This window comes from Physeter macrocephalus, chromosome 7 (genome assembly GCF_002837175.3).
Source record: "Physeter macrocephalus isolate SW-GA chromosome 7, ASM283717v5, whole genome shotgun sequence".
NCBI classification, from domain to species: Eukaryota; Metazoa; Chordata; class Mammalia; order Artiodactyla; family Physeteridae; genus Physeter; species Physeter macrocephalus.
Genome location: NC_041220.1, coordinates 17,138,557 through 17,196,041, shown reverse-complemented (window position 1 = coordinate 17,196,041; position 57,485 = coordinate 17,138,557). Strand labels below are relative to the sequence as shown.

Below are 57,485 nucleotides of genomic sequence, written 5' to 3'. Positions count from 1 at the left end.
AACCATAATTCAAAAAGACACATGCACCCCAATGTTCATTGCAGCTCTATTTACAATAGCCAGGACATGGAAGCAACCTAACTGTCCATCAACAGATGAATGGATAAAGAAGATGTGGCACATATATACAATGGAATATTACTCAGCCATAAAAAGAAATGAAACTGAGTTATTTGTAATGAGGTGGATAGATCTGGAGTCTGTCATACACAGTGAAGTAAGTCAGAAGGAGGAAAACAAATACCGTATGCTAACACATATATATGTAATCTAAGAAAAAAAATGTCATGAAGAGATTAGTGGTAGGATGGGAATAAAACACAGACCTACTAGAGCATGGACTTGAGGACGTGGGGAGGGGGAAGGGTAAGCTGTGACGAAGTGAGAGAGTGGCAGGGACATATATGCACTACCAAATGTAAATTAGATAGCTAGTGGGAAGCTGCCGCATAGCACAGGGAGATCACCTCTGTGCTTTGTGACCATGAGAGGGGTGGGATAGGGAGGGTGGGAGGGAGGGAGACGCAAGAGGGAAGAGATATGGGAACATATGTATATGTATAACTGATTCACTTTGTTGTAAAGGAGAAACTAACGCACTATTGTAAAACAGTTATACTCCAATAAAAGATGTTAAAAAAAAAATGGGTGGTAATACCTGAGTAGAACTGTAATTAAGATAATAAAAACTAAGAGTACAAGTTCTAAAAATTCTTAAACAGATCATCAAATATTCTTAGCAAAACATCTTTAAAAAATATATTTTACATAAGGAATTAAAATTAGAATGAAAATCCCTTCATATATGAACATTGAGCAATGGCATTGTTTGATACTTTGTGTGTGTGTCCCTAAACCACACTTCTCACAATGACAGGCAAATAATTGAAAACGTACAATTACCCACTTTATCTTCATTTTAGCATTAAATCCAGTCTTGGCTCTAAGAAATATTTTAGGCAAATGGTTTGGTATTCTATTCTTTGCCTCTCTCAGAGCTTTTCCCTTCATTTCATTAATGTCCCTCCAATAGCTTCCTAGATCTCTTTTGCTATCTTATTTTCTGTGGCACAGATATTTAATTGGTTACTTCTGCACCAGTCTTGACCCTAAGTCTAAAGCCGCCTTTCTGCATTATCACTCACAATAGTCAGAACATCATGACATAATCAGGTGTGAATCAAGTAAATCACCTTTACAGACATTCAACTACAGCGTCTTCTTTTGCAGGCAACACACTGATGATATAAAATTTTGCCTATTTTACAATTTTTATTTCCATTTTTATATTATTTTGTTCATATTTTCTAAACAGAGGAAAAATTGTTTCCTCTTTCAGGTCTACCATTTTGCAATAAAGTTCACATAATTTTATGAAAGGACCTTAATGTATATAATTAATATATAATTATACTTTATTTAATATTCAAGTTTGTTATGTATCTTCCTTCATTTCGGAGGTCACATAATCATAAAAGAAATAGAAAATAGGATGTGAGATGGTATTAAAACATATATACTGTAAACATGGTAGAAAGCTGCAAATATTCCAATTGAAAAAAGAAGTGTAAAATACCTGTATTCTGAAGAAACCAACATGCAGCTGTATTAGAAGGATATTTTTCTGTGGTGTTCATACTCATATTAAAAGTCAAGAAAAATGTAATGGTAAAGATATGGAGCCCTCTGAGAAGAATTTTGCCTCTGAAAGAACAATAGAGGGGAAGGAGGTGATGGGTAATGACATATTCAAAAGAAAAGAAGGAATACAAAGCAAAATAGCTAGTGAAACACAAAGAGGGAATCAGATTCTCCAGTGGGGGTAAGCTTAACGTCAATCTGCTTGACATATGAAAGTCACACAATTGGGGATGGGAGATATTACAGTTAACAAAGTACTTTTTATTATTATTGCAGTATGGATATAGAAAATAATAGCTGTCACACAAAGGGACTTTGAAAGGGCCCGACTTTAACATAAATGAACTAAGGTGAGGGGAGGAGGTCTCCTTGAGAGAGCAAGCATTAGGAACTCATGCTTTAGTTAAGTAATTAACGTAGCAGCGGGCTTCACACTATTTCAAAGCAAAAAATGAAGCAGGTAGCAGGGGTGGGCGGTTATGGTACACGGCATTTAATTTTTCACACTATACTTGAAAAGAGAAGAATTCAGGATTATTTGTAAATTAAGCTAATTAATTTTACTTAAGGGAAAAAAGAAAAAAATGAAAAAGAAAAAAGTTGCCTATCTGCGTAGTCTATATTTTGAAAAACAATTTCCAATTTTGTTTCTCTTATTTATTTAGCTATTAGATACATAGTGTTCTAATTTCTACTTTTAGTTTAAAAATTATTACAGAATTGATATATTATATATCAGTGGTATGGTGAACTGAGTACATGTTTACCTTTCTAATATTTTGCCTTTGAGGAGCCACTTCTTCTGGATCTATGTTTGGACCTGTGTCCTGTAGTCATAGTGACTTTCCCTGAATTTACCTCACCCCCACCTCATTACCTGGCTCCAGCAAGTGGAGATCCTCTGATCCACAATGACCAGTGCGTGGGACCACCTTATACAGTTTGTTGCACCTGAGAATGTCTGGCCAGGGCAATGAGTGGGGCCTGAAATCTAGCCATGCTTCTCTCCCCAAGCTGTGTACCTTGGCATGGGGTGTATATGTCTGAAGAAAGGTCACCTTTCTCTCATCCTCATAAAGGCTCCATCTGCTTGCCAAGCTGTTCACCTGCAGGGCTGCCTCTACCTAGTAGGGAAATCATTTGCTCATTTGTACAAAGGCTATGGAGCCATATGGGCTAGCAGAGACCCTGCCAGTGAGAGAAATTCCATACTCTTTGCCTCAGTGACTGTTTTGTGGATGGACCCAAGCTCAAATCTGGTGAATCAGAATTCTCCCCTGAACTTTTATTTTACTATTAGCTTGAAATATTGCATTTAATGGCTTGGGTTGCTAAACTGAAAGGATGGTTGCAGCCATATTCTTTACTATTTGCAGAGTCTGTTTGCAGCATTAAGCAAACACAAGGAAGAAAAGAGCACTAAGAGAAGGAAAAAAAGAGAACAAGCTCTGGTTTGAACCCCTGGTTCCAGCCCTCACAGAAATCTCTACCAGCATTTCCCAGCTACAGGAGCCAATGGATTCTTCCTTAATTTAACTTGGTGCACGTTGAGTTTCTGTCATGTTCAAATGAAAGAATTCTTATATACACTGATGGTATACTGATTAGTTCCGTTGTTGCAATTCACTAGAAAGGATATTGTGCATAAGGAACGCTACTAATCTCCCCCTAAGAGCAGTACTCCAGTTACTATGCAAAAACAAGCATCTGTTGCCTTTCACCTTGAACCTGTATGTAAATGTTGATGTTTTCAGAGTAAGTGACTAATTACAGTGGGATGAAGTTAGGAAAGGATCTCTGAAGACAGATGAGTGCTTTTGCCTAATCCCAAAGCAATGAAGCTGGATTGGCAAAAGAATGCAATGGAACATTCCCCCATTTGAGGACATAGCATGAGCAAAGGCACAAAGAAGCAAGTTAGAGACATACGTTATGACTCTTCTAAGTTTCAAATGAATGAATTTATTAGCTCACTACTGAAAGTCATCATGGATAGGCCGGAAGCAGGATTGTTTTGATTCCTATTTAGATATGATTGTCAGGAATCTCTTTATCTCTCTCCTCTTGGAGAGGGAACAGCTCCTCCTCTGTTATTCTAGCACAAATCTTAGGAGTAATTATGACTGAGCAGTTACGCTGCTTAGGTCATAGGTCCAACCTTCACTGGATCTGATTGGCCAAGGTAATATGAGGCTCTGGTCAGTACTGCCTGTAGCTGAGGGTAGAGGCAGCACCATCTGACCAAACTCATTGATAAATGTTTGCCCAAGGTAGGATTCGGAGCCATTACTAGAAAAAGGAAAATAGATGCTGGATAGGTAAACATCCAAGGTCCAAAGAAGAGAATAAGCTGGCTGGCGAGGTGATAAGGAACGAATTTATTATCCAGCATGAAAAATGAGATTGGATAAATGAGGGGACCAAGTTCAAGAAATATTGGAGTGTTTTAAATTTGAGGTATTTGAATATCAGCATTGCACATAAAAATGGAGTTTACACACAGTAATCTGTTTAGCACTAGAGCAATAGCGGGAAAAGGGGCGCCTCTTTTGAATAGGGAGCTCATGTAATTTATATTCCAAGCTGTGACACTTTCAAGAGTAAACGGGGGGTAGTCTTAATGATAATACTGGAATAAGAGGCATAAATTGGGACTTTACCCCAGAAAACTAGGGCAAATGGCTGCTCTTTTCCTCAGCAAAGTGGTCAGAAAGAGTAGCTTATACACACATTTCATGTGTAGTTCCTTTTGACGCTGTAATCATAGCCAGAATCAATTCCAAGCATCTGTGACTAACCTTTAGGCAGTCACCTATAGCTAAACATAAGAGGAGCCAGGTGATTGACAGGAAAATCTGTGGCAGAATGGATACTTGATCAGATGGTAATCTACAAAGCCAGTTGGATCCTCTCCCTTGAGAAACGTTAGATGCAAGATACACAGAGCAAGACTATTTGGAATGAAAGAGAATTTAAAAGAAACTCACAGATAATGTAATATATTAGCTGGTGTGGGCTAAAGTTCTACAAAAGATAGAACCAAATATTCGTGTCTCAACCAAGAGAAGTTATATCTTACTCCCATGACAGTCCAAAGTGAGCGTTCCTAGTCAGCGGGAAACTCTCTTCACACAGGGATCCTAAGAGTAGGACTTTTTCCACTTTGTGGCTTTGTTGTCCCCAAATCACTTAGGATTAACATTTGTACCATCAGGAGGGATAGATAAGACATTGGAGGAACCAAAAAGTTTTTCTTAAAAGTCTTGGCCAGGAATAGTTCACACATTTCTACTCACCTTCCATTGATGAGAAGTAGTCACAGGAGACAGCTACAACTAGAAGCAAGGAAAGGAATAGGGTCCTTTCCTGGAGAAAGGTAGTATGGCTGGGACACCTGTATACCAAGTAAGGGACTTTAGAAGACTACCAGTGGTCTTGTCCCAGGCTGTAAGCAAAACTCTCCGCAAAAACCCGAGAGATAGAGAGATGGATAGTTGTGAGTGGGTTAGAAATGGACATTTGCATAAGAAGCAGAGACAGAGAGATGTTGACTGAGCCTTCTCAGACCAGCCTCCATAAATTGGTGTTAAAGGATTTTTTCCTGACTTGCTCTTTTTGTTTACAACAGTCACTGTGTGCTTACATGCGTTAATCTGGGGAAAATGATCTAAGAAGTCTGTGACCTGATCAAGCTTAAGACCCACCTCTCTTAACTCCCCAAGCAACACTGTCCACTTTTATGGCTTCAATAACACTTTACATGGTGATGATTCCCTCGTTTATTTCTCCAGGACAGACTTCTCTCGTGAGCTCCAGCGTGGCATACCTAGTAGTACTGCACAGCTCCACTGTATCTCATAAACAAATAACGGCATTCTGGCACTGAATTCATCACTCACCCTCCTCCATCCTGCACCTCTTGTACTTTGCATCGCAGTGAATAGCACTACCATTCATCTGGATGTTCAGATGGGAAAATTGGGAATCACTCTTGGATCCTCTTTCTTTCTCACAGCTCACAGAATTGATCAGGACAGGTCATCTCTTCTTGCCCAGATTTTCACAGGAGCCTTCTAACTATTCCTCCTGCCACCAGTTTTGCCCTTCTATTTATACTTTACACGTCAGCCAGAGTGATCACTTTGTTGTAGATATACAACTAAGTCACAAGTCTTGCTTAAAATATTTTTTTGCCATCACTTCTAGAATAACTCTTATTTACCATACATGGCCTGTAAGGCCCTTTTATTAGTCAGGCTCTAATCAGGAAAACAGAATCGACATAAGTTAATTCAAAAAAGGATAGTGCATACAATAAACAATTACAAAGGAGTTGAGAGAAACAAGAAACACAGGTGATACTGAGACAAGCAGAAATTGGCAACAGCAGGAAGCCACTACCACTCTAGGGTGGCATGAACACAAAGAATAAGTAATGTTATTAGAGTACAGAGTGAAGAATTCCTAAAAGGAGATGGAACTTCTGCAGGAACTTGTCTGACAGGAGCTGGGAGCACGGATGAGGAGGGTCTGGTGAAAGCTAGAATCATGAAGAAGATGCACTCTCTTTAGAGAAAGAGAGGGAAAACCATCCCGGCTTCCCTTCTGCTCTGTACTCTTGTGCCCTCAATCACTGAATTCACCTGGAATCCAACTGGCAAGGGAGCCTGCGTGATGTACTTTTCAAAACACAAGAAGGTTAGGAAATGAATGTGCACAACTCCATATTCTGGCCCTGCTTATCTTTCTAGCTCAGCCGCCACTGCTCCCTCCCCTGCATACTCTGCCCTTCATCTCAGGAAACTCATTTCAGTTCCCTGCCTTACTCTGTTCTCTCTGTGTTTGTACATCCTATCACCCCAATTCAGAAAGGCCAGAAAAGAGGTCACCCTTTTGCCTTCTCCCAATTGCCTGAATATCCCCAGCAATGCTTTGGGTCTCAGCTTAAGTATCACTCTTCTGGAAAGTTTATTTTGGTCCCCAAAACTGAACTAAATACCCTTAACATATGAGCTCTTAATAGCCTATAAATTCCCATTACAGCATTTATTTAAAAAAATTAAAACATGATATAAAAATCGATTATGGTTTACAATTTACCTGTCTATATCTTGAGTCAGCCTACAAATTCTGTGAGAGTAGGGGCCCCATATCTGCTAGTCACCACAGCACACAGAAGGTGCTCAGTAAGTATCCATTAACTGAGTGTGTGGATCAACAGATGAAGGTGGTGAGTCAAAAAGCAGTGGTTGACAGGGAGTGGTGCCAGTCCCTGATCTGGAATTGCAGTGAGGACCACACTGCTTTGAAAGACAAAGGACATTGTTCAAAATTTCCGTGATTTCTGAATGTGTGATTGCTACTTGGGCTTTAGGCTACCTTATTTCACTTCTACCCTTACAATTACTTCCTCACTCCTTGACTCAGGTTAACACACATCTTACTGTATTAAACAGCTGAAGGAGAAAGACACAAGAAACCAGAAGCCCAGCTAAAGGGCTATTGTGGAAATTTATGTATGAGTTTATAGGAGAAATAAATTAAATATGAGGCAAGAAAATAATGAGGATATTATTTAAACATGAAAATAGTTTAATTTGGAAATAATTCTGTAAGGACTAATCATAGAAGGCCATGCTTACCTGAGGAAATACTAGGAAAATTTATTCCAATCTAGTTTAGATGCCTCCCTTTTAACTCATTTGTGAAAAAACAAAAAAAAGATTAGCTAAAGAAAAGCTAATACTACCACATTCTGGAAAAAAAGTACATAGTTAACTAATAGTTATTTTAAATACAACACATACACCAAATTACAAACAAGAAACAGTATGGTTCTGGCTTTAGTCATTATTTCCTCAGCCACAAGTAAGTCAGGTGGTGTTTCTGTCCTCATCTCTATCCCTCCTATTCCCACACACCGATTCTGCTGCTGGAAGCTGAGACAACACTCTTAGGAAGTGCTATTATCACTCTCTGTTGGAATGATCACCTTTTATTATGATAGTCCATTTGTTTGCAGTTTTTTTTCCATTTTAGTTCATAGATAATTTCTTCCTTAGCCAGGTAGGTTTGTTCTTACCTGCTCTATTTCTATACCTAATTTCTGTTACACAAATGTATGATGATGAAATTCTTCAGGGTTTCTAGTGTGACTGACTTAATATGTGAATGTGCTATGCTTGTAATCTTCTCTTCTGTGTTGGAGGAGATTTCAATTACTCCTATCTGTGAGCAGAACATCTTCTAGAGTAGTTCATGATATACAATGCCCTTTTCCAATGGCTTCTTGTCTCTATACTATAGTTATTAACCTGAGCAGCTAGAGATAAAATCTCTTGCTCTGTAATAAAACTCTGCCTCACTAGGTCTTTGCTTACTGTATATTGGTTCCATATATTCTCAATATTAAATAAAGAAGCAAAGGAAGATTGAAGTAGGATATGTTTATAAAAGATTACAGAGTTCAGTCATAGGTATGATATAGGGTTTTCTATGTTCTCGAACAAACACTACTTGAACAAGTTTGTCATTAAATCTGACCTTGTGAAAAGAGATATTCAAAATCAATAACATATATGCCTTAAAATATAAACTTAATGATTTTTTAAATTCAAATATAAGATCAGTAATTATATCACTTGTAAAATACCTCAATAGTTTGAAACTGGCTTTATGAAAAATAAAAAAGGTCTTCAAACAAGAGAAAGTAACCTAGAATTAAAGGTAGAAGTCAGATTGCATGATTTCCCAGGAAAAATTCTTATATCTCAGATATCTTGTCACCCAATTGTCCACAAAGCAATTGTGTAGCCAAGAAAACAAATAACAAATAAAAACATAACCACAAGAGTTCACAGCTGGAGTTCACAGTCAGCCAGGAGTTCTACTGAGGAAGCTGATTTTATGATGCTCTCTGAATGATATAAAATACATTTTCCAAACACAGGCATAGCAAAGTCACCTGAAAATTCTAGCTAGATAGAACCCACAGGGAATTTTTATCTAATGGCGATAAATATACTTACCTCATAGGGTTGTTGTGAAGATTAAATAAGATAAAGTACATTCAATACCTGTTATGGGTTGAATTGTGTTCCCCCCTAATTCATGTTGGAGTCCTAACCTCCAGTACCTCAGAATGTGATCTTATTTGGTACTAGGGTTGTTGCAGATGTAATTAAGATGAGGTCACACTGGAGCAGGGTGGACCACTACTCCAGTATGACTGATGTCCTTATAGAAAGGCAGATGAAGGCAAAAAGTGCCTTCAGTCTTCTACAAGCCAAGGAAGACCAAAGATTGACAGCTAATTATCAGAGGTAGGCAATAAGCATGGAACAGATTCTCCATCACCGTTCTCAGAAGGAACCAACACAGCAATATCTTGATGGTGGACTTCTAGCCTCCAGAAATGTGAGACAATGTATTACTGTTGTTTAGGCCTCGCACTCTGTGGTATTTTGTTATGGTAGCCCTAATAAGCTAATACGGTACCTAAGAATGACTGGCACATAGTGGAGGTTCAGCTGATGCCAGTGCATCAGTGACAGACTCGTGTGAAAACATTCATGTAAGTAAAGGGATGTAGTAGTATATATTCTTGTGTAAAGGAATGTAGTAGTATATTAAGTGTTGCATCAAAAGTTTCATAGCAATTTTGAGGGCTAGGATTCAAAATCTCTAATTTCCTGGAGGAGAAAGGAGAGCTAGACAGGAATCTGAGACCAAGGGAACTGAGATATTTGAGAAGACTGTAGCAAAGCACTCATAATATAGGAATTCAGCTGTTCATTCAATTGACAGAATGAGCTTTGGACACAAGGAAGAATGAAAAATTTGTGTACTGGAATTAGGGTCACATTAGTCATTCATCATTTCTAGAGTATCTGTCACATGTTCAAGCATTTTGCTAGATACAGAGGGCACAAGAATAAACGACTCCTGGCTTTCATGTTCAAGAGCTAACAGCCTACTTGGGAGGAAGTCATAAAAATGTCATAAAAAATACCACTGGGATATAAAGTAGAAATGATTGGTAATAAGTAAAATAATTCTAGATACAATGAGGATTCAGATGTGGCAGGAAACCGTATGTGTCTAATGTTACCAACTGTCAATATGAAGTTGTGCTGAGCCATTAGAACACTTTACGGAGCTCCTTGCATCTTTTTTAGATAGAGCAACTTTGTTGTTTGGGACAAACTGTCATCATTGGAATTGAATGAAGTCTGAGTGAGTAATTCATTACAATATCCATTCTCCAGAGTTTGCTATGTACCTGACACCTAAGGCACAAGTGCTTTTGGTGGATGATTTATTTGTTTCTGCTGTCCAGCAGCATCTTTATTGTAAGTGCAGGTGTAGTTAGAATATTTTCAATGACCTATCTTAAATATTCTACAAAGGTAGACACTACAAAAAACTTCTCTCCGTGGCACCCACCACAAAGATTAGTTGCATTTAATTCATAGCTATATAACAGAATTTGTCATAATATATTATGGTCAGTCATTTCTAGTTCTTTGTTTTTAAACACTGTGTACAATGAGGGGAAACAATTTACTTTTGGACTTCTAAATGTGTTATTTCTTTAACAGCCCAATGTATTGCTTTGTGTGCAGGACCCACACCACGAAGTGCATCCTCCTGTTGTTGGGGAATAATACAAGAATAGGACAAAATCAAGGCAACAGAGGGTAGTATCAGGAACATACACTGTGTTTCTTGTTGCACAGGGCCTGCCCTTGGTAGGAGGTGGGCATGCATGTTGACATAGCATAAAGGAGCAGTCTAGCAGCCTACACAGTTCAGAGGTTCTACATACAGGTGGAGGTGGGGTGATGGGCTTGGCAACAGGTCTTGAGGCTGGAGGCTCTGGAGGCTCAGGGACAGTACTTGGTTCGGGCCATGTGATGAAAGTCTGAGATATGCTGCAGGTGGTGACAAAATGACTCCAGCTCTTGGGATTGGCAGAGGTGAAAAGACATGCAGAATTACACAGACCAAGAAACAGGAGCAAAGAGTCATACCCCACAGGATCAGGACAAAAAAAGAACAGAATACAGTTCAGATCCTCCCTAAAAGAAAATGATCTAGATGAGAGGGGTCGCAACAAGCTGGGGACAATAAGCAACAAAGCAACATGACTGCAATGGTGACGATAATATACAGACTTCCTGAGCCAAAAGAGTCTAATATTCCTCCTTCCCTCCTTCCAGGGACTAAAAATGGCCTCAGCCAAATGGATGCCAGCAAAAACATCTGGCGAAAAGAGGTGTGAGGTTGCCAAAATCAAGGCAGTTTATGAAAAAAAATGTACATATTTAGAAAGATAAGAGTAACATATAGTTTGCAAACTGAGTTTTAATGATGGAATTTTGAAAAGCTTCTGAAAAGTTTTTGATTCATGTTTAGCCAAATTAATATAATCATGATTCATGTATGTAAGGGTATTACCACCCCCTTTAAATATAGCTAACATATCTCATTTACATTTTATAGGGAAAAAAAGATAATGGTGCAGGGTAGCAGATGTCATGCTACTGTCTCAAGAAACTCATTTTCTTTTCAGGCTAAATTCAGCTACAAAAACTTTATAGTCAAGCATTAAAATGCCTGGGGAAACAAAGGTACTGGGCAAAGATCCTAGCAGATACTTCTGGAAGCATGAGAGGGCAGGTGATCTTGAGTCTAGAGTAAAATGAAATCATGAGTATAGATTTAGAACTAACTTTGAGTCATTAGGAAAACCAAAGAATCTCTATGTATTCGAAATAATAAGCAAACGTTTGATTAAAAGAGAAGATGTGAATACTTTTAAGTTGATTTTTAAAAACTGACTCAACGTTAGTTTATTTTAGGGCAGTGTTTCTCAAAGTGTGTTTATGGAACCAACGGCACCAATATCTCCTAAGAAATCTGTTAGAAATGCAAACACTCAGGGCCTACTTCATATCTGCTGGATGAGAAACTCTTAGAGTGGGGCTAGCCATCTGTGTTTTAACAAGCCCTACAGGTATAAAATTGCCACATTTAGCAAATAAATGTACAGTATACACAGTTGAATGGAATTTCAGATTAAAAAATGAATAATTTTTACTATACCCCATGCGATATTTAGGACATATTTATACTAAAAAAAATACGCTGTTTATCTGAAATTCAAATTTAACTGGGCATCTTTCATTTTATTTTACAACCTTATCCAGGTGACTCTGATACAAGTTAAACAATGAGAATTTTAGGGTAAAAATAACAGCAATGTTAAAAAAAATAGTATTTCCTATGCCTATAGAGCAGATAATGCTGAAAGCATTAATGTCTGGTGCAGGCATATGTCTGCATCTGTCTGATAGAATGCTGAAATCGGTTTTAAAATATTTTTGTTTGGCCAAATGTATTTGTTTTTATTTGTTCTTTGTGTTTGGATGTTTGGATTAACTGCAATATTTAAAATGTTGTGAAATTTCACATAAAATCATGATCTGGATCACATACCAGTATGGCAACAACTGAGACTTTTAACAAGTGGGTCCAGTGTTCCACAGTCCACACCACTCCCAACTGTGTCTCTACCATAAATCTAGACATTGCCTGTAATTTATATCTGCTATTGCACAGTTTTAATTATCCCAGGTTGGGAATGTATTACTTGCCTCTGTCCTCATAGTCGTGTAAGTTTGCATCCTCTTTTTATTAAAGGTTTCCCCTTACATGTGGACTTTTTGGAATATGAAACATCTCAAAAGGAAGGTCTCACATGGGAAATGGGTATCATGTCGTTGGCTACATCTTCCAGAAAACAAGTTAGTAGAATTAGAAATCAGGGTTGTAATAGAGTTTAGCCTAAAACAACCAAGCTTGACTTACACAAGGACCGATTTAGAGGAAAAAAATATTGGGTTGCTTTTGTTTGTTTCATTTAAATTAAAAATATTGTTATTGATTTTCCAGGTAAAAATGCATATTCTAAATTTGATGATATGTTTTAGTAGTGAAAAGAATATCAATATAAAAATTAACAGTGATTTCTAAGGACTAAAACGTTAACACTGCAGAGTATTTAAGAAGCAAAACACAAAGGGTGATTTTCAATCTTTCACACTAAACTTTGGGTGATATCTTGCATCTAGGGCATGTACATGCACCCAAAAGATTGTGACTTACTAATCATTTCTCTATACCAGCTTGAACTAACATGTGGGCATGTGGGCATGTAGAATCAGTAGCTCACGCCTTGTTGAAATTTGGTTCCTAGCGCACTCCAAGAACTGCAGTAGACACACTGTTTAGGCACTTCTCCATGTATTTTAAGTAACTGGATAAGTATTGAAGAAAATTCACCTAGTTTGTACTTAATCCAACTTTGTGCCTTGAAGATCTGAATTCCGCAAAGTTGATTTTGATTCAAACTTTTGCAGCAATGTCCCTTTTACTATCTCAACAGCTTTCCCATAATAAATCTTTCCCCTTACAAGCTAGGCTTGGAGAACATGTGCCAGGCTTTTATGACATATGGGCCTGTCTACAGTAATTAATTCCTAGTTTGTCTGACCTAATTGCTCCATGTTGGCAACTCTTGTTATCTTATTAAAGGCAACATTGTTGAATATAAAAAGAATATTGCCAAAATAATGATTATTTTTTCAAAGTTGCACAAGTTTCATAATTCCTCTATTGTATCAATTATTAAATTCTCTTTGTTCACTAAATATTTCCTAGTCTCTGATCTCAAATGCACTGCATGTTCCAATTTAATTTATCTTTTTAATTATATTGATGATTAGTTGTGTTCTAAATCTACTGTGGAGCCAGAAATTAGATTCAATTTTCTTTTCCCACGCTTCTATATATCTATATATTTATTTATATCTACTTATATATTTATATATCTATATCTATGTATCTATGTATCTATGTATCTATCTATATCTCCTATTTTATTCTCACCTTTCAGGAAAGTAGAAAACCCGAGTGTTTTCTATTTTTATGTAAAGTAGATTAGTGTTCCTCTCTGTTTGGTTGATGAGGAAGGGCATTTTGTCCACCTTGAACTCCCTCATTTCAAGTTGGTATATGCATCTCAGACCCATCTGGACTTTTTTCTCTATTCACTTGTATCTCCATTTAATCCAAACTCCAGAGCAGTGGCTTATAGTAAAATTTGGTTTGAGGCAGAGTAAACAATTCAGGCATTTACAAAGCTTGATAGTTGTTGCTTTGTCACAATTTACAACAGAGAAAAATCCCTGAGGGAATTACTTTTATCTATCACTCCCTAGATTTGTGACACATTTTTACAGCAATTCCCTAGGTTTCATGTAGTATGTTACAGGCTGCCCTTATTCTACATGTGTAATTCTAATGCTGTCCCTGATACATCAAAATATACTTTATATATAAACAGTAAAATAGTTATAAAGTCACACTGTTCTCACTTCTGAATTCTAACATATTACGCTTTTGGAAAATCATATGGAATTTGTATAGCCTTCACAAAAATTTTCATCTAAATCAATCAGTTACACTAGACAGGACCTCTCAATTTATGAAAAAAATTAGGGTATACAAAGGTATAGGTGCAGCAGTGGGAAGATAAAATAGAGCAGTATCTCCTTCTCTCTATCTCCCCCCTCCCCAGCATCATAAGACTGGAAGAGAAAAACATTTTTGAAACATTTTCACTTGAATTTGAATATTCTATAAATCTTGATGTCATGTGAACTTCTCACCCATTAAAAGCAATGGGTTCTGATTCTTCAGAGAAGAGACAGATACGTGCTAGAACAAGGAGTTATATCTCAGCTTTCGCTGTCAGATTTGATTTTGTAGCAAGACAGCAGGCTTGAAAAACAGGCCTTGTTAAGGGATGGAGGATGGAGATTCTAAATTCCTTTAGCCTGGACGATTTAGATCATATCAATAATTTTGTTTTCTTAAGTATAGGAAAATGGAAATAAAAACAAAAATAAACAAATGGGACCTACCTTACCCTGTCATCCCAAACCTGTGGAGACAGTAGAGGGGCCTTTAGAAATGTCCAGTGAGCTCTTTCAGGCCTACATCTCTGGGTGTGTGTGTTCGGGACGGGGAGGGAAATGGACGGTGTGCTCCTAGTAGAAACCTTGCAATAAGGCCACCGGGTGACTGTGCACAATGGGGGTTGAGAGAAGCGATGCAAGCAGTGAGACAGTTACTGGGAGAGGAGGTATTTTTTTTTTTTTTTTTTTTTTCCAGTGGTATGCGGGCCTCCCTCTGCTGCGGCCTCTCCCGTTGCGGAGCACAGGCTCCGGACGCGCAGGCTCAGCGGCCATGGCTCACGGGCCCAGCCGCTCCGCGGCATGTGGGATCTTCCCGGACCGGGGCGCGAACCCGGTTCCCCTGCATCGGCAGGCGGACGCGCAACCACTGCGCCACCAGGGAAGCCCGAGGTATTTTTTAAAAGCTAAATGTCAAGGTTATGAGGCTCACCTTAAAGTCTAGGACTTCAGAAGATCATCTCAAAGGCCGCCCGACACGAGCTTCAGAGGACCATGCACAGTGAACTAAGTGCAGCTCAAATTAAGAAGAAGAAAGGCCAAGATTCAACTCTTCTGTCCATTCACTCCCCTTGTGATGAGGATAGGTTTCAAAACATCCCACCTGGCCTTTGGGCACACCAGAAGCCAGTTGAACCTGCTAAGCTAAATTGGATACACTTGATGGTGAAGGGCACGGTGGGCCTGAGTCGTGGCTGGTGGCTGCGTGGAGCGGGGTGAAGGAAGTGGCGTCACCAAACGTTGGCTGCCCTTGCTCTGGCCGCCGTCACTGCCCCAGAGTCGGAGCTCTACAGTGACCGTGGGAGAGAGCTCTCACTTGGAACGGGAGTCCAGGGGGCACTGGCCTCGCTGGGCTCGGGCTGAGCGATCCCACCATCCCCCGCGGGATGGCAGCTGACAAGGGCGACAGAGCTGGGGCTGAGGTGTCCCCAGAGAACTCGGATACTCGAGTGACAGGCATGACTGACTGGTGACGTTCACCAGGCGAGGTTTGGGGGGCGTACGGTGGCTGGAAGCTTTGGGCGGCCTCAGGGGAGCTGTCGCCAGGCCCTGCCTTTGGCTGGTGCCCATTCTTGAGGATGCACGAGTCTGAGGAGTCTGAGGTCCTTCTTATCGCCTCACTGTCTTCTGCCATGACCGCACTCAGGCCGCAGCCCATGAGCAAGAAGATGGTGTGGCTGGCGAAGTATGCAACGCCCAAGCAGGGCGCCCGGTCCCGGACCCCAGGGCCCGGGCGTTTGCCTGGCTGTGGTGGGCGTGCCTGCCGCGGGGTCAGACAGGCCACCAAGCTCAGCGCCTCCACACTGTGCGTCAAGCGCCGGAGCTGCTCCCGCAGCCTCTAGCTGTCACGCAGCAGCTCGGCCACTGCGCTTGCGCGTTGACTTCTGACCCTGCACAGCGCGGCCGCACGGGCACGTCCTCGTGCTGCGCGCGCCCGGCGTGCCGAGCCTGCCTCCTCGGCTTCTGGACGTTCCATGACCAGCAGGGAACGCTGGTGGGAGAGCGGTCTACCACGGAGAGAATCCGCAGAGACCTATGTATGTAAGTATATTTATATGTTTCTATATTTACATTTATTATAGATGTTATATATAACATTTTATATATATTATATATATAGCCCTTTGTTGGGCCGCGGCGGGAGTGTGGCTCAACAAAGGGCCATATATATTATATATATATTTATATATATATATTTATATTATATATTAATATAATATGTTTTATATCATATGAAATATTATGTATAATATAAATCTATATATAAATATATTTTTTGATAAAATCTAGCGTCATCTCATGCTCCCTCATGCCCCTGTGGAACTTTCTGAAGCATTGATAGCCTGCTGGTAGGGCTACAACCTGGTACAACCACTTTTCAAAACAGTTTGTAGTAGTTACTGAAGTTGACGATTTGTGTGTCCGTGTCCCAGTAATTTAATATCTGGTGATTTAGCCTACAGACCCGTGTGCATGGGTGTACCAAATTATAATTCAAAGAGTTTCTAGCAGTGACGTTTATAATAGCACAAAATTGGAAAAGACATTGCCCACCCAACGTTAAAATTAAGTTTGATATGTTCAAACAGTGGAAAATACTACAATTTACTTAAAAATTATATTTGATATGTTCACACAGTGGGATACAATCCAATAAAAAGAAAAGAAAAAAAATAGAGGAATGTGTGACAACGGGGATGGATTTTGCAATAGTATTATAGGCAAGAAGCAAAACCCAAGTGTTTACTTATGATTTGTGTAAATTTTAAAGACAGGAAAAGCTAAACTATAAATTATATTGTTTAGGAGCATATATTTTGGTGTTATATCTGTATGGGACAACAATAAATGAACTGCCACAATGGTCCTGATAGTGGTCCCCTCTGGGAGTTGGAGGAGGAGGACGTTTGTAGGGGTTCATAGAGGCTTCCAGGATGTTAGAAATGTTCAAATTTTGACCTGGGTGGTGGTTACGTTGCTGTTTGCTTTATAATCATTCTTCACACAATTTGTTTATGTTTTATGCATGTTTCTATAAATTCTTACTGTTTAAAATTAAAACAAAACAATTTTAAAGCTGGGGAGTTTTTCAGATACCACATAATTATCAAAGTCTTCTTGTAGCAGAGGACTCACAGTGGGCTGACTGCTGGGGCTGGCACCCATGGTCCTCACAGCCTGACCTCAGGACATTTCCCTGGACCAGGGAGGACTAAATGAGGCCAGATCAGCCAGGAAGGACTGTTAGGCCCCATCGAGACCAGGGAAAGAAAGACCATGAGTTCTACCAGCCACAGTCCTCCAGATGCCAGCCAAATCTACCCTTGACAGGAGTTCAGCGAGGAGCCCATACCAGCCACCCCTTGGCAAAATGCAAAGATTATTTACAGGACAGCATATTTATGCATGGGTACCAGCTCCCTTCATTACCATATTACCCTGCAAAACACTTGGACACTACCTTGGGGAGGAGCAGGGTAGAGCTCTGAGCATTTTTATCTAAAGAGGCTAAGGATTTACCTAAAAGGACTGTTTAAATGATTACAGCCACAGTGCTTACCCAGCTAGACTAAAATTTATGTGGTTTTTTTTTTTTTTCACTGAAAAGTGTGAACTGTAAAGAAATTCTTATCAGTAACACACAAAATAAACTGCATTTTCTTTGGACATCTAAATGTAGTAAATCTTTGAGTAAATCTTTGACCTAGCAATAAATATATGTGCATTTCTAAAGGAGAGTGGGGAGGAAAGAGACAGTCTGCATTGTTGGTAAGTATTTCATTGGAACAACATTGGGATCCAATTTACTCAATAATTAATTGCTGTTGCAGATGATTCTCTCACCCACTTTGATTATCAAGGTTGTACAGCTCTTAAATTTGGTGTGGCAAAGTTTCCTACGTGTGCTTTGTTTCTTGAGCTATGGCCTCCATGTAGAACTATACTTGATTATAGTTAAACCTTGTATAAAGAACATCAAAATATGAATATGGAAATTAACAGTTAACTGAAGTATTGATATTCCTTAATAACATTGTTAAAATTGTGAAATTAAATAATGAAGCAACTAAAGATACTTATGAGTTTTTGAGAAAAAATAAAAGACTGCTTTAATGATTTTGAAATCCCTTATATGACATTCTTTTTGTTATTCTGTTTGACTCAAATAATAATATCCTAATATAAAAAATTATAAATAAAATTATGAATTAGAATAGAAGCTTTCTATAACACATGCTGATATACAGTGTAGCTGTAACACAATGAGATTAGCTGTGTGCATGGCACATTCCAGAACTCCTCTGAAACAAGAATCCCTTTTAATACAGTTTTTTTTAACATTTTTATTGGAGTATAATTTCTTTACAATGGTGTGTTAGTTTCTGCTGTATAACGAAGTGAATGAGCTATACATACGCATATATCCCCATATCTCCTCCTCTTGCGTCTCCCTCCCACCCTCCCTATCCCACCCCTCTAGTTGGATGCAAAGCACCGAGCTGATCTCCCTGTGCTATGTGACTGTTTCCCACTAGCTATCTATTTTATATTTGGTAGTGTATATATGTCCATGCCACTCTCTCACTTCGTCCCAGTTTACCTTTCCCCCTCTTCGTGTCCTCAAGTTCATTCTCTATGTCTGCGTCTTTATTCCTCTCCTGCCCCTAGGTTCTTCAGACCCATATATTTGTTTTTTTAGATTCCATATATATGTGTTAGCATACTGTATTTATTTTTCTCTTTCTGATTTAACTGCACTGTGTATGACAGTCTCTAGGTCGATCCACCTCACTACAAATAACTAAATTTCGTTTCGTTTTATGGGTGAGTAATATTCCATTGTATATATGTGCCACATCTTCTTTATCCATTCATCTGTTGATGGACTCTTAAGTTGCTTCCATGTCCTGGTTATTGTAAATAGAGCTGCAATGAACATTGTGGTACATGACTCTTTTTGAATTATGGTTTTCTCAGGGTATGTGCCCAGTAGTGGGATTGCTGGGTCGTATGGTATTTCTATTTTTAGATTTTTAAGGAACCTACATACTGTTCTCCATAGTGGCTGTATCATTTTACATCCCACCAACAGTGCAAGAGGGTTCCCTTTTCTCCATACCCTGTCCAGCATTTACTGTTTGTAGATTTTTTGATGATGGCCATTCTTACTGGTGTGAGGTGATACCTCACTGTGGTTTTGAGTTGCGTTTCTCTAATGATTAGTGATGTTGAGCATCCTTTCATGTGTTTGTTGGCAATCTGTATATCTTCTTTGGAGAAATGTCTATGTAGATCTTCTGCCCATTTTTGGATTGGATTGTTTGTTTTTATGATATTGAGCTGCATGAGCTTCTTGTATATTTTGGAGATGAATCCTTTGTCAGTTGCTTCATTTGCAAATATTTTCTCCCATTCTGAGGGTTGTCTTTTCATCTTGTTTATGGTTTCCTTTGCTGTGCAAAAGCTTTTAAGTTTCATTGAGTCCCATATGTTTATTTTTGTTTTTATTTCCATTTCTCTAGGAGGTGGGTCAAAAAGGATCTTTCTGTGATTTATGTCATAGAGTGTTCTGCCTATGTTTTCCACTAAAAGTTTGATAGTGTCTGGCCTTACATTTAGGTCTTTAATCCATTTTGAGTTTATTTTTGTGTATGGTGTTAGGGAATGTTCTAATTTCATTCTGTTACATGTAGCTGTCCAGTTTTCCCAGCACCACTTCCTGAAGAGGCTGTCTTTTCTCCATTGTATATTCTTCCCTCCTTTATCAAAAATAAGGTGACCATATGTGTGTGGATTTATCCCTGGGTTTTCTATCCTGTTCCATAGATCTTTATTTCTGTTTTTGTGCCAGTACCATACTGTCTTGATTATTGTAGCTTTGTAGTATAGTCTGAACTCCAGGAGCCTGATTCTTCCAGCTCCATTTTTCTTTCTCAAGATTGCTTTGGCTATTCGGTGTCTTTTGTGTTTCCATACAAATTGTGAAATTTTTTGTTCTGGTTCTGGGAAAAATGCCATTGGTAGTTTGATAGGGATTGCATTGAATCTGTAGATTGCTTTGGGTAGTATAGTCATTTTCACAATGTTGATTCTTCCAATCCAAGAACATGGTATATCTCTCCATCTGTTTGTACCATCCTTAATTTCTTTCATCAGTGTCTTATAGTTTTCTGCATACAGGTCTTTTGTCCCCTTAGGTGGGTTTATTCCTAGGTGTTTTATTCTTTTTGTTGCAGTAGTAAATGGGAGTGTTTTTTTAATTTCTTTTTCAGATATTTCATCATTACTGTATAGGAATGCAAGAGATTTCTGTACAATAATTTTGTTTCCTGATAATTTACCAAATTCATTGTTTAGGTCTGTTAGTTTTCTGGTAGCATCTTTAGGATTCTCTATGTATAGTTTCATGTCATCTGCAAACAGTGACAGTTTTACTTCTTCTTTTCCGATTTGAATTCCTTTTATTTCTTTTTCTTCTCTGATTGCTGTGGCTAAAACTTCCAAAAGTATATTGAATAATAGTGGTGAGTGTGGGCAGCCTTGTCTTTTTCCTGATCTTAGTGAAAATGGTTTCAATTTTTTACCATTGAGAACAATGTTGGCTGTGGGTTTGTCATATATGGGCTTTGTTATGTTGAGGTAAGTTCCCTCTATGCCCACTTTCTGGGGGGGCTTTTTATCATAAATGGTGTTGAATTTTGTCAAAAGCTTTTTCCACATCTATTGAGATGATCATATGGTTTTTCTCCTTCAGTTTAATATGGTGTATCCCATTGATTGATTTGCATTTATTGAAGAATCCTTGCATTCCTGGGATAAACCCCACTTGATCATGGTATATGATCCTTTTAATGTGCTGTTGGATTCTGTTTACTAGTATTTTGTTGAGGATTTTTGCATCTATGTTCATCAGTGATATTGGCCTGTATTTTTCTTTTTTGTGACATCTTTGTCTGGTTTTGGTATCAGGGTGATGGTGGCCTCGTGGAATGAGTTTGGGAGTGTTCCATACTGTCTTGATTATTGTAGCTTTGTAGTATAGTCTGCTATATTTTGGAAGAGTATGAGAAGGATAGTTGTTAGCCCTTCTCTAAATGTTTGATAGAATTCGCCTGTGAAGCTATCTGGTCCTGGGCTTTTGTTTGTTGGAAGATTTCTAATCACAGTCTCAATTTTAGTGCTTGTGATTGCTCTGTTTATATTTTCTATTTCTTCCTGGTTCAGTCTCAGAAAGTTGTGCTTTTCTGAGAATTTGACCATTTCTTCCAGGTTGTCCATTTTATTGGTTTTATTGGTTTTTTTAGTTGCTTGTAGTAATCGTTCATGATCCTTCGTATTTCTGCAGTGTCAGTTGTTACTCCTACTTTTTCATTTCTAATTCTGTTGATTTGAGTCTTCTCCCTTTTTTCTTGATGAATCTTGCTAATGGTTTGTCAATTTTGTTTATCTTCTCAAAAAACCAGTTTTTAGTTTTATTGATCTTTGCTATCATTTCCTTCATGCCTTTTTCATTTATTTCTGCTCTGATCTTTATGGTTTCTTTCCTTCTGCTAACTTTGGGGCTTTTTTGTTGTTCTTTCTCTAATTGCTTAAGGTGTAAGTTTAGGTTGTTTATTTGAGATGTTTCTTGTTTCTTGAAGTAGGATTGTATTGCTATACAGTTCCCTGTTCAAACTGCTTTTGCTGCATCCCGTAGGTTTTGGGTCATCATGTTTTCACTGCCATTTGTTTCTAGGTATTTTTTTGATTTCCTCTTTGATTTCTTCAGTGATCTTGCTAATGGTTTGTCAATTTTGTTTATCTTCTCAAAAAACCAGTTTTTAGTTTTATTGATCTTTGCTATCATTTCCTTCATGCCTTTTTCATTTATTTCTGCTCTGATCTTTATGGTTTCTTTCCTTCTGCTAACGTTTGTACTTTTAACAGATTTTTTCCTGTAATGGATATCTAGTCTCATAGCATTATGGTTGATACAATTTCGGTTTTCTTAAATTTACCAAGTCTTGATTTGAGACCCAAGATATGATCTATCCTAGAGAATGTTCGATGAGCAATTGAGAAGAAAGTGTATTGTGTTGTTTTTGGATGGAATGTGCTATAAATATCTAATATAGCTTTATACCCTTCATACCATATAATATCTCAATCATTATTTGAATGAATTAGTGAACAAATAATGTGAAATCTTGCCCAATTTGCAATTTATAGTTTAAAGTAATATAGTAATTAATTTCAAATTTATTTTAAAAATTCAAATTTCTATGAAGGTTTAAGTATGTTTCATATTTATTTGCATCATACCCAGGTGCATTCCTTTATTTTTTGATTCAAATATAATTGACCTATAACACCATGTTAGTTCCAAGTGTACAACACAGTCATTCCCTATTTCTATACATTACAGAATGATCACCACAGTTAGTGTAGTTACCATCTGTCACCATACAAAGTTATTACAGTATTGTTGACTATATTTCCTATGTTGTACATCTCACCCCAGTAACTCATTTACTTTTTTAAACTGGAAGTTTGTACCTCTTAGTCTCCCTCGTCTATTTTACTTATCTCCCCACCCCTCTTCCCTCTGGCAACCACCTTCCCACCTGTTTGTTCTCTGTATATGTGAGTCTGTTTCTGTCTTGTTATGTTTGTTCATTTGTTGTATTTTTTTAGAGTCCACACATAAGTGAAATTGTATGGAATTTGTCTTTTTCTGTCTGATTTATTTCGCTCTCTAGATCCATCCATGATATTGCAAATGGCAGAATTTCTCTTTTTATAGCTGAGCAATATTCCATTGTATATGTGTGTGTGTATGTATAACTTCTTAATCCATTCATCTGTCAGTGGACACTTAGGTTGTTAGGTTGTTTCCATATCTTGGCTATTATCAATAATGCTTCAGTGAACATAGGGGTGAGTATAGCTTTTTGAATTTGTGTTTTACTTTTTCTTCAGAAAAATACCCGTAAGTGGAATTGCTGGATCTGCTGGATTGTATGGTAGTTCTATTTTTAATTTTTTGGGGAACTTCCATACTATTTTCCATAGTGGCTGCACCAATTTACGTTCCAGCCAACAGTACGTGAGAGTTCCCTTTCTCTACATCCTTTCCAACACTTATCTTTTTGATAATAGCCGTCCTGAAAGGTGTGAGGTGGTATCTCATTGTGGTTTTGATTTGCATTTCCCTGATGATTAATGATGTTGAGCATCTTTTCATGTGCCTGTTAGTCATCTGTATGTCTTCTTTGGAAAAATGCCTATTCAGGTCCTCTGCCCATTTTTAAACTGGGTTGTTTGTTTTTTGATGTTGAATTGTATAAGTTCTTTGTATATTTTAGATATTAATCCCTTATCAGATATATTGTTTGCGAATATCTTTTGTCATTCAGTAGAATGCCTTTTTGTTTTGTTGATAGTTTTCTTTACTGTGAAAAAGCTTTTTAGTTTTATGTAGCCCTATTTGTTTATTTTTTTATTTTGTTTTCCTTCCTTGAGGAGACATAGGCAAAACAATATTGCTAAGACTGAAGTTAAAGAGCATACTGCCTACATTTTCCTGTAGGAGTTTTGTGGTTTCAGGTCTTACCTTTAAGTCTTTAATACATTTTGAGTATATTTTTGTATATAATGTGAGAAAGTAGTTCAGTTTGATTCTTTTGCATGTTTTTATCCAGTTTTTCTAACACCATTTGAAGAGACTTTCTTTTCCCCCTTTTTATATTCTTGCCTCCTTTGTCACAGATCAACTGACTCTAAATGTGTGGGTTTCTTTCTGGGTTCACCATTCTGTTCCATTGATCTGTGTGTCTTTTTTGCCAGTATCATAATGTTTTGTTTACTAATAGCTTTGTTGTACAGTTTGAAATAAGGGAGTATGATACCTGCAGCTTTTTCTTCTTTCTCAAGATTGTGTTGGCTACTTGGGATAGTTTGTTTCTATACAAATTTTAGAATTATTCTAGTTCAGTGAAAAATGCCATTTATAGTTTGATAGGGATTGCACTGAATCCGTAGATTGCCTTGGGGAGTATGGTCATTTCAACAATGTTAGTTTTTTCACTCCATGAGCACAGTATATTTTTCCATTTGTATTTTCTTCAGTTCCTTTCATCAGTGTTTTATAGTTTTCAGAGTATAGGTCTTTTACCTCCTTAGATTTATTCCTAGGTATGTAATTGTAAATGGGCTTGTTTTCTTAATTTCTCTTTCTGATAGTTCTTTGTTGGTATATGGAAACACAACAGATTTCTATGTATTAATTTTGTATCCTGCAACTTTACTGAATTCCTTTATCTAATTCTAATCAGTTCTAATCATTTTTGGTGGTGTCTGTTGAATCTGATATCTGATTCCTCTCACAGGCAATTTCTGTGGCCTACTTTTTTCCTGTGTCTGAATCATGTGTGGCATGTCTCATATTTTTTTTTGTTAAATCCTAGCCATTTTACATTATATATTGTAGCAACTCTGGGTGATGATTTTCCTCCCTACTCTCTGGGGATGTTTGGGTGGTTGTTTGTATTCTTATTTGTTTTGTGGCTTGACTAGGCTACTTGGTAAAGTCTATTTCCCTTGCACCATTAAGCCTTTGGCGTCAGTCCTCTGAGGACATAGCTTTGGGCATGTGGCCCATGCCTAGGATAACAGTGGTTTTACCAGGGCTCTCTGTGATTGTCTTTCTCTGATCTCTCTGATAAGCCATCTACTTCCTTTGGTATTACACCCTGCTCATTAGGCTTTATTAATTACTGGCTGATTTCTCTATTATTTTTCAGCATCACCCTAGAGCATAAATTGCTCAGCAGTCTGGTCCAATTAATTTGGACAGTGTTAATTTTTAAGACAATCTTTAAGGTTTTTTGCTGTCCCTGGGAGGGCTCTTTTCTACTGTTTCTATCCATGATTCTTTCTGGAAAATTAGGTGGCCAGTGGTTTAGCATGTTACTCTTAATTAAGGAAAGTTATTATTTTTGAGAGCACCCTTCAGCTTGATCTCTAGTTCAAATGAAGAACCTTAGTCACTCCTTTAGATAAACGTTCAGAGCTCTCTTCCTTATGGACTGCCTCTTCCCCTGGGAAATCTCTGAGCCACTACTCTGGGTTCTGTGTGAGGCAGTAACCTCTGGTTTTCGTGGCTTGCTTCTTCCAGAATGGAACTCTGTTGTAAGAAGGAGCTGGGCTTAGCGCCACAGGGGCTTCAGTATTCTCAGCTTGCTGAGGGTAGAGCCTCTGTCCTATGAATAGGAACTGAATGGAAAAGGGGCCCCTCAACTATTAGCTGGCCCTCATCAGGAATTAGCCATTTCAACTTGCAGTTGAAGTGGATGAGAAATACTGATGGCTTATACCTTCTGGTGAAATATGGTAAAACTTGATTGGGAGCTGAGGGAAAAAGGGAACCCCATCCTCTTAGCCACACCTACCTGTAGTGGAGCTTTCATCAAACTGAGTTTGGTGGGTGGAGAGAAGCAGTGAATCATGACTCAAATGCCACAGTCTCTCATTGTTCTAACTGAGAAAAGTAAAAACTCACTTTATTCTTTTATTTTTAAGATATTTATTTATTTATTTATTTACTTATTTTGGCTGTGCCTGGTCTTAGTCGCGGCACGTGGGATCTTTGTTGCGACATGCGAGGATATAATTCCTTGACTGGGGATCAAACCCAGGCCCCCTGCATTGGGACCAGTGCAGTCTTACCCACTGGACCACCAGTCCAGTTTTATATGGTTTTATAGTTTTCATTAGCTTTGCTTATTTCACTGAGGAGTGGGTCTGCAGGGCTCTTCACCTTGTTATCTTGAAAATGGAGCCCCTATGATCTCATTCTTTAAAATTTTATTTTCTTTTTTTTTATTCCAAGGAAATATGAGGTGAATGTGAGGTAGACAAATATGTTCAGTTTGTCATCTTGATCTAATCCCTTTCATCTCTTTTTAAGCGTTCATCTCTTCTTTCCAGGTCTCCTTTCTTGCCCAGGTATGAGAAATTGACTTGTACAGTCCTATTACTAGCATTTGAGAGAACCTGGTCCAGAAGCTCTCTTAGTAAACTTGATTTCAAATTCAGCCTTCTCTACTAACTAGTTGTTTGACTTTACCATCATATGGGATCTTTGAATTTCTGTTCCTTCGCCTGTAGTAAAAAAGGAAAGAACGCCTACCATGTGTTGTTGTCATTAGAGATAATGTAAAATGCTAATCTAAATATCACTTTTAAAGAATCCAGACTATCTCAATTATGGGAAATATAAAAAGTATTTGGCAAAATTATTTTAGCTTCATTATCCAATAAGCTTCAAACTACTTTGAATTTAAAAAAAGTCATCTACACACAGAACAATTACTGCTTCATTAAAAATGTTTCAAAAGAATGCAGTCAAACCTATTTTTTGATTTTTGATTAATCTCTACAGTGCCTTGAATTCTCATGTAAGAAGCATTTAAGAGCTCAAGACTGGGAAAAATAATTTTGTTTTTCATATGAACACTCTCAGGTATTTTGGTGCTGTTTTGTATATAGGTTTAGACAAAACAGAATGACTTTAAAATTCTAGTACTGGAGGGTTTCATTTCAGAAACCATTACTGTTTAATCCCACAGTGACTGATTCCTGTATCTGGAGTGCTTGATTTAATTTAAAGGTCTATAACTTCAGCGATTTCCATACTGTTAAGAAATGCCACATTATTGTATTTAAATTTTACTGATTATTACCCCATCTGTTTGAAATTGGTAAAAATTTATACATGGATTGAGTGAAAATTTGGCTTTCCTATTTTTTTTTGAAGTGAGTTTTCTAAACATTTGTCAAAGCAAAACCTAGTTGAGAACCCTACAAAAGTAGGTAGTCAACTGCTGTATTTAATAAATTGCTGTATTTAATAAACATGCTCCTAGATGAGGGAAGCATTTGATAAGCAGGAATTTGCTGTACATTTAGACAAGGGACAAATACATTACACATTTCTAAAAATTTAGAGTGTAAGAAAGGCCTTCAGGACCTTGCCTAGCAATGCCTTCTTACATCAATTGGTGTCTGAGGGCTGGAAGTTGCCCCATTATTTAGACATTTATGTGGTTTTTAAATGGTGCATCAATAAATCTTTGCAGACTTTTTGAGGCCTCTTAGTGATGCACATTGGTGGTTTTGAAGTGGGAGGTGTTGTCTGTAAAAAATTCCAGGAATTCATCCTGCTTCAGTTGTTGAGCTTTTATTGATTTTTACATATGGATTTCTGTATAATGTTTCATTCATTCAAACAAAGGGTCCTGTGGTGGTTAATTTTATGTCCATTTGATTAGACCTCAGTAACCAGAAATTTGGTCAAACACCAGTCTGGATATTGCTGTGAAGTATTTTTAAGATGAGATTAACAGTAGAATCAGTAGCTTACTCTCAATAATGTGGGTGAGCCTTATCCAATCAATCGAAGGCCTTAAAAGAAAACAGACTGAGTAGAGTTCCTTGTGCTATACAGTAGGTCCTTACATGGGAAAAGAATCTTAAAGAGTAGATATATGTATATGTATAACTGATTCACTTTGCTCCATAGCAGGAAGTAACACAACTTTGTAAATCAACTAAATTAAATTTAAAAATTTAATTCAGACTGAGGACTCTGAGGAAGAGTTTTGCCTCCTGACTACTTTTGGTCTTGAGCTGGAATATCAACTCTTCCCTGGAATATCAACTCTTCCCTGGGTCTCCAGCCTGCCAGCATGCTCTACGGATTTTAGATTTGCTGGCCTTCACAATCACGTGAACCAATTCCTTAAAAAAATTCCTCTCTGTCTCTCTCTCTTTCCCCCTCCCTCCACGGACAGACGGACACACACACACACACACACACACACACACACACACACAAACACACCCCTTACTGGTTTTGTTTCTCTGGGAAACCCTTACTGATACAAATACAAGTCTATGTTAAAAATCTTGACTTGGTTCAATCCCCTCTTTTTCCAATAAAGTCTTATTAAAACACAGATTGCTAAGTTTCACTTCCTCCCTGTTAGAATTTCTGGTTCACTATATTCATGGTAGGACCCCCAAATTTGCCTTTAGTTTCTAACAAGTTTCCAGGTGATGCCAACCCTGCTAGTTTAGAGACCACACTTGAGAACAACTCCTCTAGATCACAGTGTAAAATGTTGGGAAGTGATGAAGGAGCTGCAATATACTAGAAATTTTTAAAAAATCATTAAATAAATTATTTTATGTGGCCCCTTTCTTGGCCACTTGACTGGGATCTACTGCAATTTTACTCCATATTCCTGGGCCTCAGATTTCTTATTAATAAAATAAGGACTTTGGAGCAAATGATATTTGATGTTCCTCCTAGTTAAAATTTATGGGATTTTATAAATACTGCTACTCCTTGTGAGAATTAAAGAAAAACACTTAAGAAAATAAATTCTGGAATTGTCTGCCTGTAACAGTGAGGAATGATTTGGCAGCAGGTAACGGTGAACTTTGCAAGTAACTGTGATTTGAGTAAATTGTTTTCTCACATGAAAAATGTCTGAAAGTAGGTGACTCATTATTGTTTCCATGACTGCAGGTTGGGTTCTCTGGAACAGAGTCTGAGATGCAGTTTGGGTTATAAAATGCTTAGTAGAGATCAACACCTATGAGGAGAAGTGGGAGCAAGCAGGATTGGACAGATAAAAACTGAAATGCATACCCGACAAAACCTCAGCCATTCTGGCAGGGAGCTCCAGAGTGAACATTGCCTGGCAGAGGGCCGTGTGTTGGCCTGAAACAGCCGGGTCTGTCTCAAGGTATAAGCTCTATCTCACTCTGTCACTGGAAGAGTGTGACCTCGGCTTAGTAGCTCTCAGCATCTGAGTTAGACCCTGAAGAGCTGATGTTTGGATGCTGTCTGCTGATCCCACTCTCCACACCTAGCAGCCATTTCTTCCTTAAAGGGAGTTATGTGTGGTACATCCTTTGTCTACCACACATATCAAGACAAGTCCTCTCTGGCTCTCCTTAACTTTCTCTCATGTTCAGAAAATGGCTCCTGCAGTTGCAAATATTACATGCCATTCAAATCATCAAGGGAGGGGAGAAGCAGTGATGTCCGTCTCTTTTATTAGGAAATAAAAAGCTTCCTAGAAACCATTGAGCAGATTTTGCTTATGCTTCACTTACCAGAAAGTTATCACATGACTAGATCTGTAGAGGTTGGAAAGGTGACTAGTTAGTGTCTTTATTCTCTACAGTGGAGAACTAAAAGGGAAAGATGGTTGGGATGGATGCAGGATTCCTTGAAGGTCTTTGTCACAGTCTTAGACTTTAAAGAATTTACTGGAGCAGCAGAAAAGAATGTTTTCTGGCAATGTATATAGAGTGTAGTTTTACTAAGAACATGTACATGCTCCAATTGGGGAAAAATAGCATTTACTAAACTTAGTATTTTTATTTTTACTTTTCCTTTAGAGTCCAAATAAGTTTTCCTTTCTCTCCTGAGAAAATGTGGGCAGGCAATTCACAAATGTGTCATGAACTGAAGGATACAGGGGCTGTAATTTGCATCAAAGCCAAATCAACAGGACTCCTGTCATCTCCTTTTCAAAGCAATATTATCCCAAGGGATGTGCTATTTCACTGTAAACCAAGGAATTCATGCTCAAACATGCAGTTGCCAGTTCACAATATAACGTAAAAAGTCTTAAGAAGAAAGCAAGAAAGTAGGTGGGAAAGAAGCCCTACCAATCTCAGGAATCTGTCCTGTTCTTAAGTAGCAGGCATTGTGCTAATAAACAAATGAAGATGAGTAATGACTTAGTGAATTACAGTAATGCATATTGTCAAGTGGATAAATCATAACTAAAAGTAAGGACCATGCTTTCACAATTGCTGAAGTGGATAGGAAGAAGGAAGAACCTAATTATCTTATTTCTATAGCTTGTCTGATTGAAATTTAGCTATATTCAAACTCGCTTTCCTGTAAATTTATTTCTGGGGTCAATGATTTTGACCTAGGATTTGACATTTTTTTCCAAAAACATTTAAAAATTATATAGAACAGCAGAATAATGTCAGAGTTGTAATGTAATATCAAAGTTATTGTAACAAGAACTATGTTTTAACAGCAGTGTATAACTTCTCAAAATAATTTAGTTAACTGTTTTTCATGGGCGCTTTTAGGAATTGTTAGAAAAATAAATACTTTGATGTATTGGAGAAGAATATACTGTTTTCATAGTGAAATTGTAAAATCCCTCTGCAACTTTAACAACCAGACTAGCCCAATCAATGAGCACCTTTGAATGAACTGCCTTTCAGGAGACAAAATAAGCAGTGGTTAAAAAACTTGTTTTTTTAAATAAAAACAGTAAAGGGCTCTAAAAATAATGAAACAATCAACTGCAAAAGCTAATTCAATTGAGTCCCAACTAGGTATGACACATTTTACACACATTATCTCATTTATAAAAGAAATATATAAAGGAATCATAAAACACAAGTTGTTTGTGAATAACTTTCCATACAATATTATTTATCCTTTTAAGCCATTCCTTAACTATTTTATTTTTTATTATTTTTCAATAAAAATTGCACAGAAGCAATTTAATCACTTATAGAAAGATTTCAAACATGTAGTCTCTTGAATGAACTGCATTTCAGGAGACAAAATAACCAGTGGTTTAAAAAACTTGTTATTTTAAATAAAAACAGTAGAGGGCTCTAAAAATGATGAAACAATCAACTGCAAAAGCTAATTCAGTTGAGTCCCAACTAGGTATGACACATTTTACACATATTATCTCATGTATAAAAGAAATATGGAAGCTATGAATAAAGGAATCATAAAAAGCAAGTTGTTTATGAATAACTTTCCACACAATATTATTTATCCTTTTAAGCCATTCCTTAACTATTTTATTTTTTTCTTATTTTTCAATAAAAATTCCAAAGAGGCAATTTAATCACTTACAGAAAGATTTCAAACATATGTATTCTCAAACATACATTCACTTACAGAAAGATTTCAAACATATGTTATTTCTTTAGGGAATAGTATTCTCTATCTTGTTTCAATATTGATTCATGGGTTAATTTTTTTCTGCCATGGAACATCAGTGGATATATTTTTCAAGGGGTTATATTTCTAAATTATATTAAAATAGAATTTCTCTACTTTCATTATTAAAGTTCCAGGAGATATTTTTCAAAGGAATATACATATAATTTTTTAAATCCTTCTTAATGCTACTAAAAATAATTGCATTATTTTCCTAATGAGCTACTATCACCAAGGCTCCATGTTAATAGAACTGTATTAATTCTGACTCAGAATTTTGTACACATATTTCACTCGGGTAATTTTCTAAATAGAGGATAAATTTACTCATTATGGAAAATATATATTGAATGTTATTTTAAGCTGCAAGTATAAATTTGGTAATTAACAAGATGGAATCAATTGATTATATTTAATGTTTAGCAACATCCCTCTCCCCTACTATAGATGATTAGGGAGCAGCAAGATGGCTGAACATCTGAATTGCTTATTTTTTCTTTCTTCAGAGTTCCCAAAGGTATATATTAAAACACAGAAATGACAATTTTAGAACCATAAACACATACAGAACCCAAGATAAGTCCTTGTGAAAGGATTTAATGGCAGTGTAACCAGAGTTGTAATGTTAAATATTTCTGCGATATGAGAGGCAGCATAATGTTATGATGAGGAACACAGACTCAGAGCAAGACTGCCTGAGACAAAGCTGGGCTCCACTCACCATCTGCATGCCTGTAGGCAAGTTGGTGCCTCTCTATCAATGTGTGGAACATTACCATAATATACTTACTATTAATATACTACTGACTTAAAGCATTAACGTAACTTCCCAAGGGACCTATTTTATTAATAAGAGCCCAGTTTAAACCCAAGGAAAATTGAGTTCAAATAATAAAGGATGGTTAACTATTTCAAAGAGTGCAAATAATTTTTAATTTTATGATATTAATATGAGTCTGGAGTAATTCATGTATTTGAATCTCTTATTTCTATTCTTAGAAATTCATCTCTTCTGTCTCTTCTCTCTTTTAGCTGTAATTTGACACAGAGACAGGACAAAAAGAAAATGCATACTCCTAGAACATTTCCTAGAAACAGTATAAGTCCTGTGAACATCATACAATAACTTTTTAAATTGGAAGATTAAGAAAAATATCTCAACTACAAAAACCAAAGACTAGTCCTATTCTGTTTTTATTTCCTAGGGTAAAAATCAGAAATATTAGGATTATATACAAAATATATGTAAAATGAAAAACCAAATGCATCCTTTCTCTCATTTTCCTCTACCCTTTTTTAATTTCTCTTACACATAATACCTCTATTAAACTAAAAAGATGTTTTGTCAGTTTTTATTTTTCATCAAGCACTCTCAGCATGTGACACAACAAAAAACATTGTCAGATGATATTAAAGATAGGCAACATTCTAAATGGACACAAACGATTTAATTATGTGCCACCAGTATTATCAGTGTACCTCTGTTGTGCTTCTCCATTTTATAGGAAACAGCTGCCTAGCCAGTTATTCCTACCTATTTGTGGAAACTCAAGACCTAGTTTCATTAACAGCATAGTTACTGGACAACAGAAATAGATCCTTTTTCTAGTTTATGAGGTAAACCCTAAAAAAGCTTATTCAATTAATCATGGAGAGATTTAAGTAAAGTCAGTGTATTTTAGAAAATGATTTAATGTTAAAGGGTATAGGGCAGGGACTCAGGTTAGTTTTAACTAAGTGTACTTATCTATTTGCCTTCTCTTATAGAAATGAGAGAAACAAAGATAAATAGATGTATTAGCTGTAAAAATCTATGGCTCAAGGAAGGAAGTTGATTGTGCTAGGGGAATGAAACAGTTTTTACAATGAGTAAGAATTGCACTTATATGTGTGGGTGTATATATACACACATGTATAAAATCACAGCACTGTATAATTACAACTTCACTGTGGGAGTTAGCTGTAAGAACTATGGGGTCTTTGAAACCCTGAGATCGGCATTGAGATAAATAATATTCTGAAGAAGAAACAATTAGAAAATACTGTTTGATCTTACACTGTAGAAGAACTACGGTGTTGGGGTGGGAGAAACTATACCTGATTTTAAAGTTTTTACATCGATTGACGTATGTATATCCTCAAGGCTCCCACACACAGTTATTTTATAAATATCTTTTGGTCTTAATATTTCTGTTCTGAGAGATAAGTGAGCATGAGGGAGGAAGACAGAAACTTCAAATACCTTAGTTCTACTGTCACCTTTAGTAACCTTTCTATTTTGTTACTCAAAGCCTTTTGCATTTAGCAAGAGGTCACTTACAGAGGTGGAAAAACACTTATTTGCTCTGAGACTCAATTAATTGTTTTTCTCAGTGATGCGGTTTGATTAGATCTTCTCTTAGTGCCTTTTATCTCTAAACTTTATGATTAAAACGCAGAATAGAAAATTACCACAGATTCATAATGTCTTAGAGGCACACTTGCAGATATCAATACTAAAACTTAACCTGGAGAGAATAAAAAGGGAGAGAAAGACTGAAATCTGTGTGCATGGAAGTCTTGGGGGTGTGAATGAAAAAGTCATTGCTGTTGAATTCTCCTTATATTCAAACTAGCAAGATGTAAGTATATTTCAAGGGATTTCAAAACTGACTGGAACTTAAATAATATCCATATGGACTCATTCATGTTATGAATGAGAAAACTATAACTGAGGGAGGATAAATGGATTAAAACATGGTCTTATCACTAGCCTTTTCATTAATTCATTTTTCATTCATTTAAATAAACATTTACTAAACACTTTTGCATGGAACACTATGTTAAGCACTAGAGAACAATACAAATACATCATTGTCCCTGCTCTCAAGAGTATTTTATGTTCTTGGAAGAAAAAAAGCAAATTTCCCACAGCAAATGACTCATAATTAAAGAGAAAGTTGTTCATAATTAAAACTGTTCTTTGATTTTAAAAAATCCATTAACATGAGAGATCATTGTAAGCACACCAATTTTAGAAAGCATAAAAGTAGTTTAAAATGTTCCAACAAAGACCAGTCCAGCCCCACATGGCTTCCATAGTGAATTCTCCCTAACATTTAAGGAAATAAATACCAATTCTATACAAACTCTTTCAGAAAATAGAAGAGGAGGAAATTAATTTCCAGCTCATCTCCTGAGGTCACTATTAGTCTAATGCCCAAACTAGACAAATACATTTGAAAAAAATAAATGCTATAGACCAATATCTTTTTATGAATTTGCACACAAAAATCCTCAACAAAATATTAGCAAAATCAAATCCAGTAACATTATAAAGGCCAGTACATCATAACCAAGTTGGACTTACCTCAATAATGTAAGATTGGTTTAACATTCAAAATTCAATCAGTGTAATTTGCCATATTCACAATATAAAGAAGAAAAGAATATCATTTCAATAGATGCAGAAGTATATTTGATGAAATTCAGCACAAAGTCATTTTTAAAACTTTTAGCCACATACAAAAAGAGAACTTCCACAAACTTCTAAGGGCCATTTATAGGAAACCTACAGCTAACCTCATATTTAAGTGTGAATATTTTATATTTTCTCCCTAGGGTTATGAATAAAGCAAGGATGTCTGCCCTCTCTGTTACCATTCAACCTTAATATTGCAAGTCCTAGCTATTGCTGTAGTGAAATTAATAGCATAAAAGGCATAATGATTGACAAGAAATATGTAAAAAATATTTCTATTTCCATAAGACGTGATTGTTTACATAGGAAATCCTCAAGGACTCTACAAAACAACTACTGAAAATAATAGGTTAGTTTCGCAAAGTGGCAGGGTACAAGGTTAATATATAAAACTTTTGTAATTTTGCATTTTTATATAACAAAGGAAAACAATTGGAAAATTAAAGAATATTCCATTTATAATAGTGCCAAAATATAAAAGAACTAGTAATTAATTTAACAAAAGATAAGCAAGGCTATATACACTGAAAACTATAGCATATTGTTGATAAAAAGTAAAGAAGACCTAAATAGAGATACTTACTATGTTCATGGATTGGAAGAGTTAACATTGTTAACATGTTAATTTTCTTTAAATTGACCTATAGAATTAATACAATCTCGATCAAAATCTTAGAGCCTTTTTTGGTAGAAATTAATAAGTTGATTTGAAAATTTATGTGAAAATGCAAACAATTCAGAAGAACCAAAGTAATTTTTAAAAAGAACAAAGAAGACAGACATACATTACATGAGTTTAAGACTTGCTGTGAAGCTACAGTAATCAAGACAGCATGGCCCTGATGAAAGAATAGACCTATCAAATGGTTTATAGAACAGAATAGTGAATCCAGAAAAAAACCTGTACATACATGCTCAATTGATATTTGCCAAAGGTCCCAAAGCAATTCAGTGGGTGAAAGAAAATGTGTAACAGTGTTGGAACAACTGGATATCCCTGCAGAAAAAGTAAACATCAAACCTTAACATACACAATACACAAAATTTAACTTGAAATGCCTCATAATTGTAGTGATAAAAATATAAAACAGCAGGAAAAATATTTGAAAATTTGGGTTAGCCATTGTTTCCTTAGAACATAAAAGGCATAAACCACAAAGGAAAAAAATGAAAAATTTAACTTCATGAAAATTGACATATAGCTCTTCGAAAGACACCTTAAGAAAACAAAAAGGCAAGCCATATAAATGTGAGGATAGATATACACAGCAGCAAGTAATTGGAAAGTGATTCACCATAGTGCCAAAAACAATATAATTTGAATAAATATATGGTATGAGGAATAATTTATAATTCAATAATAAGAACAATTAAGCCAATGATAATGGACATAAAGATTTGAACAGACTTCACAAAGGAAAATATTTGGCCGGTAGGCTCATGAGAAGATACTTAGCATAAGGTTGTAAAGGTCATTTATGTAAATCATAAAGAGTTATCGGCGGCAGAGGGGGCGGCGGGCACCGCGGGAGCTGGGCACGTGGCTGCAGTGTGGGCGGGTGGGTCAGGGCACGCGATGCCACCTCCGCCGCCTCCTCGCCGACTGGGCTGAGCTGCTGCTGGAACCGTGAACCGAGTGGCCGCTGGGCGCGCCAGCAGCGCGGGAGAATGGGCTGTGGCGGGAGCCGGGCGCATGCCATTGAGCCCTGCTACTAGGAGAGCTGGACTTGCTGGATGGAGTCCATGTGGCCCACCTACACCAACTCAGACGCGCCGCCCGGGACAGTGGCCCTGAGGCGGGGCGCCTGCACGCAGATGTGCTGGAAGATGGCATGTCCTCCAACGGCGTGCCCCGATCGACAGCCCCAAGTGGGATATCCAACCCAGAGAAAATGAGCTGTGGGGCCTAGTGCCCAGAAACAGAATGGCCTCTGGACCACAGAGGCTAAAAGAGTGGACGTCTGCAAAATAAGGCACCGTTAATGTTGCAGACAGCACCCAACAGGTGGACAGAAGTCGAAGAATCACAAAGAACTGCAGCAACTAGCAGAGTGTTCAGCCAGTTGAAGGGCAGAGGGACTTCTTTGGTGCCCTTCACATCCTGGACCCCGTGGCAGAACCTTGAAGGCGTGGGTGGCCCTTGCTGTGTGGGAACGCTGCCAAGTGCCTTGGGAGACTGTCTTCGCCTGTTGGGATGTTCTCAGCCTCCTATTTATCACGTAAATGTATTGGCACAATACTCCCACAGGGTAATAAACTGCAAATGTATGTTCAGTTTGCTTCTTGCAACTCCTGCAGTGTGGTCTGATGGAGAAGTGGCGAGCAAAAGCCACGGGCCAGTTTAGGAAATGGAAAAGTAGAAGGGGTAGGTTCCTGGCTGAAAGAGTCACAGTTGGTTCTGAGCTCTCCTGGCCATGTTCCTGCGCACTGTCTCAGGCAGGCTTATTCCTTCATTCTTCCTTTTTGATATACTACCATCACAAAGCTTACCGTGTTCACTTAAAAGTTGGCTTTCACCCAACTCTAAACCCACATGGATAAGGAATCAAGAAACAGGAAAACTCTGTTATTCTTGTTTCCTTAGCTCAGGATGAGACAGATTCAGATCCAATTTTACACAAACTAACCCCACCAACACCCATGGTGTGTCCCGGGGAGGTCTCTGTGATACAGTCACACCCATTTCTCTCTCATCTGCCTTTAGCATCCCCCCAGGCCGGGGTCCACATCAGCCTCTGAACCATAATATCACGGTAGTGGTCACCTCAGAGCCCTCAGGGCTTAGCAGACATTGCATTTTTCCAGCTTTCCACTTCCCTTTGCTTGTGTTCTTGAGTGTTTTCTCTCTCCAATAGGCCATTTGCAGTTGTTAATCAAAGACCAGGCTCACAAGAGGGAGAACATCTGGAACATTTTGGATTCCCTTTGGCCTCTCTGCACAGCCCAGGACTGTGTCATTTGGTATCTGCAAAGGAATTGCTTTAAAAAGTCAGTAACTAGGGGCTTCCCTGGTGGCACAGTGGTTGACAATCCGCCTGCCGATTCAGGGGACACGGGTTCGTGCCCCGGTCCGGGAAGATCCCACATGCCACGGAGTGGCTGGGCCCGTGAGCCATGGCCGCTGAGCCTGTGCATCTGGAGCCTGTGCTCTGCAACGGGAGAGGCCACAACAGTGAGAGGCCCGCGTACCACACACACACACAAAAAAGTCAGTAACTAGTTGGTGTGCGTTCTCATGGACAGTAGATCCACATGCACTGTGTTAGAAATCAGCTGAGGCAGTAAAAAAAAAAATCGGTAGGAATAAAATTTTCTAGCATTTCTTTAGACATGTTAAGGTGGATGTATTTTCCTTCAAAGTAATGTAGCATGATCTTTAAATGACTGTTAACATGCCTGAGATTGGGAAAGGAAGGACTAAAGTTGTGCTGAATGATACCAATAAACTCCATGTTTAGCAGAAAAAACACAACAACAACAACAATTATCACTATCCATTCATTAAAGTGGCTAAAATAAGTAATGACAGTACCAAGTGCTGGAATGGGTGTGAAGCAACTGAAAATCTCATATACCACTTTTCAAAATGTAGAAGTGGAATGACCTCTTCATAAAACTTTAGGACAGTTTCTTAAAATATTAAATATGTATCTGCCTTATGAAGCACTCTCGCATTCCTAAGAATTTTTCCAAGAGAAGTAAAAAGGTATTTCCATATAGATTTTGTATGTGAATATTGATATCAACTTTATTCACAATAAACAAAAATCCTACAAACAACTATGTTATATTAACATAGCATAACAGAGAGGGAAAAGGGCCTTACTTCTCTTTCTTTCCTTTTCTTTCTTTTCTTTTTTTCTCTTCTCTTTTCTTTTTCTTTTCTTTCACCATTAGATGTCTGAACCCTTATATCTTAGTGTTTGAGAATATTTACCAGCTATGTCTTGGATGGAATCACAGTATGGCAGGGGCAGGTGGTGATTTTGCTGTCTCAGAGCAGCAGAGTGACCATCTCAGAAGTGGAAAACATCTGGAACTAGGGTGAAATACTGTCACATAGTGGCCTGGATGGCATGCTGCATTAAGGGCCTTTGAGAAGTTGACTGGGGGAGGCAAACGTGAGCTGAGGTGAGAGAAGCAAAGAGCAGAAGCAGGTCCAAGTTGGATTTCATGTAGCAGGTGGCATGTGCAGTACACCTTAAAAGAGGATTGAAATCCTCCTTATCAGGGAAATGGGGAATCAGATTAGTACATTAACAGTAATATCAATTTTTTACTCTAGTAGAGAAATTTGGGGAAATTTAAGTTAATTAAAAATACAATAGGATTCCTAGCAGCAGTCACAAAAATTCAGGTGCCAGACATGGCTATAAGCATCTTGTCTCACAGTGCATGTCTTTAAAGTTGGGATGACTGAAGTAGGGTTCAAATCCTTCTTTCCTCAGGGAGAAGCTCTGGGTTCTAAGTTCCCTCGTGACTGTGGGCCATTGCACTGGGGGTGGGTTTTATGGCGAGATTGTGTCCCAGCCTCTCCTTCCTGCTTCAATGTGGTTTTCTTCTCATTTGCCTGATGTGTAGTTGTCACTTAGCCAGTATTTAGGTTTTTTTCAGAGGAAATTATTCCATATTGTAGCTGTAGACTCAGTGTGTCCATGGGAGGAGGTGAGTTCAGGATCTTCGTATATCACCATCTTGAATTGGAACCTCTTTCCCAACTTCTACATCCCCACCTCTATATCATCTGGCTTTGGTGGCCAGTGGGGCTTGTTTGCTCATGGGTCTGTCCCACAGGACAGTGACCAACAGAGAAGTAGTCCTTAAACAGCTACCACCACTGGGGCACATCAAGAGGTAACAGATCCAGGAGTTCAGTCTTTCTGTGAAGGAGGCCTATTAGCTAATCACTATGATTGCAGCCTGAGGGGCAGGCTTCTAATTAAACATGTATCTAAGGGCTAAGTGTAATTCTTTCCAGAGACTTAAGAGGGGGCACTATCTTGGCACTCATCCTCTGTCATGCTCCAGAGCACCAGTGTTTCCTGAAGGCAGCTTTACATGCATCTGACACCTGGTTTGTAGGTCTAGCACCCTGTTTTATGTAGCTGCCACTCAGGGGATGCCTCATGATCACCTGGCTCTGGTGACCAGAGGGACTTGTATTCTTGGATCCCACAGGTCTGTGGCAATCAGAGAAATAATTACTGCAGGCTTCCACCCCAGGGCAGTGCACAGACAGTGGACAGAGGCACTCCCCCAAGTCTTTTTGTGAAGGAGGCCTCTTTGCTTTGGCCTGAGGAGCAGGCTTCAGATTTAGCATACATTTAGTGGCCTATACAGCTGCTCTAATAGGAACATAAACTGGACACCATCTCCTTCTGCCATGCTCCGGCTCACCAATATCTCCAGAAAAGAACTTACACGCTCATTTGGAGCCCCAATTTTTGTGACTGCTGCCAAGGGATCACCTCTAGATCACCTGCTTGGTGGCCAGTAGGGCTTATACTTGTGGTCTTACAGCACTGTATATATTTGCATACTTTTAAAAGCTGCTGCCTAAGGGTCTTGTTTCTAGTCAGCCTGACCCTAGGTGTTGATATTCTCTCTTTTGGGACACTGACAGTTTTTGGTACATCATCAACTACTGGGAGCTATTAAAAATATAATAGGCCACTTGGACAAGCACAGAGGTTTGAGAGGTGACAGAGACCTGAGGTAGGATTAAACAACAAGGTTCATTTCCAACCTGAGGTCACTCCCTCCACTGGGGGAGGTGGCTGCTTCAGCTACTGTATAGAAACCAACACATAGAGTCAAGCAAAATGAAGGAACAGAGAAATATGTTCCAAATGAAAACTACGATGAAACTTCAGAAGAAAACATTAATGAAATGGAGATAAGTAACTTACCTGCTAAAGTGTTCAAAATAATGGTCATAAAGATGCTTACTGAACTGGGGAGAAGAATGGATGAACACAGAACTGCAATAAAGAGATGGGCAGTATGCTGCAGGACACAGTAACAGAGCTGAAAAATACACTAGAGGGGTTCAGCAGCAGATTAGAAGAAGCAGAGGAAAGGATCAGTCAAACCAGAGACAAAACAGCAGAACTCACCCAATCAGAGTAGCAAAAAGAAAAAAAGAATGAAAAAAAGTGAAAAAAAAGCGAAGATGGTCTGTGGGACTTATGGGAGAACCATAAGAACTTATAGGAGAACCAGACTAACATTCACATTATAGAGCTCCCAAAAGGAGAAGAAAGAGAGAAAGGGACAGAAATCTTATTTGAATAAATAATGGCTGAAAACTTCCCTAACTTGGGGAAGGACACAGACATCTACCTCCAAGAATCCCAGAGAGTTCAAAAGAAGATGAACCCAAAGTGACTCACACCAAGACATGTTATAATTAAAACATCAAAAGTTAAAGACAAGGAGAGAATATTAAAAGCAGCAAGGGAAATCAGCTTGTTGCGTACAAGGACAACCCCTTAAGACTATAAGCAGACGTTTCAGCACAAATTTTGCAGGCCAGAAGGGAGTGGCACAGTATATCCAAAGTGCTGAAAGAAAAAAAATTTCCAACTATGAATACTATACCTGGCAAAATTATCATTGAGAATTGAAGGTGGGATAAAGAGTTTTTCAGACAAGCAAGAGCTAAAGAAGTTCATCTCCATTAAAATTTCCTTAAATGAGATGTTAATGGGACTTCTTTAAGTTGAAAGGAAAGACACTAATTAGTGACAAGAACACATATGAAAGAGTAAATCTCACTAGAAATGTAAATATCAAGAAAAAGTAGCAGATTAATTACTTGTAAAGCTGGTATGAAGGTTAAGAAACAAAAGTAGTAAAAAATAACTATGATTACAATAATTAGTTAAGGGATACACAAGATACAAATACTTAAAATGTGACATTAAAAACATAAAATGTGAGGGCAGGAGTAAAAATGTTGAACTTTAGAATGGGATTCAAATTAAGTTATCAACTTAAAATAGACTGTTATAAGTTGTTACATGTAAGCCTCATGGGAACCATGAAGCAAAAACCTATGGTAAATACACAAATGATAAAAAGAAAGAAATGTAAGCATACCACTGAAGAAAGCTATCAAACCACAAAGGAAGAGAGAAAGAGAAAAAGAAAGGAGCAAGAGGAACTACAAAAACAGCCAGAAAACAATTAACAAAAAGGCAATAAACATATACCTATCAATAATTACTTTAAATGTAAATAGACTAAATTTGCCAATCAAAAGAGTGGCTGAAAATAAAAGAAAAAACCCAAGACTTATCTGTGTGCTGCCTTTAAGAGACTCACTTTGGATGTAAAGACATGCAAGACTGAAAGTGAAGGGATGGAAAGAGATACTCCATGCAAATACAAATCAAAAGAAAGCTGGAATAGCTATACTTAACATCAGACAAAATAGACTTTAAAACAAAGACTGTAATAAGAGACAAAGAAGGGCACTACATAATGATAAACGGGTCAATCTAACAAGAAGGTATGATATCTGTAAATATTGATGTACCTAATTAGGGGCACCTAAATATATAAAGCAAATATCAACAGATCTTAAGGGAGAGATAGCAATACAATAATAGGGAACTTTAATACACTCACATCAATGGATGGATCATTTAGACAGAAACTCTATAAGCAAACATAGACCTTAAATAACACATTAGAACAGATGGATTTAGATATTTACAGAACATTAAATCCAAAAGCAACAGAATACACATTTTTCTCAATTGCACATGGAACATTTTCTAAGATAGATAACATGGTAGGCCACAAAACAATTCATAATAAATTCAACTGGGGCTTCCCTGGTGGCGCAGTGGTTGGGAGTCCGCCTGCCGATGCAGGGAGTGTGGGTTCGTGCCCCAGTCCGGGAGGATCCGCGGAGCGGCTGGGCCCGTGAGCCGTGGCCACTGAGCCTGCATGTCCGGAGCCTGTGCTCCGCGACGGGAGAGGCCACAGTGGTGAGAGGCCTGCGTACGGCAAAAAAAAAAAAAAAATCCACTGGGTTGAAATCATTAAAAATAAAGCATCTTTTCCAACCACAGTGGTATGAAACTAGAAATTAATTGCACAAAGAATACTGGAAAATTTATAAATATATGGTGATTAAACAAAATGCTACTGAACAACCAATGGGTCAAAGAAGAAACCAAAACAGAAATCAAAAAAATACCTTGAGACAAATGAACATGAAAATGTAAAGTATCAAAATTCATGGGGCAAAAGCAGTTCTAAGATGGAAGTTAATAGTGATAAACTCCTACCTCAAGAAACAAGAAAAGTCTCAAATCAAATAACCTAACTCTGCACCTCAATGGACTAGAAAAAGAAGAACAAATGAGCCCAAAGTTAGTAGAAGGAAGGAAATAACAAAGATTAAAACAAATAAGTGAAAAGAGACTAAAAAGATAATAGAAAAGATAATGAAACTAAGAGCCGATTCAGGGTTTTAATAGCTCTGTGTCAAGATTCTCAAATGTTTGTTGCAGAGTTTTGTTTCGTTGTGCTTTTTTTTTTTTTTTTCAGTGTGCATTAGTCAGACTTTCCCAGAGAAACACAACCAATAGGTGGTTTTATATATATATATATATATATACACATATGTATATGTATATATAAAATATACATACATTTAGATATGAAGAGATTTATTATAAGGTACTGGTACACACAACTGTGGAGGCTGAGAAGTACCGAGATCTGTCAACTGCAAGCTGGAGACCAAGGATAGCTTGTGGTGAAGTTTGTAGGCCTGTGTAATGGAGTTCAGAAATCATGGAACTGGTTCTCCTTTGTACATTCTGTCTATGGAGATGTGGATTTAAATTTTCTTATACCCCTCCCTTTTTTTTTGGTTTCTTGATTTTTCTACAATTTAATTTTTGTGATTCTTTTTTATGTAAAATTTAGATTCTGAAACAGATTCCTCATGTCAAAAATATGTATTCTAAAATGGTGCAGTATTCTAAATATTGCAGTGTAGTGTCATAAGAAACACAGCACCTGGACAGTATGACTTTCTGAATTACTCATTCTTGCTCAACTACCAGCTAGGTCATTTGGATAACATATTAGCTAAAATTATCTCTTTATAATATGAGGTGATGACATGAGATGATATCCAAGATCCCTTCCAGCTCTAACATGTTTACTTCTATAAAAATAGTAATATTATTTTTATCACAAGCAGTGAGTACTATGTTGGAAAGAAAGAACAGTTATAAAGAAGAGCAGTGCTATTGAAAAATATAGACAGTGAAAATATTTTCTCTTACCACCACTAACAGGATTAAGTTGTAGCAAGAACAAAGAGCTTATAGTTAATATAACTTAATGTCCTAATTATACCTCTTGTTTTAACCATTTGTAAATTGATATTTCTTGGTAATTTCTCCAATTTCTATTATAACTTCAATACCCTCAAAAGTCTCCCCATCCTAATTAATTCTGTGCATTCCCGGGGCATGTTTTGGATGTGAACAGAAATTATCAGTCAACTATCTATCCTCAGTACTCTGGCCACCTCTAGTACCAGCTGCTCCTCCCTTAAATGCTCATCTTTGAGGCCATTCTAGTGGATTCTGTCTCTCCCACTAAGCTATTTACTGTCAGACATCACTGTCATTGCCTCCCTCTGGGTATCACCATTGCTACTGTCAGTATCCACTTTTGTTTGTGCTTTTTAAAGACCTTTCTTTGATAAAGTCAATGTGTGAAACGTATAGAAGCTGGCAGTTTTCCTCTCTCTCTGCTTGAGTGTTGTTTTTATCCTCAGGGGTACCAAAAGCCTTAGTGCTTATACTGCAATATCTTAGAAAAACTTTTGTGAAATATTTGGCTTTTATTGGTAACTACTGTCATGTATGCCCACTATAAATGCACATACCGTTTCTCCTTGTCCTTTGTTAAGAATCATAAGAATGGGTGAAATGAGAAAGTAAACAAAAATTAGTTATTGTGATGAATGACAATTTATGCTTGGATTCTAAGTTGATCATGGGGAAAGAGAAACAAGAACAGGCATAGGCACATGAAGAACAAGAATTCATGAGTGTGTAGGGTGCGTGTATTATGGCAGTTAAGAGGTATGTTGTGCTGTACATATAAGAGATGTCATCTAAGAACTAAATCAAGAGGGAGTTGTCTCAGAGCAATGTGATCTGTATTCATCTGAGGGAGATGACTAGGGGACATACAGATTATTTAATGTATTCATTATTCAGTACATAATTTTGATCAATTGGATGGAAGGTAAAAATATCATATAGAGTTATATATGATATAAAGCTATATATATCTATATAGAGTGAAGGGGACAAGAATACGCCACCCCCAAATATGCCACTTTGGCATATTAATTATTTGGAATTAAAGTTACTTAAGAAACAGCCAGTTCAAGGACACTCTGACCCTCCTTTGTCGCCCTGAAAGCAATAAATAAATCTCCCATGAAAGGTACCCCTCTTGTACCAGGAGGGTAGAAGGTATCCTTACCACCAGAGTTAGGGAATTCAGGGCTGAGAAGCCTGTATAAACAGACCTTGTTAGTTCTTCACTAATTTTCTATCCCAAGCCCAGACCCCTTTGTCTTATTAATTCTTCACAAATTTATTGTTTCTTTGTCTGAAAGGTATAAAAGCTGCCCACTTTGGTCATGTCTTTGTATATCATATTTTTATGAACTCCCGTATGTACAAAATAAAATTGATTTTTCTCCTGTTAATCTACCTAAGGTCAATTTAATTATTAGGCCAGCCAAAAAACATAGAAGTGAAGAAGGAAAAGTTTTTCTCCCCTACAAGAGCTTTATAGCTACTATTTTTAACATCAGGAGAAGGTGAAAAGTATTGGAGTTGTTGATGTTTGGGTTTTTAATTATGTCAATTAACTTAATTAATTTAAATATGTAATTAATAGCTTGTGCTTGTGTCCTTCAGTGTAATCTTGGACCAGTGCCTGAGGGTTTTGAAGGAACCACACATCCCCCATGAGGGAGTGAGCCTAAAGATAATTTGAGTTACAAACCCTATGCTAAACTCTTATTGTCTCCTGCCTATGATGATTAAAGTTTTATTACTAGGTCAGATGTGTCTTCTTTACTCTCTTTTCTTGGTAGAAATGCATTCCCAAGAGGCTTTTAAGTTCCTCATGCAAATATTTGTTTAAAAGCATAAATAATCATCAAGATTCATTTTGTTATGAGCTTTCATCATCTTAGTTCAATTGGGAGACAGTGAATTACAGAGTTTGCAATATCAAAATAAGTTTGAGTCCTGCTTCTACTTAGAAAGCCGCAAGAGGAGGATGTTGCTCCCACATCAGGAACAAAGCCATATAAATTATAAAATTATAACATTTTTTTACCCATTAGAGATTTTGTAAGGCTGAAGTTGTAAGGCAAGCAGATGAACTGAATTCCACAAGGTATCAAGCAGAGGAGGAGATACAGGGTATACTGAATGTTACACATCGGGCAGATTGTGGGAGGAAGTGGTAGACATGAACACAGGTGCAAAGTAAATCTGTGCATGAAGGCATGCAGGTGGTAATTGGCTGATGCTGGGGGACAGGACTGAATAATGCCTATGTATTGGAATCTCTTCTGCAAAGCAAAAGCTGACTTATCCTTGGGGGAAAAGGAGAAAAGTCTTTCACACCATGGCCCCAGAACAGCATCCACTACCACTGGAAAAAGGATAAAAGCAGAAGCCCTCTAGCACTGAAAAGCTAGAACCACCCCCACCTCCCCAGTACTTCTGACCCAAGAAAATCTTGGCAGCTGCTTGGGAAGAGAAGGCCTTTCCCCATCCATCTTTCACTGATACTGGAGAAAGGGCAGGAAACCCACTAGTATTGAGGATCCTTCATTGGTTCCAAGCAGAGATTGCCTGCTGCTGGTGTAGCATTACAAAATAGGAAAAAAATAGTCAACTAATTCATTATTAAGCAATAAATCAATCAGTAGAACCATACCAGAGACTGAGGGTCCATAAATTGGAACCATCAGACAGGGGCTTTGAAGTACTTACAGTTAATATATTGAAGGATATATAGTAGAAAAAGTTAAAACATGAGCAAAAAGAGTAAGAATTGAATGAGAAATGAAAAAGATTTTAAAAATGAGTCACAGAAATGCTTGAAATTAGAACCAACTAATCAAATAAGAAAAAGGAAAGCACTGTATCAGAGATTGTGTAGTACATATCCTCTGAAGATAAAACATCAAGATGGCATTAGCCATGGAAGAAATGTATCAATAGAAATCCTTATGAGAGAAAATGGAGAGTGAGTAAAGGGATGCTGGCAGAGCCATCAGACCACAAAGGAAGTGTGATTCTACATAAAGGAGCGGGGAAAGGATGGAAGGAATGTTGGGTGGAAGTTTCTTTCACACATGGGTTATAAAGAAACTTCAAGCGTGCATAGATGAGTTATATAAGAATGTTTAAAATGCTTTTAGTTTTTATAACAAAGAAGGACAAGCAACCATGGCATCCCTTGCTATGAAAAATGAGAAATTAAATGTAGTATGAGCAGATAATGGAAGACTTAGCACAATGAGTAGCACACATGCACGCATGTATTTCACAAAACACTGTATATTTTCAAGGATACATTTACAACTAAATAAGCATATTGATTGGCAGTGAAATGGATTGAAAAATTATGCATTCAGTATTCTAGAGATAGGAATGAAAGAAGAGAGGAATATGACTGGAAAAGGATGAGAACAAAGAAAAATAAAATACAATTAAAATAAATTAAACAGGGGCTTTGGACATAATGATGCTGATATTATGCCATGAACTTAATTTTGTGTATATGTGATGTTCTTAAAAAAAATAAAGGAAGAAAAGAAAGGAAAAGAAACATCTATATCTTCTTCCTTCAAAGTTAAACAGCATTTCCTGACTTCTGTGAAGATGAGGGTATTGGTATATGTACTCTTCCCTCTGCCTTCAACTTCAATAATCTGCATCTTTAATTTTATATTTTAAACATTGTTTATATTAATATTCTCTTCAGCATCTATATTTTAGCCTTCCATATTTTGTCTACAAGTCGATTCTAAAAAATAACAACTACTGAGGAGCTTTTTAATCATTTTGACTATGTAAATAGTATGCATTGCAAGGCCAAGTAGTATCCTGAATTGTGTCTTCTACTCTAATTGTTGAATGTTAACAATTACCAGACCGCTAAAATGGGAGTGTTCCTTGGATCCACGTCAAATAGTTTAACTTTTCTTATTTAGCATCAACCACACAATATCTGGAGCCATTTTTATTTCCATCATATGTGGACGATACTGTTTTTTGGAGGGAAGTGATTTCTGATTTTTTAATTTTTAATTTGTTGAGACTAAAGACATATGCTCTCTACTAATCCATTAATATCATCCATTTCTCAGTTAATTTATCTATTATGTGGAATGTAGTCCAATATTCTTGACGACATTCTTCTTTTTTTAATATCTTTATTGGAGTATAATTGCTTTACAATGTTGTGTTACTTTCTCTTGTACAACAAAGTGAATCAGCTATATGTATACATATATCCCCATATCCCCTCCCTCTTGAGCCTCTCTGCTACCCTCCCTATCCCACCCCTCTAGGTGGTCACAAAGCACTGAGCTGATCTCCCTGTGCTATGCAGCTGCTTCCCACTAGCTATCTGTTTTACATTTGGTAGTGTATATATGTCAATGCTACTCTCTCACTTTGTCCCAGCTTCCCCTTCTCCTTCCCCCTGTGTCCTCAAGTCCATTCTCTACTTCTGTGTCTTTATTCCTGTCCTGCCCCTAGGTTCATCAGAACCATTTTTTTTTAGATTCCATGTATGTGGGTTAGCATATGGTATTTGTTTTTCTGACTTACTTCACTCATTATGACAGACTCTAGGTTCATCCACCTCATTACAAATAACTCAATTTCGTTACTTTTTAAGGCTGAGTAGTAGTCCATTGTATATATGTACCACATCTTTTTTATCCATTCATCTGTGGATGGACATTTAGGTTGCTTCCATGTCTTGGCTATCGTAAATAGTACTGCAGTGAACGCTGTGGTACGTGTTTCTTTTGAATTATGGTTTGCCCTAGGGTATATGCCCAGTAGTGGGATTGCTGGGTCATATGCTAGTTCTTTTTTTAGTTTTTTCAGGAACCTCCATACAGTGCTCCATAGTGGTTGTATCAATTTACATTCCCACCAACAGTGCAAGAGGGTTCCCTTTTCTCCACAACCTCTCCAGCATTTATTGTTTGTAGATTTTTTGATGATGGCCTAGGAGGTGGGTCAAAAAGGATCTTGCTGTGATTTATGTCATAGGGTGGTCTGCCTATGTTTTCCTCTAAGAGTTTTATAGTGTCTGGCCTTACTTTAGGTCTTTAATCCATTTTGAGTTTATTTTTGTGTGTGGTGTTAGGGAGTGTTCTAATTTCTTTCTTTTACATGTGGCTGTCCAGTTTTCTCAGCACCACTTATTGAAGAGGCTGTCTTTTCTCCATTGTATATTCTTGCCTCCTTTGTCAAAGATAAGACAACCATATGTGCATGGGTTTATCTCTGGGCTTTCTATCGCATTACATTGATTTATATTTCTGTTTTTGTGCCAGTACCATACTGTCTTGATTACTATAGCTTTGTGGTATAATCTGCAGTCTGGAAGCCTACTTCCTCCAGCTCTGTTTTTCTTCCTCAAGATTGCCTTGGCAATTCAGGTTCTTTCTTGTTTCCATACAAATTGTAAAATTTTTTGTTCTAGTTATGTGAAAAATGCTATTGGTAGTTTGATAGGGATTGCATTGAATCTGTAGATTGCTTTGGGTAGTATAATCATTTTCACAATGTTGATTCTTCGAATCCAAGAACATGGTATATCTCTCCATCTATTTGTATCATCTTTAATTTCTTTCATCAGTGTCTTATAGGTTTCTGAGTACAGGTCTTTTGCCTCCTTAGGTTTATTCCTAGGTACTTTATTCTTTTTGTTGCATTAGTAAATGGGAGTGTTCCCTTAATTTATCATTCTGATTTTTTGTTGTTAGTGTATAGGAAGACAACATTCTTCTTAATGCTGATTTTTTTTCAACTTCACATGGAAAAAAGTTTTAAAAGTAGAAAAAACATGGAAAATACTAGGAAAAAACAAAAATAAGCACTAAATATAGAGTTTAAACCCATATGAATTTATTTCTGAATTTGCATTTAGTAATTAAATCTGGTTAGGAAAGAACTTATTCTGATACTGTGAAATTGTTTATTTTATAATTAATGATAAGAAAAATGACAACATATATTGTGCTCTTACTATCTGATATGCTATATGCTAAAAGTTTTACATACCTTATCTCATTTTTCACAACATTTCTAGTTTGGGGTTTAATCATCATTCCTATTGAATAGATAAAATGAGACTTCGAGAATTCATATGCTTTTTACAAGGACACACAGCTTGAGAGGTAAAATGATTCGGGTTGTCATGGACTGAAGCAATGAAGATGTGGGGGATATTGTTGTTAATGTAAACTTTTTATCAGGATTATAGGTGACTGTATACAATAGTTTGCTAGTGCTGCCATAACAAAATACTACAGATTGGGTGGCTTAATCCACAGAAATTTACTTTTTCACGGTTCTGGAGACTAGTAGTCCAAGATCAAAATGTGAACAAATTTAGTTTTTTCTGAGGCCTCTCCCCTTGACTTGTGGTTGGCTGCCTTCTTGCTGTGTCCTCACATGGTCTGTCTTGTCTGTGTCCTAATTTCTTTATAAGAACTCCAGTCACATTGGATTAGGGCCTACCCATATGACCTCATTTTAACTGATCTCCTTAAAGGCCTCCTCTATCTTCAAATATAATTACGATTCTGAGATGCCGATGTTAGGACTTTAGAGTTTGGGGGGAGCACACTCAGCCAATGTCACTATATATTCTTAATATATTTAGGGGCAGCTAGAGTATAGCAAATGGATTAAGAAAATGGATTCTAAATCTAGTCTGCTTGGGCTCAAACCATGTTCTGTGAGATTTCTCTGATCTATGCTGGATTCCTTCATTTGTAAAATGGGAATAAAAATACAGTCTTATATCAAAGGTCTATATAAATGATTTTCCTCAGTACATGCATTTTGAATATAGCCTGATGTGTCATAAGTAGTGAATAAAATTTAGCTTAAAAAATTCACAAAAAGTGTATAATTTCTATAAAGGTTATATAAACATGGCACAGAGTTTGCCAGTATGTATTGAGCAGATGATAAAGTGGAAAATTCATACCAAAAATATTCATGATTAGACCCCAGATATTGCCAGAATTCAAATTCTTATGTTTTGAGAAATGTACAAAATCCATGAGATTAATTTTAAATTAAACAATAAATATGTAATTTATAACAATAATAAATATGTGTCAAAAAACAAATAACAATAAAAGATAATAGCAAGATCTACCTTGACAAGTTAATTTATAACAAGGGTTCATGATAATTATGGGGTTTGCACATTACTGTTTTTGAAGATAAAGGGTAAAAGCACTGTTAACTTAGTTTTAACCACCAAATATCCAATCAATTTTTTAAACTTTTGTAAAACAAAGATATTATTACCCAAAAGAATTATTTTATTTGTTTAATTAATTTGATCTTGTAATGCTGAAAAATGAAAAAAATTAATTTCCTGAATTCAGGTAATCAGTTCAGCTTTTTAAAAAACATTTCTATTTCATACTGAAAAAGGGCCATATTTAAACAAGATAAATAGAATTCACTAGTAAAAAGATAGAGTAAATAAAAGTACATAGAGCATTTTATGTTTCAGGGAGGAGTCTCAGATCATTAGATTTATATCTAGACTTTTCTTTTATCCACTTAAAGTGTTTTAATCCACTTGAGTAGCTGTCAGACAAGGTAGAATCTGTAGTGTTTTACTTCGTATGTGTGTGTGTGTGTATCTTTATTTTTTGACTGACTGTTGGAATTTCTATTTTTTTGTGTGAGGGGCAGTTTTTACTTGGATTTCTATTTGTTTGCAATTAGACTGTTTTAAAGAAAAATAACTGTGCTTTATGAAGTACTTCTCAGCATTGAGTGCATATTGCTTATCCTAAGAACCTATGGATTATAAAAGAGAAGAGAAAAGTAGAAAACTAACATTTCCGGACTTATGTGCAAAGTATTTAAGAAATATATTTCATTAATAGAGAAGTTAAGCACCTTGTCCATGGTTACATAACTAATAATTATCAGAATTTGAATGATCACTTCACTACAAGTCCCAGAAAGATTTGGTGAGTATATTCATGACAATCTATCTTTATTTATTGTTTTGTTAATATTTTTACTTTCATAGTTTGAATAATTTTTTAATTGTATATATCTAATGACACTATAGGGAGGAAATTTTTTTTTTATCTTCATAGGTTTTATGGGTCTATGAAATAAAATGACAACAGATAAAGTAACAGGAAAAAATATATACAAATTTATAAATTAAAAAAAAATTCAATCTATTTAAACTGAAAAAGAAAACAAAAGCATTTTATCCCCCATTTCTCTGATATCACAACCCCTCCCACCTCAGGTAATCAACAATTTGTTCTCTGTATCTATGACCTTGTTTTTTTTTTAATTAATTAATTTTTAGATTTCATATATGAGAAAAATTATACAGTATTTTTCTTTCTCAGTTTGACTTATTTCACTTAGCATAAAGCCCTTGAGGTCTATACATGTTTTTGCAAATGGCAAGATTTCATTATTTTTTATGACTCAGTAATATTCCATTATGGTGTGTGTGTGTGTGTGTGTGTGTGTGTGTGTGTGTGTGTGTGTGTGTCACAGTTTCTTTACTCATTCATTCATCAGTGGACAGTTAGGTTATTTACATATCTTGGCTGTTGTAAATAATGTTTCAATGAATGTGGGGGTGCATATATCTTTTTGAGTTAGTGTTTTCATTTTTGTTGGATAAATACCCAGAAGTGGAATTGCTAGACCATATGGTAGTTCTACTTTTATTTTTTGGAGGAACTTCCACATTGTTTTTCATTGCTGCACCAGTTTACATTCCCACATACAGTACATAGGGTTCCTTTTTTTCCACATCCTCTCTAGTACCTGTTATTTCTTGTCTTTTAGATAAATAGTCATTGTAACAGGTATGAATAATATCTCATTGTGGTTTTGATTTGCATTTCCCTGATGATTAATGGTATAGAGGATCTTTTTCTGTACCTGCTGGCCATCTGTATGTATACTTTGGAAAAATGTCTATTCAGATATTCTGCCCATTTTTAATGGATATTTTTGTTGTTGAGTTATAAGTTCTTTATATATCTTGGATAATACCCCTTTATTAGATATGTTACTTGAAAAAACTTTTGTCCATTCAGTAGGTTGCAGTTTCATTTAGTTGTTGATTTTCTTTGCTGTGCAGAAGCTTTTTGATGTCATCCTCTTTTTTAATTTTTGCATTTGGTGCTTTTGCTTTTGTTATCAGATTTAAAGAAAAAACTCATTACCAAGATCTCTGTCAAGGAGCTTATCACCTATGTTTCCTTCTAGGAATTTTACAGTTTCATGTCTTACATTCAAGTCTTAAATCCATTTTGAGTTAGTTTTTGTGTGTGGTGTAAGATCATTTTCCAGTTTCATTTTTTCATTTGTGGCTGTGCAGTTATCCCAATGCCATTTATTGAAGATACTGTTCTTTCCCCATTGTATATTCTTGGTTCCTTTGTCATAAATTAATTAACCATATATGCATGGGTTTATTTGAGCTTTCTATTCTGTTCAATTGATCTATGTGTCTATTTTTATGCCAATACTATCTTTTTAAAATTATTCTATCATTGTAATATAGCTTAAAATCAGGTTGCATGATGACTCTAGCTTTGTCATTCTTTCTCAAGATTGCTTTTACTATTTGGGGTCTCATATATGTGGTTACACACAAATTTTAGGATTTTTCTATTTTTATAAAAAACAACATTGCATTTTTGATATGGATTGCATTTAATCCATAGATTGCTTTGGGTAGTATGGACATTTTAACAATATTAATTCTTCCAATCTGTGAGCATGGAATGTCTTTCCATTTACTTTTGTTTTGTTCAATTTCTTTCCTTAAGGTCATAATTTTCCATATACTCATCTGTCACTCCTTGGTTAAACTTATTCCTAGGTTTTCATTATTTTTAATGCAATTTTAAATGGGATTGTTTACTTAATTTCTCTTAGTTCATTATTAATGTGTAGGAACACAACATATTTTTGAGTATTGTTTTTGTATCCTGCAACATTATTGAATTGGTTTGCTAGTTCTAACAGTTTTTTGCTGGAGTCTTTAGGGTTTTCCATATATAATATCAGTCATCTGGAAATAGTGAATTTTACTTGTTCCTTTCCTATTTAGGTGGTTTTGATTTCTTTTTCTTGCCTAGTTGCTTTGACTAAGACTTCTAATACTATGTTGAATAAAAGTAGTGAGAGTGGGCATCCTTGTCTTATTCCTGATCTTAGAGGAAAAGCTTTCAGCTTTTCATTATTGAGTATGATTTTTAGTTTTTGGGTTATCATATATGACCTTTATTATGTTGAGGTATGTTCCCTCAGTATCTGATTTGTTGATAGTTTTTATCATAAGTGGATGTTGAATTTTGTTGAATACCTTTCCTGGTCTATTGTGGTGGTCATATGATTTTTATTCTTCATTTTGTTAATGTGGTGTATCACACTGACTGATTTGTGGATGTTAAAACTTCCTTTCATCTCTGGAATAAATCCCACTTGATCATGGTATATGATCCTTTGAATGTATTGTTGAATTTGGTTTGCTAACATTTTGTTGAGAATTTTTGCATTTATGTTCATCAGGGGTATTGGCCTGTAATTTTTGTTTCTTGTGGCATTCTTGTCTGGCTTTGTTAACACGCTAATATGGGCCTTATAAAATGATTTTGAAAGAGTTCCCTTCTCTTCTTTTTTTGGGAAGAGTTTGAGAAAGATTGTTATTATTTGTCTTTAAATGTTTGGCAGAAAGCACCAGTATAGCTATCTGATCCTGTACTTTTGTTTCTTGGTAGGTTTTTGGTTACTGATTCTAAGACTTTACTTGTAATTGGTCTGTTCAGATTTTCTATTTCATCATGATTCCCCACTGTCCAGAGACAGGTGATCCGAAGGTGACTCTGGGGGTCAGTCACAAAAATTGGAGCGCCTGATGAGTGTATAAGTTCTTTTCTGGATGATACCAGCAACATGGAACAAGGCAGAGGGAGAGCAGCAAGATGGTGTCCACAGCTTATTTTCCTTGCGAGCAGCTCCATAAGCCACTAAATGTGTGCCAAACGTGAAACCTGCCCCTAAGGCTGAAGCTCCAGGACAAGCAAAGGGCCTTTTTCACAGAAAGACTGGGTGGGGCTGTGGGGAGGTGCCTCAATCTGCTTTATGTGTGGAGCCCTGGGGTTGGTAGCCTGTGAAGAACTTTTTCTCTGATTGCCACAATTCCGTGGGATCCAGGAATACAAGCCCCCAGTCATCAAAGCCAGGAGATCAAGGGGTGTCCCCTGAAAGGCAGCTGCAGGAACCAGGGCTTCAGACATAAAAAAGATACCAGAAGCATGTAAAACTCTCCTACAGGAGACACTGGTACTCTGGAGCACTGTGGAGGTTGAGCACAAAGATCGTGCCCACCCTCCCAAGATGTCTGGAAAGGATTACAGTCAGTCCCTAGATGCATGTTTAATTAGAAGCCTGCCCCTCAGTCCACAGTCATGATGATTAGCTAGCTAATATGCCACCTCACAGAAAGACTGAGCTTCTAGCTCTGTTGCCTCTTGCCATGCCCTGAGGATGGTGGCTATTTAAAAACTTTTTCTCAGTTGGTTACAGTCCCATGGACTTAAGCCTCACTGGCCATAAGAACCAGGTGATACAGAGGTGTCACCTTGAAGCAGTCACAAAAATGGAGGCCCCCAAAAGGGATATGAGGTCCTTTCTGGGTAACATTAATTATTACAGGTTATTGTAGTCCCAGGGAACCAGGAATGCAAACTCCCCCGGCCTCCAGTGCCAGGCAATCAAGAGGTGTTCCCTAGGTGGGAGCCGTAAAATTTGGGTCACCAGATGCATGTAAAAGCTCCCTTGCAGGAGTTATGAGTGCTCTGAACCATGGCAAAGATGGTGCCCACCAATTTCTGTCCCTGGGTAGTGTTCCAGCAGGCTCTTAAATGTGTGTTAAATTAGATGCCTGCCCTTCAGTCCAGTGCTTTAATATAAGCAGGTGAATCTCCTTCACTTTAAGCCTCTGCACAATTGGCTGCCTCTGAGCTGGGCCCTGAAATGGGTGAGTCCACATGTGCAAGCCCTTTCAGAGAATTTCCTCAGATTGCTTCAGACTTATGGGTCTTGGGACACATGCCGTGTTGGTTTTTAAAGTTAGATATTTTGAGGGCTCATCTCTCAAGTGTGTGTTTTAAAAGTTGGGATGACCAATGTGGGGTTTGAACCCTTTGCTCCTCAGAGAGAAGCTCCAGGTTATGAGTTCCCTCCAGTTGTGGGTCACTGTGCCAGGGATGGGGTTTATGGTGAGATTGTGGTCCAGCCTCTCCTACCTGCATCAGTGTGGTTTTCATCTTGTTTGCTTGATATGTAGTTGTCATTCAACCAGCCTTTAGTTTTTTTAAAAAGAAAATTGTTCCATAGGTAGCTGTAGACTCATTGTGTCCATGGGAGGAGAGGAGCTCAGGATCATCCTGTGTCACTACCCGAGCTGGTACCCCCCAATTTATTAACTTTAAAAATTATGTGCATGAGGATATATAGGAAAACAAAAGTGGATACTCCAAAACTGGTACTATTTGAGAGCTTAAATGTCACCTAAAGGAAGAGGGGATGTAGGCAACTTAGGGTTGAGGGAATGATTTTTAGGAAAGATGAATGGGCCTTTAGAAGAATGGTTGGGAGGTATGATAGTTTGTGACAGAGTTGTGTGAGTGTGATGTGGACTTCTAGTGCCCTCTCCTGTGATAAGAGGTAACCTTCCATGTTGATGAAACTCCCAAGGAGGATGTCTATGATAGTTGAGTTCATTTTGGAGGCTCTGTCTTTAGGCAGTTAGGAGGAGTCAGAGAAAGTCTCTTCCTGCTGTTTTCCCAAGTGTCTTCAAGCTGAAAATAATCAATATACCAAAGTCTCATATTTGTGGTAACTTTTCCTGAATTCTTTCAAAACAAATAAATAGAAGCACCTTTTTTTTTTTGGCAATGCTACACAGCTTGCGGGAATGTTCCCTCACCAGGGATTGAACATAGGCCAGGGCAGTGAAGGCCCAGAATCCTAACCACTAGGCAACCAGGGAGCTCCAGAAGCACCTTTTTCTTATCTAGCATGTATATAGAATGGAATGTTGTGATAATCCACATTAATTTTTGGAGAGGTTTAACTTTTATGTGTGTGTACACAAAAACACTTAATAGTGTTTACAGAGAATTGAAATGTATTGCTGATATAAATACAATTTAATATACAATTTTGTTTAAAGTTTAAAATATTTTTAAAGTGTAGCGGTTTATTTGAAAACAATTTCAAACTAACAGAAAAAGTTGCAAGAATTTTTTTTTTTTTTTTTTTTTTTTTTTTTTGTGGTATGCGGGCCTCCCTCTGCTGTGGCCTCTCCCGTTGCGGAGCACAGGCTCCGGACGCGCAGGCCCAGCGGCCATGGCTCACGGGCCCAGCCGCTCCACGGCATGTGGGATCCTCCC

At 37.3% G+C, this 57,485-nt stretch overlaps 1 pseudogene; it reads left to right on the top strand.

Annotated features, from left to right (window-relative positions):
* Positions 1–36,352: 36,352 nt before the first annotated feature.
* LOC112065626 (brain and acute leukemia cytoplasmic protein-like) lies at positions 36,353–36,731 on the top strand (annotated as a pseudogene).
* Positions 36,732–57,485: the final 20,754 nt, after the last annotated feature.